This window comes from Mustela lutreola, chromosome 1 (genome assembly GCF_030435805.1).
Source record: "Mustela lutreola isolate mMusLut2 chromosome 1, mMusLut2.pri, whole genome shotgun sequence".
Lineage (NCBI taxonomy): Eukaryota > Metazoa > Chordata > Mammalia > Carnivora > Mustelidae > Mustela > Mustela lutreola.
This window is the reverse complement of record NC_081290.1, coordinates 164,245,265-164,301,510: the sequence shown is the minus strand read 5'-3', so window position 1 is coordinate 164,301,510 and position 56,246 is coordinate 164,245,265. Positions and strand designations below refer to the sequence as shown.

General features: G+C 46.3%; 1 protein-coding gene across 1 annotated transcript; it reads left to right on the top strand.

Moving 5' to 3' along the window:
* Positions 1-9,290: 9,290 nt before the first annotated feature.
* SLC39A14 (solute carrier family 39 member 14) lies at positions 9,291-56,016 on the top strand. Its single transcript, XM_059178457.1, has 9 exons — positions 9,291-9,461; positions 39,533-39,810; positions 42,043-42,229; positions 45,163-45,332; positions 47,535-47,657; positions 48,259-48,447; positions 48,567-48,774; positions 50,582-50,766; positions 52,831-56,016. Exons 2-9 carry the CDS (start codon positions 39,547-39,549, stop codon positions 52,975-52,977), a joined length of 1,473 nt encoding a protein of 490 aa, XP_059034440.1. The 5' UTR covers positions 9,291-9,461; positions 39,533-39,546; the 3' UTR covers positions 52,978-56,016.
* The last annotated feature ends 230 nt before the right edge of the window (positions 56,017-56,246 follow it).

Below are 56,246 nucleotides of genomic sequence, written 5' to 3'. Positions count from 1 at the left end.
ATACCTTCCCAAAGCACGCCGGCTGCTTGCTTCACCGCTACATCTCCTTGTATTTATTTAGAAACTCCATTCTGAGATGGTGTAGTGTTTCTTGATTCATTCTATTTTATTTTATTTAGATTTTATTTATTTATTAGAGAGCACAAGAACAGGGAGGGACAGGGGGAAAAGCAGACTACCCACAGAGCAAAGAGCAGATGTGGAACTTGATTCTGGAACTCTGGGATCATAATCTGAGCTGAAGACAGATGCTCAACCAACTGAGCCACACAGGTGTCCCTGAACTCATTCTAGATAGAAACTAAATTTTTTTAAGTAGGTTCAAATAAATAAAATAAAGTAGGCTCTATGTCCCATGTGGGGCTTAAACTCATGACCCCAAGATGCAGAGTCTCACGCTCTGCCAACTGAACCATCTAGGCACCCCTAGACAGAACCTAATTTCAGTGTTACGGGGCCCTTTACTTGGGCAACATTTTGTTGAATGGTATATAAAAGGAAGCAGATTTATAAATAGACTGTCTTTCTATATTAAAAACAAAATTTGTGCCTGAAATTTCTCAGTGCTTTGAGATTACTGGAGAAGACCCTACTTTCACTTTGTGGCTCCATGCCTAGCTTTATATGAGTTTCTTAGTACGTTTTTATTTTCTTTCTTTAAAAAAATGGGGAAAATCAAGAAAATGAGAATACAAGCCATAGACTAGGAAAAAATATTTGCCAAAAACATATTTGATAAAAGACTTACCCTAAATAAAACAACTCCTAATAATAAGAAAACAAACAACTTGATTGAAAATTGGGCAGAAGAGGGCGCTTGGGTGGCTCAGTGGGTTAAAGCCGCTTTTGGCTCAGGTCATAATCCCAAGGTCCTGCATCAGGCTCTCTGCTCAGTGGGGAGCCTGCTTCTCCGTCTCTCTCTGCCTGCCTCTCTGCCTACTTGTGATCTCTGTCTGTCAAATAAATAAATAAAATCTATATTAAAAAAAAAAAAAAGAAAATTGGGCAAAAGACCTGAGGAGACATCTCACCAAAGATATACAGGTGGCAAATAAGCATATTGAAAAGGTATTCAACATCGCATGTCATTACAGAATTACAAATTAAAACAAGATACCACTACACACCTATTAGATTGGCCAAAATCCAGAGCACTGACAAGATTAAATGCTGTCAAGGATGTGGGGCAAAAGAAACTTCTGTTCTTTGCTGGTAGGAATGCAAAAATGGTACAGCCACTTTGGAAGACAGTTTGGCAGGTTTTTTTTTTTTTACAAACATTCCACAAGACATAAGGTGACAGGATAAAAAAGCAAGACCCATCTATATGTTGAGTACAAGAGACTAACTTCAGACCTAAAGACATTTACAGACTGAAAATGAAAAGATGGAGAAGCATTTACCATGCAAATGGAAGTGAAAAGAAAGCTGGGATAGCAATACTTCTATCAGACAAAATAGACTTTAAAAGAAAGACTAACAAAAGATAAAAGAGGGGGTGCCTGGCTAGCTCAATTGGTAGAGGATGAGAATCTTGGTCTCAGGGTCAAGTGTTCAAGCCCCATGTTGGAAGTAGAGATTACTTAAAATAACAAAATGGTTAAAGTGGCAAAGGCTATATCAACTTTACTCCAATTGAAAAAAATTTTTTTTAATTTTTTAATATTAATTTATTTGACAGAGATCACAAGTAGGCAAAGAGGCAGGCGGAGAGAGAGGGGGAAGCAGGCTCCCTGCTTAGCAGAGAGCCCGATGTGGGGCTGGATCCCATGACTCTGAGATCATGACCCAAACCAAAGGCAGAGGCTTTAACCCACTGAGCCATCCAGGCATGCCTGAAAAAAATTTTTTTAAGGTCACCTGGGTGGCTCAGTTGGTTGAGCATCTGACTGTTGGTGTCAGCTTGGGTCTTATCTCGGGATTGTGAATTGAAGCCCCGTATTGGTTCCATTGGAGCCTACTAAAAACTTTTTTTTTTTTTTTAAAGAGATTTTATGTATTTATTTGGCAGACAGAGATCACAAGTAGGCAGAGAGGCAGGCAGAGAGAGAGAGGAGGAAGCAGGCTCTCTGCTCAGCAGGGAGCCTGATGTGGGGCTCGATCCCAGGACCCTGGGATCATGACCTGAGTCGAAGGCAGAGGCTTTAACAAACTGAGCCACCCAGGTGCCCCTAAAAACTTTTTTTAAAACAACAAAAAAAGGACACTATATAATCATAAAGGGAACACTCCTCCGTTGTGAAGATACAATGATTGTAATTATTTATGCACCCAACATGGAGGCACCAAAATACATAAAGCAGCTAATAATAAACATAAAAGAAGTAATTGATAATAATATAATGATAGCAGGGGACTTTAACACCCCACTTACATCTATGGATAGATCATCCAAACAGAAAATCAGTAAGGAAACAGTGGCTTTGAATGACGCATTGGACCAGATGGACCCAACAGCTATATTCAAAACATTCCAGTGGGATAACACATTCTTTTCAAGTGCACAGAGAACATTCTCCAGAATAGATCACATGTTAGGCCACAAAACAAGTCTCAACAAATTCAAAAAGATTATAAAGTCCTACCATGCATCTTTTCTGAACATGCAATATTACTAGAAAAGAAAAAATCTGGAAAGAATGCAAATACATGGGGGTGCCTGAGTGGTTCAGCCAGTTAAGTCTTCTACTCTTGGTTTCCACTCAGGTCCTGATCTCAAGGTCATGAGATCAAGCCCCACAGTGGTTCCCACTCAGTGGGGAGTCTGCTGGCAGGGGGGATTGTCTCTCTCTCTCTCCCCCTCTGCCCCTTCTTCACTCTCGTACACACACTCACTATCTTGGAAATAAATTTAAAGTCTTTTTTTTTTTTTTTTTTAAGATTTTATTTATTTATTTGGCAGAGAGAGATATCACAAGCAGAGAGGCAGGCAGAGACAGAGAGGGAAGCAGGTTCCCCGCCGAGCAGAGAGCCCGATGCGGGGCTTTACCCCAGGACCTTGAGATCATGACCTGAGCCCAAGGCAGAGGCTTTAACCCACTGAGCCACCCAGGTGCCCCAAATCTTTTTTTTTTTTTTTTTTTTTTTAAGATTTTATTTATTTATCTGAGAGAGGGAGGAGAGAGCGAAGAAGCTTGAGTAGTGGAGGAGTAGAGGGAGAGGGAGAAGCAGACTCCTCACTGAGCAGGGACCCCAATGCAGGGCTCCATCCCAGGACCCTGAGATCATGACCTGACCTGAAGGCAGATGCTTAATTGACTGAACTAACAGGCGCCCCTAAATCCATAAAATCTGAAAGAAAAAAAAAAACCAAAAACCCAAAAACAAACAAACAAAAAAATGTGGAAGTTAAATAACACACTACTACACAATGAATGAGTCAACCAAGAAATCAAAGAGGAAATTTAAAAGATGCTTGGAGAGACAATGAAAATGATAACACAATAGTCTAAAATTTTAGGATACAGTGAAAGCTTTTCTAAGATGGAAGATTATAACAATACAGGCCTTTCCTAAGAAACAAGAAAAATTCAAACAACATAACTTTATACCTAAATGACTAGGAAAAAAAAAAAAACCTGTAAAAGGAAGGAAATAAGAAAAATTAGGGCAGAAATAAATAGAAACTAAAAAGGAAAAAAAAATCAGTGAAACCAGAATCTTTCTTTGAAAATACCAACAAAATTTATAAACCTTTAGCCAGACTCATCAAAATCTAAACCTACCATGTTGTCTGGCAATCACATTCCTTGGTATTTGCTCAAATGTGTTGAGGACTTCCGTCCACACAAAACCCTGCATGCAGATGTTTATAGCAGCTTTTTTTTTTTTTTTAAAGATTTTTTATTTATTTTATTTGACAGAGAGATCACAAGTAGGTAGAGAGGTAGGCAGAGACAGAGGGGGAAGCAGGCTCCCTGCTGAGCAGAGAGCCCGATGCGGGGCTCGATCCCAGGACCCTGAGATCATGGCCTGAGCCGAAGGCAGTGGCTTAATCCACTGAGCCACCCAGGCGCCCCTTTATAGCAGCTTTATTCATAATTGCTAAACCATGGAAGCAACCAACATGTCCTTCAGTAGGTGAATGCATAAATAAAATGTGGTGCATCCAGATAACGGAATATTAAAAAAAAAAAACAAAAAAACTATCAAGCCACTTTTTTTTGCATGGAGAAAACTAAAAAAAAAAAAAATTTTTTTAAGATTTTGTTTATTTGACACAGAGAGAGAGGGAACACAAGCAGGGGGAGTAGGAGAGGGAGTAGTAGGCTTCCTGCTGAGCAGGGATTCCCCCCCACCAAGGCGGGGCTCAATCTCAGGACCCTGGGATCATGACCTGAGCTGAAGGCAGATGCTTAAGAACTGAGCCACTGAGGTGCCCCTTAAATGTTTATTACCAAGTGAAAAGCCGATCTGAAAAGGCTGTATGATTCCAACTATATGACATTCTGGAAAAGGCAAAACTTAAGGAAACAGTGAAAAAATCAGGTTGGGGAGAAGGAGGGATGAATAGGCAGAGCACAGAGGATTTTTAGGGTAAGGAAACTATTCTGTATGATACTGTAATGGTAGATACATGTCCTGTGTTCATCTAAACTGTAGAATGAAAAACACTAAGCATCAATCCTGATGTAAACTATGGACTTCGGGTGATTATGATGTGTCATTGTGGGTTTGACAGTTGTGACACGGGAGCCATTTCTGGTGGGAGATGATGGTAATGGGGGAAGCTGTGTGTCATGGGAAATCTCTACTTTCCACTCAGTTTTACTCACCAGAATGAGCAAAACTGCTCTGAAATATATGTTTTTAAGTGAGTAAACTAGGGAGATGTCTGGCAATGTGTCAGACTGAATTGACCATACTGACAAATGTTGGTCAAAATAGGAAAAAACAAGGGAGGGAAGGAAGAAGGGAAGAAAATACAGAGGTACAAGAAAGAAAGGGAAGCCGGAGAGGTAATAGTTGATGATGACAAACACAGCTCCCAATATTAGGGACAAAAGTGCAGGGGCAAGAGCACTGAGGATTTGCATTCTAGTTAAGGATGGAAGATGCCTGTGAGGTGCTGGATTACAAAATAGAGTCGTGCCCCCCCGCCCCCCCGTTCCCGCCCTGCCCCGACAAAGAGAGCTGGATCCTGAAAGAGACCCTGCCAACCATCTTGGGGTGGCAACAAGGAACTTTGGGGTAAACAGGCATTCATGAGAAAGCCCAAAGCCTGGGCCACATGCACATAAACATTGTCTGAATTTATATTACTGGCATGCAGAAGAACCACAAGCTGAAACATCACCATGAAGATTGGCTCAGACTAGTGAAAGGAACTAGTGCAGTCAATGGGAGGGCAGCACGGAGAGGTACAGTGGGAACTATGCAAGAAATGAGACCGGAGAGAATGAGAAGCTCCAGTATTTGTCTAATAGGAGCTCCTGCAGTTTAAAGGGGGAAAGAATGAGTGGGAAAATATGAAAGATATAAAGAGACAAATATCAACCCTCTTCTTGAAGAACCTGAGGCTAAAGAAAAGCACATTCACTTCTAAATGTAATGTAAAACTATAGAACCCCCAAAGACAGAATCTTAGCAACGATTAGAGGTTAAAGATAGCTGACAAAGAAAGGTTGTCAAACTAACAGCTCACTTGTCATCAGTCACAACAACTGCTTAATGCAAAGGAATAGTAACTTAAAAATGCACCATCAACTTGGAATTCTGTTGCCAGGTAAACATTCATTCAAAGGCAAGGACAAAAATAATGGTATTTTCTAATAAAGATCAGAGCAGAAATTAGTGAAAGAAATGAAATGAGGGGTGCCTGGGTGGCTCAGTGGGTTAAAGCCTCTGCCTTTGGCTCGGGTCATGATCCCAGGGTCCTGGGATAGAGCCCCAAGTCCGGCTCTCTGCTCAGCGGGGAGCCTGCTTCCCTTCCTCTTTCTCTGACTCTCTGCCTACTTGTGATCTCTGTCAAATAAATAAATAAAATCTTAAAAAAAAAAAGAAATGAAAATAGATGAATAATATATAAATAATGATATGAATAATGAAATAATGAAAAAATAATATGAATAAAGAAAATAGAAAAATAAGACTTGGTTATTTAAAAAGGTTAACAAAATGGGCAAACCTTTAGCCAAGAGGGAAAAAAAGACTCAAATTACAAAAATCAGGAATGAAAGAAAGGATTACTGACCTGACAAAAATAAAAAGATTATAAAGGGAATACTATAAACAGAATTAGAGACAAACATCAATCCTCTATATGCTAAGAAACTAAGTTATCTTAGATGAAATGGGAAAATTCCTATATTTGCTACTCAATCAGGTGTTATTTTTTATCAGTTGTCTTTTTTGTCTGCCCAAACCATTAGATGAGGCGCCTGGGTGGCTCAGTCATTAAGCACCTACCTTCAGTTCAGTGATCCCTGGGATCCCGTCCCGCATTCTCCCTCTCTCTCTGCCTGCTGCTCCCCCTGCTTGTGCTCTCTTCGTGTGTGTGTATGTATCAAATAAATAAAATCTTTTTTTTTTTAAAGATTTTATTTATTTATTTGATAGAAATCACAAGTAGGCGGAGAGGCAAGCAGAGAGAGAGGAAGGGAAGCAGGCTCCCTGCTGAGCAGAGAGCCCGATGCAGGGCTCGATCCCAGGACCCCAGGATCATGACCTGAGCTGAAGGCAGATGCTTAACCAACTGAGCCACCTGGGTACCCCCAAATGAAATAATTTTTAAGGGGAAAATGCAAGTATCATAAACGGTATGAAAATGTTTTAATTCAGGACCCAATAATGGGTCCTGAAATAAATTTAGTTGGCTTGTTACCACTTTTTAAAAGATTGAAATAGAATATAAAATATCAGTACATTGTCTGTCTAATGAAATTTTTAAAAACTTGTTTGCTGTATTATTTATACTCGAGTTGTTATTTATAGTGGAGTGTAAAAAATATATTTTTTAAAGATTTTATTTATTTATTTGACAGCGGGAGAGGAAACACAAGCAGGGGGAGGGGCAGAGGGAAAGGGAGAAGCAGGCTCACTGCTGAGCAAGGAGCCCAATGCGGGGCTTATCCCAGGACCCTGGCATCATGACCACAGCCAAAGGCAGATGCTTAAGGAATGAGCCACCCAGGCACCCCTGTAAAATATTTTTTAATGTGGGTTACAATCAAGAAAGTTTGAAAGGGTAGATCAAATGTGCTACAGAAGAATCAAGAAGCTTTCTGAAGTGGCTTTGAAGAGTTAGGATTTTAACAAGTGAAAATAAGAAGAGGACTAATAAAGGCTAATAAGAAGAAGGGCATATTATGTAAAAAGAGATATAGAACTGGGTACCCAAACATGGCACTAGGCATAAAAAATTGAATACTACTAGGCAACGAGGAGAGACTTAGGGTTCATCTACAGAATTTTGTGTGGGGGTGGATAAGGAGAGTTAAAACCTTTTGATTTTAAGCTGTGTTAATAATTAATTGTATTCCCCTAATGGATTACTGATAGCTTATCAGCTTTGGTGGACTTTGGCAACTCTACCCTTTGTCTGGTTGCAAACAAGTGAAGTGCTGCCATAGGCCCTGTGGTGGGGTGTCTTGTCCTGCCTGCCCTCTTGTCTGTCTCTCTGAAAGGAGCCTGTTCCCCTGGGTGCAGTACTGACATCTTGCTGGAGAAGTCATGGCATTGTTTTTGGACCTCAGGTTTAAGAAGAGATTAACACCCCTGTGCAATCTGCATTTAAGGGCTTAATACTTTTCAGAGCTGTATGTGTTAGAAGCATGCTTATTTTGTTTAATCCCTGGGTGAGTTTCTCATTCCTTTCCCAGTACTTTAAGGAAAGGAAGGAGTGGTATAGATTGGACCATTTCTGACAGCCCATTGGAGATGGGATTGAGTCCCAGTGGATGACATAATGTCTGAAAAAATACTCCGAGTTTAACCAAGAAAGACAAATATAAAGGGTTATTACAAAGATGAAGGGGCTCTGAGGGAAATTCTGCAAGATACCATTACTTTGAAATCACTTAGAAAATGAGAGGAATATCATCCCACCCCTTATCCAACTGGAGCACTGTAATTACAGTATGAGGATAATTGAACTTTAGAAAAACCCAGGGCCGAGCTAGTCTCTTCAAGAGTGGCATAAACACTCTGGCCTGCTGGCTTTGTTTCAATTCTTTCCCTTCCCGTCACTACCCAGTACTTTGGAACGAGCTGTTATTGAGCCCCGGATTCTTCCAGCTGCGTGCTCCAGAGATTGCTTTCCTTTTATCGTTAGCACTGACTGCCAGCAGGAGGCTTCCTCTCTCCCAAACTCTGCAGAGTGGGATATGGTCCCCCTTCCCTGAGCAAATTCACAGACACCCTAAGTGCCAGTGAGGCATCAGTCATTGAGGTAAAACTGGGACATGGGTACTAACTGGCTGCAGTTCTGCTTCAAGACCTTTCCTTTGGGTCCCCTAGACCCAGGTGGCAGCTGGTTCAGCTGTAGAGGAAATAATCATGATGTCCAGCAGAACAGAACAATGGGAGTTTAATGGGTGGCTTATTTTCTCAAGAAATTAGCATTTCCGAGGCCTGATATCCATCTCAATAGGACTATCCCACACCGGAAGAGACTCCTAGGACAAGCCGCACTCCAAAATTAACATTTCTCCCAGTTTGGGATTAAGAAATACAGCACCCTTAGAGAGCCTGATTATTTGGGGGGTGCGATGCGACATGCATGGTTTATTTGCAACTCGAGTCGGAAATTTTTGTTTTTATTTTTGTTCTTTTGGCTGGTTAAAATATGCAGAAGAAACATTGTGTATGGGTGCGTCCCCTTCTAGGGTACATTTCAGAACTGAGCTGGGGGTGAGAAGGTTTTTACATCAATCAAAAGTTAAGATATATACATACATATCGGGTGAGTAGCAGTCTCACTGCTAAGCGATGGAGGCCAGGTTGTAAGAGCTTCCCACGTTGAGAGGGAAAGGTCTTAATGGAAGTTTCCAAGGGAAGGAGGAGTCTACGGGGCCTCAGTGAATGAAGAATGGAATTCGCGTAAGGGCTAGAAGACGAAGCTGCTGCGGCTAGGATCCCGGCGAGCTAGCTCTCAGCCTGGGGCGGCAAGGCGCCAGCGCCGGGCCGGGCCTAGCGGGCCGCCAGCCGGCTGACAGCTCGCGCACGTCGCCCCACGGCCCGCGGGGGTCCCACGTGGCAGGCCCTGGGGAGAGCAGGGTGGGGCGAGGGCGAGGTTTTGGGCGGGGGCGGGGCCAAGGCCCGGGGGTGGGCCCGGCCGCTGACGCGCAGGCTTATAGCGGGGCATGCGCAGCGGTGGCGGGGACGGACGCAGACAGCGGGGCTGGGGCACGCGGGCTCCCTCCGCGGACGCACCGACTCGGGTACCGCCGGCGCTGCGGCTCGCGCGAGGGCCTGGCTTGTGAGGTTGCGCGGAGCACAGGTGGCGTCCTCCCGAGCTTCAGGTGAGGGCGGAGGGCGTGCGTGCGTGCGTGCGTGCGGGACCGCGCAGTGCTGAGGAGTGGGGCATCGCGCGGAGAAGCGGCGCGCCTCCAAGTCTCGGGGTCACCGGGTGGGGGCGGGGGCCCGGCGGCGCCGAGGACTGGGAGCTGGGCTCCGGATTCCGAAGCCTCGGGCTAGACCAGGGAGGCGCCCCGGGGCACCCGCACATGCGCCCGGACGCTGGATGGAGGGGACACCTGGCCGCGGTGCCACGATGGGGGTTAAGTTGGTGGCAGCTGCTCTCCTTTCGGCAGGAGATCGAGGGATGTGGGAGCCAAAGAAGGGTGTCCGGAACGTGGACAGCCGCACTAAAAGCCCAAAGGGCTTTCTGGAGCCCATAGATAGGAGAAAAAGCAGAGAGCAATGGGCAAATCTGGTGGGCAGCTCCGATGGGACACTTGTCTCTGGACTTTGCTTTCCGGGAACTGTGTCCCCCAGCCCATCCCACCCGGCCGAATCGCCAACCAGCAGAAGAAAAATGACCCAAATCTCCCGGATGACTAGTACCGAGAGCTGGAGGGACTGTGCGAAACCCTGACCTGGCTTACCCCGTGGGCATGTTTTTTTTTTTAGTTATTTTTGGTCCTGCCGACCAAGTTGGGCGATCTGGCCCAGACTGCCCTCTCTTGGTAGGTTAGGGCAATGGGACAAAATAGCCATCCAGTACTTTCACCTTGTGATTCTGAGATTCAATTAAAGCCAAGAAAATTTTCTCGACTCGGAGTTGTGGCTTCAGTTTTAAGAATCTAGTGTCTCCTAGGGTCTGGGGGTCCAATAGGACGGTGTGGGCATGATTTGATGAGGGCAGAATGCTCACCTGGGGCATAAGGAATGGTGGGGGCTTTTCCTGGAGCCACCCTGGATTTGGTTTTGACTTCGGAATCACTATTCCCAAGGAACCACAGGCACGTGGTATGCTACTGAGAAGTGGTGGTGATAAGGTGTACTGTGTACTGGTCTGGTTATCTTGGTCCCTGTCCCAGCTCTGCTCTTAACTTGCCCTGTGACCTTGGGAAGGGGTCAGTGCTGGGTCAGAATAGATCTCTCACCTACAGCATCTGTGATTAATCCTTAACTCTTGAAACAAGAGCCATAAAAGGTGAGAGGAAGTTGATGATGAAGCAAGAGAGAGGGTGTCCAAAATTGTGACTTTTAGAAGCTGTAATTAAAAACTACATACTCCATTTCTTGTTGGAGGCCCAGAGGTGGGCTTTTCCCAAATTGTGTGGTAGCCAGGAGATAGACTAGTGGTACTCTTTCTGCCTTTGGTTTGCAGGTGTGACTAAAGGGCATCAAACAGAATTAATGGCCTTGTCGTTTAGGCAAGAAGAGTAAGAACTGTAGGCTCTATGGCTCTCTGAGTAGTCCTCGTCTCTCTCAGTACGTCAATACACAGGGCCCAGTCTGTGCTCAGCTCTGCAGTGGCCACTGCCAGGTGCAAGGAGGGGATGAGGCCTGGCCCCTGCAGACTCCTGATGAGGAGAGAACATCCAGACGTGAATAAAGTAGCCACACAAGAGGGGCCACGCTGTTGTGTTCAGTTAAGTTAGGAAAAGACAGCACTCTACTGGAGATGGTGTGAGGTGGTGGGAGATTCTGGGCTTTTGAACCAAATCAATCTGCCCAAATCCTGGCCCCATTACTCTCCAGCAGGGTGGTTTCGTAACCTCTGTGGGCCTGTTCTCCCTACCGTGAAGCACGTTGTGATTGTTCCTGGAACACAGTAGAGGTTTCAGCAGCAGCGGCAGCAGCATCTCTGTGGGATGGGGTATTATTTAGGGGTTCTAGAAACTAGGTAGGTTGGGTTGTAGGAGTGGTTTCAGTGCAGACTTGGGCCTGATTCATCTCCTCCTTGGGAACATGGATGCAATTTCCCTGCCTCTGGTAAGCTGCTTTTCTGTGCCCTTCCAGGGATTGTTCCACAGAATCACTGGACATAGGGAAAAAGGGTTCCTCGCTACCTTTAGTTTTGGGAGCTGTTGTGATTTCTTTAGGTAGCAGAAGTACTCCTTTACTGGGCTGATAATGGGCTGGAAGGACTAACATTGTGTATGGGGGCTTGCAGGTATATGTCAGTCACTGGACTGGTTCTATTTTCAAACCCTTCCCACAGTCTTCCTTTTTCCTTACCTGCTCATATCCCACTCAGTTCCGGGAGGAACCTGAAATCATGTCCAGTGTTCACAGGATCTTGGGATCTAAGTAGTAGTGCTGTGAATAGAGTTAATATGTCTGAGAATTGGGACCCCTTTTCTCCACTGCGTTAAAATAATTCAGCCCGTTAGTGTGAAAGAAGTAATGCTTAGGCATCTTGCAGAACTAAAGACAGCAGGATGTTGAACTGCAAGGATTTTGAGAATCTTTTAAAGTCTAGGCTCTTTGTTTTACAACTAATGTAACTAGATTGTTTTACAACTAAAGAAACTAGATCTAGAGAGGTTAATGGGTCACATTAACCAAGTCACTTTGCTTGCTAGTGACCATGAGGCTTAATGGCGAAGACCATCAAGGGTTCTGTTTTTATTTGTAAATGTGATAATGAAATTGGTAATTCTCCTTGAAAATGTGAAGAGGAAGGAGCCAGTTACCCCTATGCCTACTTAGGGGGAAGAAATTCCCTTTACTTGCGTGGATAAAAGTTTCTTCTGCAGGAGTCCTTATTTATTTATTTAAAAAGGTTTTATTTATTTATTTGACAGAGACACAGTACGAGGGGGAACCCAAGCAGGGGGATGTGGGAGAGGGAGGGAGAGGCAGGCTTCCTTGCCCAGCAGGGAGCCCAATGTTGGACTTCATCCCAGGACCCTGGGATCATGACCTGAGCTGAAGGCAGACACCTAATGATTGAGTCACCCAGGCGCCCCAGTGCAGGAGTCGTCTTCTTCTCTTTCCAGAATACTTTGAGACATGTGAGGGTAGGGACTGGATGTGGAAGGGTCATACCGCTGGGGCCCCAGCCAGGACTGGCTAAATGTCTACAGTGGGACTTGTCTGACCTGGAGGCTGGTGGTTTGGCAGAATGCCAGCAGATAAGTTGTTCAGAGTCTGCTGCCAGCCAGGGGCCTCATGCCCTCCCGGGAGCCAGCAGGACAGCCTTCCTACAAGATCTCTGAGACCCCGCTGCCTTGTCCCCACCCTTGCTGTGGTCATTGAGCCTTTCAGAGGCAGAATACACTCTGGGAGGCCCACAAAGGGGGAGGGAGAGTGGCCATAGAATCAGCCTGGAGAGAGCTTGGCATGCCCAGCAGTGGGAAACTATTCCCTGCCTTGGAAACTTCAAGGTCTGACTGCATTCTCAGGCCTAACCACCTTCCACCAGCATCTGGCCCAGGAGAATGTTGGAGTTTGATGGAATGAGAAGGTGACAGTCCCGAATTTGTTAACCATTGGATCCCTAGGAGCTCTTAGGCAAGGCACTTGGTGTTAGTAGTTAATAAAAAGTCAGTTTAAAGTGGAGGGTTTTAAAACAATCCACGTTTTAAACAATTCATTTTACTTTAAAAACATATGCATGTATTTTTTTACTCACCAAAATTGATTTGGGACTGAGGCCTTTTTCTTGAGTTCTGGGTACTCTAATTAAGTTTGGAAATTCTTTTTTTTTTTTTTTTTTGGATTTTATTTATTTATTTATTTGACAGAGATCACAAGCAGGCAGAGAGAGAGAGGGAAGCAGGCGCCCCACCAAGCAGAGAACCCGATGTGGGGTTCGATCCCAGGACCCTGAGATCATGACCTGAGTTGTAGGCAGAGGCTTTAACCCACTGAGCCATCCAGGTTCCCAAGCTTGCAGATTCTATATAAAAATTATACATGCCACCTGCAGTTTTCTCACATTTCGTTTTACTCCTTTTTTTTTTTTTAAAGAAGATTTTATTTATTTATTTGACAGAGAAATCACAAGTAAGCAGAGAGGCAGGCAGAGAGGGGGAAGCAGGCTCCCTGCTGAGCAGAGAGCCCCATGCGGGGCTCAATCCTAGGACCCTGAGATCATGACCCAAGCTGAAGGCAGTCGCTTAACCCACTGAGCCACCCAGGTGCCCCTCGTTTTATTACTTTTAAAGATTGTATTTATTTATTTGAGAGACTGAGCAAGTGGTTGCATGAGCAGGGGGAAGGGGCAGAGGGTGAGAGGGAGAAGCAGGCTCCCTGTTGAGCAGGGAGCTCCACATGGGGTCTGATTCCAGGGCCCTGAAGACACACGCTTAACCGACTGAGCCACCTAGGTGCCCCGACATTTCCTTTTATTTTATTAAATTTTTTTTTCACTAGGCCTTATTCACATAGTTGAAAAATCAAAAGGTTAAAAACAATGTATACATTCACACACACACTTGGTATTCAGTGCAACACCGTACCCTGCCCCCCCACCCCTCTTTTTCACAGATGGTTCTGGTTAGCACGTTAGACGTGTTGTTTAGCCCCTGGATGTTTTCACCTAGCAACTGTGTTGGATCTTTCCATATGACACTTGGGTCATTTTTTTATTGTAGCCACACAATATTCAGGATATGGAAGTATGGTGATACTTTAACCAATGTACATAAGTCATCTCTCTCTGTCCCTGAACTATGTTGTTTCCATTATTTTGTCTATTCTGTTATTACCTACAACGCTGCAATGAATAACTTTGTACAAATGACTTTTCCTACATGTGTAATTACGACTTGAAGAAATTCTCAGAAGGGGGATTCTGGGTAAAAGGCCATATACATCTGTTCATTAGTTTTTCTTAAAGAATATAAAAGACATTTGCCTATCAGTCTGCATGTAGAAACCTACTTTTTTTTTTTTTTTTTTTTTTTTTTTTTTGAGATTTTATGTTTTTGAGGGAGAAGGAGAAGCAGGTTCCCCGCCAAGTAGGGAGCCCAGTACAGGGCTGGATCTCAGGACCTTGATATCATAACCTGAGCCGAAATCAGATGCTTAAAGTGCCCCTTTTCCCCTCATTTGTAACATGTCTTTCTAGATGAGCAGTTCTCAGACTTTCTGATCCTAGAATTCTTTAATATTGTCTTTTGTTTATGTGCCAAGTCTTTTGATATTTGCTGTGTTAAAAATTAAAACAGATTTGGGGCACCTGGGTGGCTCAGTCAGTTAAGCATCTAGTTCTTGGTTTCGGCTAGGGTCTTGATCTCAGCATTGTAAGATTGAGCTCGGTGTTGTGCTTTGAGCTTGGTGTGCAGCCTGTTTGGGATTCTCTCTCTCCCTCTCCCCCTACCTCCCTCCCAGATTAAAACATTTAAAAATAATAAATGCAAGATCATTACATGTTAACATAAAAAGCACATTTTTATGTAAGTACCTGTTTTCCAAGAGTTAAAAAATGGAGAACAGGATGGCATTTTTTTTTTTTTTAAAGATTTTATTTATTTATTTGACAGAGAGAGATCACGAGTAGGCAGAGAGGCAGGCAGAGAGAGAGGAGGAAGCAGGCTCCTGCTGAGCAGAGAGCCTGATGCGGGACTTGATCCCAGGACCCCAAGATCATGACCTGAGCCGAAGGAAGCGGCTTAACCCACTGAGCCACCCAGGCGCCCCAGGATGGCATTGTTTTTACATCTTTGCAGATCTACAGAATTTCAAAATAATGATTTATTAGATGATGAGATAGCAGAGATTGTAATAGGTATAATGTAAGTTTGCTGGTAAAGACTCAGTTGAAGTCTTGAAAACAAAGTGAGTTAATCTCTAAACACATATTTATACCCGAAACTTCTGCCATAGAAATCTTTTAAAACTAAGACTTCTATATTCACCACACTTCATGTAGCCTCTGAAAAATGAGAGTGAAAAGGCTTTCAACATCTTAATATTATAATGAAAGTAGTTTTTAACTGGTAGACCTCCCAAAATGGTCTCAATGACCCCAGGTGTCCTCTAAGACCAGAATTTCAGAATTACTGTTCTAGAGCACTGAATTTTCATAGAAACCAAACCTTTTTCTTTCTGCACCTACGTTTCAGTTACTGTCTAATTAAATTATAGTCACAAAAACAAACAGAACTAGTGTAAAAAGGTTTGGGCATAGGCACAGCAGACTTGCCAAATGTGACCTCTGCTGGTGAGAGCAGAAAGGTGATTTGCTGGAGGATGTACTGGGGCAGGGCAAACCAGTGGAGCTCAGCTGAGAGCGTCTGCCCTGTGAAGACAGGTAAACCTTGTCTCTGGTCTGAAGATGCTTGCAAAGGCCTTGCGGAGATGCACTGACAACATGTGGAAGGTTATGTGCTGTCTTGTGGGTTTAAGCTACAGTTGAGTGAAGCAGGTGAGATACTTAAGCAGACTGGAAGAAGGTGAAGTGCTTAGGGCAGGAGTGGTCAGGGAAGGCTTCCTGGAGGTGGAATTAAGTCAAATTTTGAAAGCTATGAAGAAAGGAAAGCTGGAAGAGGGGTCCTGGCAAGGAGGCACAAAGATGGATGATCTGGGGCAGGGGTGATCAGCATAGGCCGCAGGTTGGTAGTGATAGAGAGAAGGGCTAGTGACAGACATGCCTGGAAATTTAGGTTGGACCCAGGGCTTTTGAAGGGCTCTGGGGTCTGAGGTACTGATACTCACTCTGAGAAACCTTAGCTGTTCCATGTCAAAGACTTAACAGCTCTCTTTCAGCAGCCCTCTGTCTTGGGGTCCAGCCTGCTCCTACCTAGAATAACAACTCTGTGACCCCAGATCTAGATCTTTTGCACCAGTCCACTTAAACTGCCACCTCCTGCCTCCTCTTAGCCCTCAGAGGCAGGGAACACCTTTCTATCCCATCTTAACAAGGACCTCTCTACCTTAAAAGCCTCTTCCAGAAACTTTGATTAGTCATACTCCACAGCATCCCCAAGCAACTGTTTGGTATTTTTGAAAAAATTTTATTATTTTATTTTAAAGATTTTGTTTATTCTTTTTTTTTAAGATTATTTATTTGTTTATTTATTTGACAGAGAGACATCACAAGTAGGCAGAGAGGCAGGCAGAGAGAGAGAGAGGAGGAAGCAGGCTCCCTGCTGAGCAGAGAGCCCGATGCGGGACTCGATCCCAGGATGAGATCATGACCTGAGCCGAAGGCAGCGGCTTAACCCACTGAGCCACCCAGACGCCCGATTTTGTTTATTCTTTTGAGACACATACAGCACAAGCAGGGGGAGAGGCAGAGGGAGAGGGAGAAGCCAACTCCCCAGCTGAGCAGGGAACCTGACATGGGGCTCGATCCTAGGACCTGGCAATCACAACCTGAACTGAGGGCACCTAGCTATTCAACCAACCAAGCCACCCAGGTGCCCCTGAAAATTGTGTTTTTTTCTGATTGTCAAAAGTAACGCATTGTAAAGAAAACTTATTGTAAAGAAAAGAATAAAGAAGTATTGGAGAAAAAGTTTGTAATCCTGTGGCCCTGAGGCAGCCTCTGTTCACAAAATACCTGTTCCCTTGTAATTGTTTTTCATGATATGATGGGGTATCTATCTCCCACTGTACGTTGGCATCAAAATTTCTCCTGAAGCATTTAGTCTGCCTTTTGGCTCGAAAAATATCTTAGGCAGCCATTTCCTTTTAAACTTTTTATTTTGAACTAATTTTAGACTTAAGGAAAAGTTGCAAAAAAATACAGCAGAGCTCCTTCATATCCCTCACCCTGTAGTACAATTATCAAGAAGAGGAAATCAACATTGGCAAATATTATTTAACCAAACTGCAGGGCTTCTTGAAATGTGGCCAGTATTTTCGCTAATGCCTTTTTTCTCTTCCAGGATCCCATGTTGCGTTTAGTTGTTACTTCTTCTTAGTCTCCTCTAGTATCTGACAGTTCCTGTGTCTTTCTTTCTTAGAATGGGGTCATGCATTTTGGGCGAGAATATCACAAAAATGATATTGCGTCCTTTCAGAGCATCCTGTCAAGGCACTCAGGATGTGAGTATGTCTGAATACTGGTGATGTGTTCTTTCACTTGGTCCAGCTGGTGTCTGCTAGACTTCTAACACTGGAAAAATTACTATTTCTCCCATGGTGAATCCTTTTATGCCTCAAATCTCTTTGGCCAGGAAGAGCCTGTCTCTTTCCAGTGCTCACCTGATTAGTTCTGGTCACATAAAGTAATTTCTCTGTCTTAAGGTTAATGAATTTGGTCAGCTAACACCAGCAAAATCCCTTCTGCCAGATAATGTAACATAGTAACCGGAGTGATAACCTCATATTTACAGGGCCTACCCACAAGCAAGGGCAAGGGTCATGGGGGGTCATCTTAGAATTCTGCCAGCCATAGCAAGAGAACCCCAGGTAAAAACAATCAGGCATTAATTCCAGCACTGAAGCATTTGCTTCCCATGGCTGCTTTAGCAAATTTATCACAAATTGGGTAGCTTGAAATAGCAGCAATGTGTCCTCTCACAGTTCTGGAGGCTAACTTTCTAAATCAAGGTATCAGCAGTACTATACTCCCTCCAAAGGCTCTAGGGGAGAATCCTTCCTTGCCTCTAACAGCTTCTCTTGGCTCCAGGTGTTCTTTGGCTCATTTCAATGTCTACCTCCATCGTCACATATCCTTCTCTGTGCCCCTCTGTCCAAATCTCCCTCTCCTATATCTTGTAGAGATACCAGTCATTAGGGCCCACCCTAAATACAGGATGATTTCATCTCAAGATCCTTAACTAATTATATCTGCAAAGATCCTATTTCCAAATAAAGTCACATTCTGAAGTTTTGGGTAGACATGGATTTGGGGGGATGTTTTTCAACTCACTACACTCAGGATGGGGAGAAATGTCCTGTATAGACTGTCATTCACAGAGTTGCAAAAGAAAAGGGAGGTTTCTTTTTAGACCTAAGACCAAATTCGGGCTTTGCTGTTGAGGCCAGGGCCCAGGCTCAGCCTGCCTGCTCCCCTCCTTTGACCCAGATCTGAGAAGAAGCAGAAATTTGAAAGCTGGCCTCTGAGGTCCTTCATGCTTGGTATCCAGACCAGCAACTTTGCGGTAACAACGTGCGTGTTCATGGAGCTCTCACTGAGCACTAGTTTCCATGTAGGATGGGCAGGGCAGAGGTGGTGGGAACCATTTGGTAGGCAAAGGGGTGATCTGACTTCAGAGAGTTTAGATAAATCACAGAATGTTAATTGCTAGTCCTGTCTAGTACAGCAGTCCTGAAATGTCAGACCAGTGCCCCAGACTACAGTCCAGATGATCTCTCAGACCTAGATGTACAGATACTTGGATCTCATCGAAGAAGCCCTGATCCAGGAGAACTGAGGTGAGGCCCTGCTCACTTTAAGATTTTAAAATAAAACTTAAGATTTTATTTACTTAGGAACCAGGCACAAATGTAGTGCAGCCCAGGGCAGATGAGGACTGCAGTCCACCTCCAGATTCGTGCAGGGGAGGAAAAAGCCTTCTCACTTGGTCGTCATTAAGCCTTTCCTCTTTCCCAACTGGAGTCTAAAATTAACTTTCTTCTTAAAGTAATACATGTTCATTGTAAAAAATGCAGATGAATAAAACGATAACAGATGTAAGCATTAAATCCATCATCAGAAGATAACAATTATGCATTTTTAGTCTTTCTCTGAATGAATACAGCTTAAGATGGTCTGCTGTATCTACAGTTTTATGGGCTCTTTTTATTTTTTTCCATTTCCCATATCATGAACATCTTTCCATGTTAATCTTCCCCCAAATAACTAATATTAATTGAATAGTTACTGTGTGTTGGCACTTATAATTCAGTATCTCATTATCTACTCTTAAGTAGGGACCATTAGTAGGCTTTGTTTTTCTTTATAAGGACTGCAAGTCTCCTTGACCCAAGTTTTGAAGCTAGTAAAAGCAGACTAGGATTTGCACTGAGGTCTCTCTCACTGAGAGCCAAAGTGCCTAATCTCTGTGCTCAAACATGTTTTGTTACATGGATTGCCGTACTCTAGCAGTTTAAGTGTGTTGTACATTTATTTATTTTAAGGATTTTTTATGTTTATTTGAGAGCGCATATGAGTATGTGTGAGCATGAGTGGAGGGAGGGCCAAAGAGGAGGGAGAGAGAATCTTGAGCAGACTCTGCGCTGAGCATGGAGCCCAAAGCGGGGCTCAGTCCCATGACCCTGAAACCAAGAATCAGATGTTCAGCAGACTGAGTCACCGAGGTACCCACTGAGCCACCCAGGCGCCCCCCAAGCATGCTACTTAAAGGAAATGTGTGATAAATTTACTTTGCGTTATTTAAAAAATTTGTCAGTTATACCTATTAACAAAATTAGGAGGCAAATGATTAATTAGGAAGGTATTTGTAACACATGACAGGAGGTTAATATTTTTACCATACAGTAAGCTCCTACATACACCAATAAGAACAAAGATGAATGAATCTCAGCAAAAATGGGCGAAGGAGAGTAATAGTTTATGAAGGAAGAAATATAAATGTCAGTGAACCTGATAATATGATTAGCCACACTGAGAATCTGAGAAATGCAAATTAAAAGAATTGAAAGAATGATTTTTAACCTATTTGGTAAAGATGAAATACTATTTTAATAGTCAAGGGTGGTGAGAATCCTGAAACAGGCCTTTCTTATTTTTTAAGAGCCTGCGTGTGTGAGTGGGGGAGGGGCAGAGAGGGAGACTGCCAGGCAGGCTCCACACCCGGCTATGCTTAGAACTGACAGGGGCCTCATTCCATCTCACAACCCTGAGATCACTACCTGGACTGAAATCAAGAGTTGGATACACAGTCAACTGAGTCACTCAGGTTCCCTGAAGCAGGCTTTCCTTTTTTTTTTTTTTTTTTTTTTTTAAGATTTTATTTATTTGACAGAGAGATCACAAGTAGGCAGAGAGTCAGGCAGAGAGGGGTAGGAGGAAGCAGGCTCCCTGCTGAGCAGAGAGCCTGATGCGGGGCCTGATCCCAGGACCCCAAGATCATGACCTGAACCAAAGGCAGAGGCTTAATGCACTGAGCTGCCCAGGCGCCACTGAAGCAGGCATTCTTTTTTTAAGATTTTATTTATTTGAGAGAGAGCAGGAGCTGGGTCTGGGGCGAGTTGCAGAGGGAGAGGGAGAAACTGGCTCCCCACTGAGCAGGGAGCTGGATGCAGGGCTTGATTTCAGGATGCTGGGATCCTGAAGGCAGATGCTTGACCAACTGAGCCACCCAGGTGCCCCAGTTTCGGTTTTTTTAAAAAAAGATTATTATTTATTTTTGAGAGAGGGCTGCACAGGGAGAGGGAAAGAATCTCAAGCAGACTCCCCAAAGAGCTCAGAGCCCGACCACATGGGGCTTGATCTCACAACCCTGAGATCATGACCTGAGCCTCAGCCAAGACAGACAGTCAGATTTTTAACCCACGGAGCCACCCAGGTGCCCGTGGAGTAAGTTCTTAGTAATTGTTTGTTGACTGCCACTATGGGGACAGGACTGACCCCCAGGCACCTTGCTACTCTATCTCACTGGTCCTTTCCTTCTGCAGAGATCCCCCTGTCCCCTGAGGACTCTCTCGGGTGTCCTGCTGCCAGGTGGAGATTGAGGGAGGAGGCAGCCCACTCTCCTGAAAGGCCTTTCCCATCACCACCTCCCTGGCCCCAGGACTGCTGAGCTGCCCTCCCAAAGGGAGAGTGAGGAGGGCAGACCCCACAGCTGGTTTTTTTTCCCTAAAAGGTTGGTTTGTGGGAGAAAGGAGTGGGGTACGTATGTGTCCTGCAAGTCAAGAAAGCCCTGTAAATCACGGGGAGCAAGCTGAACTGTTGGACTACTGTCGTCCTTTCCTGGAAACTGGAGGGCTCCCAGCCAGTCCTACAGACTCTCGTTTTCTTAGAGCACAGAGTACGTGAGGCTTGGGGCAAGGGGGAGCCATGTCGGCCTGGGAAAGCTGGCCCTCTTTTTCCTCTAGGAGATGAGCCAGAGCTGTAAGGCCCTGACATCCCTTCCTGCCTCTTTCTTTCTCTCCCATGCCCACGGATGGCATGTCCTGTACTCAGCCATCCCAGGCCCAGGTGACACTGGCATGTGTATATTTCAGTGCTGACCTTTAAAAAAAATTTTTTTTTTTTTTTTTAAGATTTTATTTATTTGACAGAGATCACAAGTAGGCAGAGAGGCAGGCAGAGAGGGGGGGGGCGGGAACCAGGCTCCCCGCTGAGCAGAAAGCCTGATGCGGGGCCCGATCCCAGGACCCTGGGATCATGACCTGAGCCAAAGGCAGAGGCTTTAACTCACTGAGCCACCCAGGCGTCCCAGTGCCGACCATTTTTTTCTCTGATGTTGGAGATGTTCCATTTGAGAGGCCAGGCAAATTCTCAGGATACCAGGTCCCCAGTTCGTTTCCAGGAGCTGCAAGCCACGACAGTTCTCATCACCTTTCCCAGAAAGGTGCAAAAAGTACAAAGTCACCCATGCCTCCAGACTCGGGCCACTAGCCAAAGTGGCCTCTGGTGCAACCTGACCAGCCCTAGGAGCAGAGATTGTGTCCCAGTTCCTGCTCTTCCCTCCTCAGCCACCGCCCCCTGCATCCGGCAGACACTGCGTGGGGATGCCTCCCACGGCAAGAGGCCTTGACCGTGGGCGAACAGAGGTGTGTGCACAGTTCTGCTGGCCAGATTATGCCTGTGACCTTGACTATTCTCTCACAACTCCCTCTTGGCAGCCACTCACAAAGCCCCTCCCCCTGCATTTCAGGATGTGTGCAGTTGGCACATTGAGAGGTTATATGCCACTAGGCTGAGACTCAGAGTTTCCATGAGCAGCTGAGAAATTCTAGAAACAGCCTGTACTTGTGGGGTTTGCTTTCCTTTTCTCCCCCTGCCATGGGGAAAGTTCACATGTTATTTTTGGCGGGATTATCAGATGGTTGCCCATCCTCGGCACATTTGTCATCTTCGGGATTGCTGGGAAGGGAGGCTGCCTGCCTGCATCTGCTTCCCTCCTACTACTTTGCTCTTGGACCCCCTGCTGTGGTTTAGGTTTCACTTTAGTTTCTCTGACTGGTGTTCTGTATTCCAGCTCCAGACAACCTTCTGGCTCCAGGGGAGAGGAGCTCCAGGAGAGGAGATCTAGCCCCTAAGTTTGCCAACAGTTCAGCTGTGGATAGGGACCAAAGAACAACACAATTCTGAACTGCCTGACACTGTGACAATGGGCGGTGGGAAATTAATACTTCCATTCATTTTTTTAGAGAATTTTTTTTTTTTTTTAATTGAGAGCACTTATGTGCAGAGGGGAGCAGCAGATGGAGAGGGAGAAGCATACTTCCTGCTGAGCAGGGAGCCTAACCATGTGGGGCTTGATCTTAGGACCCTGAGATCATGACCTGAGCCAAAGGCAGTTACTTAACCCACTAAGCCCCGCAGGCACCCTATGAGAACTATTTTATTTTAAATTTTATTTATTTATTTGAGAGAGAAAGGGGTAGGGGCAGAGGGAGAAGCAGACTTCGCATTGAGCAGGAAGCCCCATGTGGGGCTCCATCCCAGGACTCTAGGATCACAACCTGAGCCAAAGGCAGACGCTTATAGTGACATACACTAAGAAGAAAATAAAACAGTGTGTTGGGATTCTGAATGCCTGGAAGTGAGCTTACCACCCTCCCCATGAACCACGTGGGCATCCATACCTTTGTAGAGGTGACATTTGAACTGAGACCTATGAAGATCTAGGGGGAAGGCACTCTAAACCAAGGGAATAGCAGGTGCAAAGGCCCTGAGGTCAGAATGCACATGATATGTTAAAGGGACAGAAAGAAGGCTAGAGTGGTTGGATCCTAGTGAGTGAGAGGGCTCAAAAATGTCAGTGCAGTTGGCAAGGGCCAGATGACACGTGAGTTTTAGGCCAGGGAAGGGAGTCTAGTTTTTATTCCACTTGTACTGGAAAACCATCAGAGGGTTTAAAACAAAGATCGTGCTGTGATCAGATTTGTACTTCCAAAGGGTGAGTTCTTTCATTGAGCTGTACACTTAAGATTTGGCACTTTACATGTGTGTATGTTATACTTTAAAAAGAGAGAAAGGGGGGCGCCTGGGTGGCTCAGTGGGTTAAGCCGCTGCCTTCGGCTCTGGTCATGATCTCAGGGTCCTGGGATCGAGTCCTGCATCGGGCTTCTGCTCAGCAGGGAGCCTGCTTCCCTCTCTCTCTCTCTGCCTGACTCTCCGTCTACTTGTGATTTCTCTCTGTCAAATAAATAAATAAAATCTTAAAAAAAAAAAAAAAAGAGAGAGAGAGAGAGAAAGGGCTGACAGTATGGGGGTAGGTGCCCAGTGGAATCTGGAAGGCTGGTTAAGAGGTTTCATTTCATTTCAGCATCTCCTCCACTCAAGTTTCCTGTGCCCCGTCAGCTTTATGAGGAAACCCGAACGGGTTCTTGTCCACAGGGAATACAGTGCAGTATCTTCAGATTCAGACCATCCTTCCCAACCTTCCTGGAGAAGAGGTCTGGAAGAATGAGTGGCATTCACAAGGCAGTTGTTAGTAACATCTTAGAATGTACACACTCAGTGTTTGTGTCACTATGGTTAATTCAGTCTTGTATACTGTTCCATTGTGAGAATTGGTTCGTTTATTCATCCACTCCTGCTGATGGGTTTTTGGGGTTGCCTCCATGGTTTTTATTATTGTGAGTAGTGCTCCCCCAGAATTATTCTTTTTCTCTCTCTGTTTGGAGTGGAAAGTCACCCAAACTACAGCACATCTGAGTAGCAAGCTAAAATCAGAAACCCTTTCCAGGTGGTAATCCAGTTGCCCCTCATGGTTGGGGTTAGGGTTGGCCGGAGAGGGGGTAAGCCTTTAAGTCTGGTCAGAATGTTGATCCCTTTTTAATAGGCAAGCAGTTTATAGGAGCTAGGGAAGTGGAAATACACGCATAAGTAGTTTTGTTGTTAGGGAAGTCACTTCTGCAGCTGAAGTTCGGACTGCTGCGGACCCACAGCCTTGAGGGTGTTTTAACCTGGGAAATGGAAGCTTTGCCTGTGTGATTTTTTTTCGTTGGTCCTGGTCTGGATCTGAGTGTGAGAGGACCCAGAAACCTGGTTGTCTTTGCTCTGGAATCCATCTGTGTGCTCTTGACAGCCTCTCTAGAGCTCTGGCAAAGAAAGGACAGTTTGGAGGGCAAAGGGTCGGGTCCTCATGCTCTCCCTTCACCCCTTTATAGAGAGGCCTTTGGGAAGACACTCATTTGCTCCTGCCCTTGATCCTGCAGCTGAAAGTGGGGCATCTTCAGCGAGGTCTGTCCCAGCCATTCTGTGATATCTAGAAAAGGCGGGGGTATATCTGAGTCCATATGCATTGGTATATATGTGTTCATGCAGCAAGTACTTACTAGGCTCTACCGGCCTAGGACTGTTATGAAGCAACCTGGGAAGACAGTTGAAAGTACTAGAACCAGCCTGGCCTTCTAAGACAGTGTATAGTTGAGACAGGAGTGGTGGGAGCCCGAGGAAGGTGCTTCCTTGTGTGGTGGGACTGGTGCTAGGCAGGATTTGGGGTGGGTCAGAGATGGGGCTTTGCCTGCCCCCCCTTCTCCCTCTTTTCCCCTCTTCCCCCCTTCACATCCAGGCCCTTCATACCTTGCAGAGAGAGTGCTTGAAACACATCCAGACTTTCTGACAGGCATTTCTAACATGTTAATCAGACTTCTAGCCTGTGGCTTGCAAAGACAGGAGGTGCAGGGGTGAAGTGGGGTGTGGGAGGAGCATTCTGGGTAGAATCCAGGGCCCAGGCCAGAGAGTAAAGGCAGGGGATGGTGGAAGCGATGGGGTCTAGTTGCACGAACTCTTAACTACAAGCAGAAGGACTGACTTGCTGTTGGGTGGAAGAGAGTGCTGGAAAGGTAGCATTTTATCAGGAGGTAGGATGGTATGGTGCAGGGGAGTGGAGAGAAGGGAAGGGGGTAGGTATGTAAGCAGATACAGCATGAAACTGTGGGTGACACTGCATTCTCTTTGGGATTTGTAGGAAGAGGGTTGCTCTGGTCACATGGGGAGGCCCACAGTGAGGAAGCAGGATGTGGGGAAAGCCTTTTGCCTCAGTAATCAGATGGTGACTGCCAGTAACCTTGGGTCAGTGATGAGCCACGTGGGCAGTTTGGACAGTGGGAGGGAAAATGGGAGGAATGATGATTCAGTAGTGTAATTACTTAGTGTCCCTCCCTTTCCTGTTACTTTCCCCAATTTGGAAATACGGGCTTTTTCTTTCTTTTCCCCTAGAATCTTCTTTCTCATGAGAGTTGGACTCATGTATGGCTCTGCTGAAAATCAATGGCTGCTGAGAAATCTAAGACCCCAGATGGAGCTTGTGCCTTTCCACTGAGGTGGAAAGTCGCTCACATGCAGGAGCAGTGGCTGGGCAAGAGGGGTTGCCCTCTTTGGTGAAGAAATCTGGAAATCTAACAAAAGCTCTGGATCTTCCTCTGAGAACAGTGGTCCTTAGACTTTAGGATGCATTGTGATCACCTAACAGGTGTCCTAAAATGGATTGCTGGGCTCCACCCCAGATCTTTTGAGTCCTCAGATTCAGGTGCCACTGAGAATTTGCACTTCCAAGTACCCAGGTGATACTGCTGTTGCTGGTTCAGGGATCACACTTTGGGAACAACTTTTCTAGAAGAACTACCACACGGTCCGGCATCTCTGCTATAGAGATGGGCATGGTCAGATTCTTTGGGGGAGGAGTTGGGGACTTGAACGGGCTTAAGGATCAGGGTTGTTTAGGGGGAGCTAGGGTGCAGAAGCCATTGAAGGGGAAGGGCGTGTGAAGCAGCAGGCCTCAGTTCCAAGATCATCTTACTCCGCGGAGCCCTGGAGCTGCCCAGGGCCTGGCTTCTAGTAGAGAGAAGTTCACTGCACCAGGGAAACCAAGCACACCTCTGCCAGCTGTGGCTCAGGGTCTTACAAAGGCTGACTGTTTGGGAAGGGCCCACTTCATCTCCCAGAGGGAGCCTAAGGCTCAGAGGGTAATTCGTACCCATTTTGGGAAGAAGGCAGCATAAGAGACTTCTAGTCAGGGTGGCAAATTCTGCCTACAGTGTTGCTGCCAGGGAGCAGGAGCTAGTGTTTATAAATGGCCCTCCTGTGACAGCAGGACAGCGGAGCTGACTTGTTTCAGCCTGATTTAGGAAATGATGGCAGGAGGTAGGTTGGTTTTTTTGAACTCTGGTGCTTTGGGTGATGAGGACAATGATGTGGCTTGTTCCTTCCTGGTGGCTGCTAGAGAGGGCCCTATTCAGTTTTTTAATGGAAAACTATGTGACCAGCAGCTTCAGGGGCAGGGGAAGCGCCCCAGGCTGGCTTTTGAAGCAAGGAAAAAGAAGCCTTGCTCTTTAGAACAAGCTGAGTGCTGTGCTCTCCCACCCAGACACGAGACAGCCTCCTGGTCTCCCAGACTCAGGGATTGACAACCTTCAATCCATTCTCCAGACTGTATGCTAAAACCACCAGTCAGATCACATCGTTAGTGAAAATTAGGTCTTGTCACCTTAACAAGGCCTACTGGACCACTACCTTGGCCCCACTGGACCTGGAAGTTCTTACATGCTCCATCTTTGCAGCTACATTCTAGAACATTCCACCCCACCCATACCCCCTTGACCTTTACCTGGCCCACTTTTACAGCCCTTCATGTCTCTGCTAAAATAATGTTCTCTTTTTAGAGGTCTTCTCTGACGCTAGATTTGATTGCCCCATTGTGTTCTCCATGGCTTCCTGTACTTCCCCATGTCATGATCTATGGTGTGTGGTGTGCTTGGACTTAGTCACCAGGCATCCATGCCAAGGCCACTCTGTGGTTTACTCCTGTTCTCCCCATGTGTTTGTTCACGGTGCCTCCTTTCACCATCAAGCACATTGCTTTGGATAATTATGGTCCAACCCTATTAAAAGAAAATAAAAAACTTGCCAGGCATCCTTGCAGTAAAAGTCCCACTGTGACTTGGATTTGCCAATTAGCGGGACGCGATCTGGTCTTAAGTGGTTGGATATCCTCTTCCTCAAGGTGGACCCCAGAACATCCATTTTGCTGGTGTAGATCATGGCAGGGGCGACATGGCTCTTGACTGGGCAGCTTCTTGATGCCATACTATCTCATGCAGCAGGGGCCGCTGCTCCTGGGCGGTCCATGTCTGCACTCTGATTTTTGGGAGTAGCTCCTCAGTCTGCAGCGTGCTGTGGGTTTCTTCAGCTCTTCCCATGATTCTCCAAGCCGTTAAATTGCCTAACTGAACCCTGAACAACATGATGACCCTTGTCACCGTTGTTCTTAGAAGTTGTTGAGTTGTTTGCTCTCCCCACTCAGTGAGAACAGCTGCTAGGCATTCTCATTACCTAGCTTTATTTCCGGGGTGAAGCCAGTATGCAATGAATATTTGTTGAATAAATGAACTCTTGGGCTCAGTTTTTCAAAGTCTGGTAGGTGTAGCTAGCTTTTAGCTAATAAAAATGAAATTGAAGGAACAGGGATGGATTAGGCAAAAGAAGAAAGTAGTAAGTGGTGTTGGCCTCTGAGCTCAGATAATGTCTGAAGGCCCCAGGTCAGGAGGACAGAATGTCTCTGGAGGGGGCCTCTGAGCTCCCTGTTCCTCATCAAGCTGTAGGGGTGATGCAGGCAAACATCATTTAGAGGAAACATCATTAGAATGAAACATCATTAGACATTGGACTTCACATCTTCCAGCAGAAATTTGCTGCTTCTGTTTCCTTGTATGCTCAGTACTGGTCCAGGCACTGTGTTCTGGGGAGAGGTAAAGGGAGGCCCCTCCTGGCCTTTAAGGAGGAAAAATCTGTTGGGAAGGATCCCTGGAAGACCAGATAATGAGGAGTGCAAAGTAGTTGAAGAGTACCTAAATAGTGGTCCAAGAAGGCTTCCTGGAAAAAGGATCATTGAGCTGCTTTCTTTCTTTACTTTATTATTATTTTTTTTTTACGATTTTATTTATTTATTTTAGAGCAGTGGCCAGAGAGACAAGCGGACTCTGCACTGAACGGGGAGCCCAACATGGGGCTTGATCCCAGGACCCTGAGATCATGACCTGAGCTGAAGTCAGATGCTTAAGCAGCTTGAGCTCGCCAGGCACCCCCATTCAGCTGCCTTCTGAGAACTCGCAGGAGTCAGTTCTAGGGGAAGGGATTGGCCTGAGAGCTTCAGGGAGGGAACAGAAGGAACACAGCACTGGGCTATGACCCTTAAGGTCTCATTTATCAGGGTGCCCTTGTGAGGTTGGACATTTTGTTGCTTCATTGTACTAGGGGCACATGGTAAGTTAGTGATAGGCCCCAAATTTGAACCTAGGTCTGCCCAACTTGTCATGTTGTCTGTTGATTTAGCCAGTAGATCATATGCTTTTCTTATTCATTGGACCTTGAATAACAAGTCCGGGAGTTTTACTTCAAGCAGGTGACGGAAGTCGTGGATGGGAGCACCATGTTTCCTAAGCCACATGTCAGGCCCCATGGTCTGACAAAACAGGAGTGGACATAAGGGACAACAGGTCAGAATTTTGCAACCGAGTGTCTGGGAAGTGGTGATGGATGAATGATGAGAACAGCAGTGACTCTTGCCCTGGCCTCTGGTGGGGAAGCCCCGACTGGCTGCTGCTCACCAGGCCGCCTGACTCACTCAGTTAGTTTTGGAAGACTCCTCTGCTTTGTCCAATCCAGCCTCCGCCTGAATGCTGGAGCCTGGCAAATGTACTCCCTTTCTGCCCTGGTCCAGCCCCTGAGCCTGGCTGTCATTTCCCTCACTCAGGGCTCAGCAGGTGGCTAAGTCAAGCCACCAGCCTCCCCCTTACCAACCCCAGCTGTCTGTGCTGGGCCCTGACACTAGGCTCTGCCTTTCTCAGTCTCCCTCCCATAGGCACTGACACACACAGTGGGGGCTCGGTAAATATTACTCAATGAGCAGCAGGCTGCTGGTTCTAATTTTGTTCCCTGCTTCTGAGTCCCCACTGATTTTTTTTTTTTTTTTTTTTTTTTAATAATCTTTCCATCCTGCCCCTCCCAGCAACGGGGATTTTCTGGGGAAAGTAAATGGGCCACCACCTCTAGGTAACACCACCCTTCTCCCTCCTGCCAGGACCGCCCCCCTAAGACCTCCTGCAGTGTTTGCAGAAATCTCCCACCCTGGGTGGCCTTTGGGTGAGCCAAAGCTTGAGGCTAACGTTCTGGGAATGGGAACTGGGAAAAGAGAAGATGTCCTTTTAGGGTGTGTAAGAGAGCAAAAGCCCAGAGGGGGGCAGAAGAATGGGCCCATTGAGACCTGGGCCTCTTGGGTGAGGGGGAGGGCTGGCTTGCAAGCTTGAGTGTTTGCACTGTTACTTCGGAGGGGGTTTCAGCTTGCCCCAGAGGAGAGTGGTTTCTTGGACTTGGTTCATTTGGTGGGTGGAGATGGCTGCAGACTTGGTAGTTGTTCTCAAAATTCTTTGCAACTCCAGAAAGCCAGTGGGCGGTATTTACCTGAGGACCAGGCTGTGAGGCTACTGGTTTTCTCACTGGATCTGTTGGTACTTAAACAGATGACTGTATCATTATTAGTTTGAGCACGAATACTGGAAGTATACTAATTTATAGAACACTGGGCAGTTTTTGTAGTCAGACGTCCTAATCATTGCTTTTACGGGTTGTAGGTTTTATGCCGTACTTAGAAAGTTCTCCCTAACTCCTTGATTATAAAAATAACCATCCATGTTGTCGTGTATTGCCCTACCCCCACCTCCCATTGGGACACATCAATGAGTTGAAATTAAAAAAAAAAAAAAAAAATAGAAACAAATACTCAAAATCCCATCACTGAAATAGTCCTTACTACTTTAGGTGAATACTACTCTGTAATCTTCCAGCTTATTCACAGATAAATGCATATGGAGAAAAAGAATAATCTTACACTGAAGTACTTAAAATTTCCCTGAATATAAGCGAAGAAAAGAAACTAGTAAAATTAAAGGAATTATTAAGCTTTAAAGAAATGTATTTTTCACCAAGAGATTATTTTGTAAAAGAGGCTTAAAAAAAATCTTTGTGAGTCATATCTATAATTACTTACCCATTTTATATAGTATTTCCTGACTCTGCTATGAGAGATTGGACATTAGCATTTCTGCCTTTTTGTCTCCTCATCTTTTGCTTGCACTAATTATTAGTAGTAAATAGTCCATTTTATAACCCTTAGATTCCATCCTGTAACTGTAATCTCCAAGGTTTTTTTTATTATTTCTTTTTCGAAGGGTTTTAATGATTACCATCAGTTATTTTCCCATGGTTTCTGCATTCCTGAGACCTTTATTTTTATTTCTCTATTAATTAGCTGCATTTCGTTCTCCTGTTTTTTCACTCTAAGAAGGAGAATGTAGCCTCTGACTTCTTTCATGCTTGAGAATTTCCGCCTGTTGTCCTTTCTAGATTTGTGCGACATCTTGGCCAGGAACAATATCTCCAGTTTTTTTTTCTCTCTCAATAATGTAAACACTGTTGCAATTGCTTCTAATACTGAATGTTACTCTGGGGAAGAGGAGGGCAGCCTGAATTTTCTGCCACTTAAGAGAAGTTTTAATATGTTTCACAATTTTTGTAATAAAATATTTTGGCGGGTGGGGGGGATTTCCTTTGCAATGCCTGAAAACGTCTTTCAAGTTCAGCATTCAATCTTCAGGTTCTGTTGCTCCTTTCAATTCAGGGAAATCGTGTGTTCTTTATTTTTGAACATACCTCGTAGTCCAGTCTCTAGTTCTGTAGGAACACCAGTTATCCTATGTTTGGTATCTTTGTCTCATTACATGTTTTTTAGTGATCTCTACACCCAGCCTGGGGCTTAAAACTCACGACCCTGAGACCAAGTGTCTCGCAGGCTGCGCCCACTGAGCCAGCCAGGTTAGGTATTTGTTTGGTTGTTTTTTTTTTTATTTTTTAAGGATTTTTATTTATTTATTTGACAGAGATCGCAAGTAGGCAGAGAGGCAGGCAGAGAGAGAGGAGGAAGCAGGCCCCCCACCGAGCAGAGAGCTCGGTGCAGGGCTCCATGTGGGGCTGGATCCCAGGACCCTGAGACCTCGACCTGAGCCGAGCTACCCAAGCGCCCCTGGTTGTTTTTTTTTTTTTTTTTTTTTAAGATTTTATTTTGAGAGACACCACAAGCCGGGGGAGGAGTAAAGGGGGAGAGAGAAGCAGGTTCCCCACGGGGCAGGGAACCCAATGGGGCCTCAATCCCAGGACTCTGAGATCATGACCTGAGCAGATGCTTAGCCGACTGAGCCACCCAGGTGCCCCTCATTACATGTTTTAATCTGTCTTCCACCTACGTTCACTGTGGTTCTCTCAAACCCTCCTTTGTTAGTATTTCTGTTTTAAATTACTGGCAGAAATTTGTTCTTTGCTCATTATAATTTATTTATTGGTTCTTTAGTGATGTTTTGTTCTTTTTTTTTTTTTTTTTTTGTGGAAGCCTTCATTCCCTTTTATCTCATTTTGTTTTGTAATTTTCATCTTTGAGCTCTGGTTTTATTGCATGAATATTCTGCAGTTAGGTGAAGTGGTCGGGAAGATTGCTTCTCTGGAGTTAGGTTTTACTTTGGATTGACATCTTTGTTTTTTTGTATGGTTTGCCTGCTATTCTCATCGTGTTCATGCTAGTGCTGTTGGGCTTGTGGGCTCTAAAGTAAGACCTGTTTTCTGTAGCCTGTACCATATGAGTGCGGGGCTGAGGTGGGGGAGAGGCAGCTGTCCCGGATTCTGGGTTTGGGTTTGGGTGGCAGCCCTGTGGCGTGGCGCAGCGCACAGATCTAGGAGGTGTGCTTCACTTCTGCTGGGGAAGAATGCCCGCTGCAAGTGGATCATTTCCCCAGTTCAGTGTGTGGCCTTGGAGCCCCGATTTCCTTCACAGGAGGGTCGCTCATTGTTCTGGTTCCAGTGTCACCTGTTTTCCCAGCAGCTTTTCCCACCACTCCTTAACTGAAGAGGAAAAAGAATTGGCAGCTGTTGACCTCTGCAGATTTGGGGGAGGTGGGTGAGAACTCTGGCTGTTAGGGCTGGGCCAGGCCTAGGAGGTGAGCCATGGGTGGTGCCCCCTGTTCCTCTTAACTTGGCTCTGGTTTTAAAGTTACTGTATTACAGTATGCCTCTTTCCTTGTTTGCTTGCCGCTAGTGACTTTTTTTTTTTTTTTTTTTTTGGCTAATGTTTTACTCAAATGTTAATGATTAAGGGAAAGGAAATTGTGAATACCATTTCAGTTCTCCATTTAAACTTAGCCATATTTTCATAACGTACCTTTTCTTTCTTAATATTCAGAAGATTGCGGGTTTCTTTTCCTCTTTCGGGAACTAAGGAGACAGACGTAATGAGATCAGGGTATTGCATGGAGTTGCTGTGAGTTGGCCTGCTCACACCAGATCCAGTGGTCCTTCTGCTGCCAAAGCCAGCACTTCCTTTGGGCCACCGGGTTCTTGATTTCTCAAAGACCTACCCACCCTCCCTCCCCTTGGCTTTGTCTTTGTAAGTTTCAGGGTTTTGTAATGGAGGCCAGGAGTGTTGCCCCCTTGACTCCCCTGGAGCCATCTACGTTTGTTTACCTTTGTAGTTAACCCTTAGTGGGGAGTGTTCTCTGGGTCCTATTGGGCCTACCAGGTCTGGCCCCCAGTGTTAGAATGGGACAGGGATGGAGACTGGAGCAGGACCCGTCTGTTGGAAGGTATTCTACAGAAGTGAACTCTTGACCAGAAAAGAATCCCCAGAGGGGTGGGGAGTTGACTTGTGGTTAGTTGGGGGCATTGGTGCTCACAGCCCTGGAGCCCTGGCTGTCCTGAGGTCAAGGTGTCTTAGAGAGCCCATGCTATCTGTCCCCAAGAGGAACATAAGGGAACTACACAGCTCTTTGGATATCCTTTGGATTTTAGGTGGGGAAGCAGGCAGTTGAAAGGAAAGCTTAGGGGCACCTGGGTGGCTCAGTGGGTTAAAGCCTCTGCCTTCAGCTCAGGTCATGATCCCAGGGTCCTGGGATCGAGACCCACATAGGACTCTCCTCAGCAGGGAGCCTGCTTCCCCCCTCTCTCTGCCTGCCTCTCTGCCTACTCGTGATCTCTGTCAAATAAATAAAATCTTAAAAAAAAAAAAAAAAGAAAGAAAAGAAAGGAAAGCTTAAGGTAATTCGCTGGAGCCCACCAGTAGAGGGGCCAGGGGCTCTAGGGAGCCATCCTGTGGATCTCTGTGGCCTCCTCTTCCACCCCTCTAGCCCCTAAGGTCATTCTTGCTTGCTTGCTTTGGTAGGAACAATCAACCTTTTCTCAATTTTAAGTAAAGTGCTTTGTAAAAACCCAGTTGAGACTGCCCTTGCCTTGATGGCTACCCTTCAACCTTCAGCGAAGGCCTCAGCTTGAATTTTAGCTTTATATAAATTCGTTGTTTTCCCATATAACCCATCCTTTGAAGGGGCACAGAGCAGGCCCAGGGAGGTGTGCTTACAGACATCTTTCACCCACTTCCTGTGGCTTACCAGTGGCCGTCTCTGGAGTACTTGGTCTTCCCTGTTTCATTCCACAGCTCAGAAGACCTGAGAGTGAGTGGGGTGGGTTACCTGGCTAGCTAGTGGTCAGGGAAGGGAGTGGATGTTTGGAGACCTGGTAGCTCCCAGGCTCGTTGATCGGTTCCCGAGCTCCAGCTTCTGGATTAGTAAGCATCATGAAGAGTTGCTGCTTCGTTACCCTGGGGAGAAGTCCATTTTCGCTCCTCTCTGACAGAGGGTGGGCCTAGAAAACAGGCAGCATGGTAGATACAACAGTGGGACTATGTCCCCAGCCCAGAAGTGCCGTTTGTAGGATAAGATACTTCTGAACCAAGTGAAGGCATGGCAGGCAGGTGAAATTCTGATTTAGGAGCCCCCCAAGATGGTAAGGAGACCTAAAGTCTCAGGGTCTGAAAGCAAGCATCTCTCACTGACTTTCTCTTGGGTTTTTTACTTCCCCTAGGAGGACTGGGTCTGGCGCCTTGGAGGCAGACCTAAAGGCACTAAAATAATTTACTTCTTTGAACCCAGGCCAAGTGAACAAAGGAGTGGAGAGACTCCAACTTCTCTTGAGTGGGAGAGACTAGTCCTCTGAGCCAAGAGCACATTTGGACCTTTGTCTCTTTCCAGCTTGTTTTCATGTCCTGCCCTGTGTGCTTCTCTTACTACTTCTGGAAGGTGTCCTTGAGGGCAGCTGGCTTGACTCCCTGGAAGGTCTGGAGGGGCCCACCCAGGCCCCACCCATTTCCACAGATTTCTAATAGATGGGGCTTCGTCCTGTAGCCGAGCCCACACTGGGAGGACCCCTGCTCCTCCGACCCCTGCTCGACTTCTCCATCCAGCTGCATCAAGAGCTGTATGTGTTCTCTTCCTCTCTCCTTTCTTTCATTCAAAGACTCTTTTGTAAACTTTTTTTTGCCCCTAAGAATTAACTGATAGCTAAAGAAAAAAGAAATCTCCATCGGAGCAGAAAGCTCCCCTTTTGTGTCTGCCAGAAGGCCAGGGTCCCTTGGATTTGAAGTGTCTTTTAGCAGCTCTAAGATCCCTGGACCGGGACTTCTTCCTGCCCTGCAGTTGTTTTTAGGTGCTCTAGTGAGTGGGTCATGTCATGAGTGGTGGGTCAGGGAGCAGGTTCCGCTCAGCTGAGTCTATTCACGCACTCCAGGAGGCTGGACCAGCCACGCGAGGGGCTGAGGGGCCACTGGGGCAACAAAGAGCAGATGTTTTGTAAATGCTGACTTTGACCTGAATGCCTATCCAGGTAAAGCCGCTGAAGTTCTGTGGGGTGACCCATACGTGGAGTGATTCTGTGTTTCTTCTGAATGTTTTGAGGTTGCTGTAGATAAATCTGAGAAATATGGCAGCCTGCCATAATGCAGCCTGCCCTCTAAGGTGTACCCAGGGCGGTCCCCTGCACAGGTCTTCCATGACTGGATTTGGGGTGCTTCTTGGGGCTGATAGAAATTGGGAGTAACTGGGGCACTTAGCTGGACCAGGTGGTAGCACGTGTGACTCTTGATCTTGGGTTGTACAGTTGAACCCCACGTTGGATGTAGAGATTACTTATTTTTTTAAATAAGATTTTTATTTATTTGACAGAGATCACAAGTAGGCAGAGAGGCAGGCGGGGGGGTGGGGTGGGGGGTGGGCGGGGAGCAGGCTCCCTGCTGAGCAGAGAGCCTGATGCAGGGCTCCATCCCAGGACCTTGGGATCATGACCTGAGCCAAAGGCAGAGGCTTAACCCACTGAGCAACCTAGCTGCCCCAAGATTACTTTTTTTTTTTTTTAAATCTTTAAATCAAATTGGGAAGACCTGCCTAGAGACCTATAGGGTTTTACAGCCCTCTGTGTAGAGCCTGTGTCTCCACACAGCGGGGAAGTGGTTCAGAGTGTGCGGACTTTCATTCAGACCTGGCTTCGGTTCATGAAAAATTTAATTTCTAGCTTCACTACTCAGCTTGTTGGCTGTGGATCATGTTTCCTAATCTCTGAAAATTTCCTCCTCTCTTCAATGAGGATAAGCATCCCGGCTTCTCCAGGAATCCATGACTGCCAGGTGCTTCGCAGGCTTGGCACTGGGGATTGCCGGCGGCCGTCCTCCTCTCTCTGCCCCCCTTTGCTAAATCCGCACAGCCCTCTTCTCTGCTCTGACAGGACAACACATGCCTCAGACAGATGACGGGGTGGTTAGGTAGAGAGGACTGTTCTTTTTGTACAGTGGATTTTAGCCATTTGGGCCTAAGATCCCACCTGCCCACTGTATTAACTTCTGGTTCTCAGTCTAGATTTGAGAGTTCGTCGTCTCAGAGTAACACTTTACAGACCACTGTTTGTGCTGATGGCTAACCTACCCTTTGTGTGACTCAGAGTGCATTCTGCTGAAGACTGAGAATTTCTGTCCCCAGATCCTGTGCATTCTGTGTGTGGAGGCTAAAGCCTGAAATGTCCACTGGTGTGTTTGTGGTGGGGGACTTGTGTGATGTGTGTGCTGTTGGCCTGGAGCAAAGTTAGCCACAGGGGTATTCCTCACAGTGCTAGTAGAAGCTCCGTATCTGGGCTGGGAGCAAGTCAAAGTGGAGGAACCCTGCTGATTATAATCAGATTATAACATCTGGTTGAGTGCTTTCTATATAGGTCAGGCACTGAGAGACTTGACATAGTTCATGTCATTTGAATCTGTACAGTAATCCAGTGGGGTGAATACCCATTTTGTAGATGAGAAAACTGAGGTAGAGAGCCCAGGTAACTTCCCCACGGTTACTCCTATCTGGCCATCAGTGGCACAGAAATTCAAGTCTGGTCTTTCTGACCCTAAAGGCCAGCGTGAGCTGCATCACTATTCTTTTTTTTAAGTAACCTTTCCTCCCATCGTGGGGGGGTTGAGCTCACAACCCCAAGATCCAGAGTTGTAGACTCCACTGACTGAATCAGCTGGGCGCCCCTGCATCACTACTCTGAGTGACTCTAGAAGGTTGACTCTGGTTAAATATCTTGCCCAAGATTGTACCACTTGAAAGTGGCAGAACCAGGATGCAAACCAGCCTGCATTTAAGCACTCTGCTTTAACTCCTCTGTCATAAGCAAAGGCCCAGAGGTGGAGTGACCCACTGTGGGGCAAGCCGGAGCCCTGGGAGCCTGGGAGGCGTGGAAACGCCTGCAGTGATTGAGTGATTGGGTTTCTAGGTCTAGATTCAATAAGCTCGTCCCTCCTCTCCCTGCCTGGTGTTTGCTTATTTCCCTAATTAAATTATAACTATACTGAGGGAAATAATTAACAAAAGCCCTGCTTTCTCTGAGACCTATTTTTCCCTGTTCCTTCTCACCTCATAACTTTGTTACAGAATCTTTCTGCTTTTTTGCTGAACATTAAACTCCATTTTTACAGCTGCATACTAGTTGATGAAAATGCTATAATTCGCCTGACCATAACTTTCTGCCTATAGACTTTTTTATTTTGGAGTTGCTTCTGTTAGTACAGATTGTAGATGTAACAATTGAAAAGATTGAGACACTTATTATCATAACTTTTCAAGAGTCTAGTTATTTAATGTCATTACATAAATATGTAATTTTATCTGCATTATTTAAAGATAATGTAATATCTTCTATAGCACCATCTTACTCTGGTGTTAAACCTCACTAAATTTGGTTTTGTATTTTTTAAGAATCTGTTTTGCTGTTTTAATAAGCAGCAGTATGGCACCATTCATCTTTTAAGTTTATATTCTTTTTTTACTGATGTGTAGTTGGCAAACAATATAGTAGTTTCAGGTGTTTAACATAGTGATTCGACCTTATGTATATATACGTTATACCCTTGCCACCGTAAGTGTACTCACCACCTGTTGCCATATCAGCTTATTAACAGTGGTGGTCACCGTGTTTGCCGTGCTGCACTTTGCATCCCCGTGTCTTTCGTTTATAGCTGGAGGTCTGTACCTCTCAATCCCTTTGACCCATTTCGCCCATCCACCTGACCCCCCTTAAGTGTATTCATTTTTGTTCTCTAACTAAGGTATGTAGAAATAGGGGCGCCTGAGTGGCTCAGTGGGTTAAAGTCTCTGCCTTCAGCTCAGGTTGTGATCCCAGGCAGGGTCCTGGGATTGAGCCCCGCATTGGGCTCTCTGCTCAGCGGGGAGCCTGCTTCCTCCTCTCTCTCTCTGCCTGCCTCTCTGCCTACTTGTGATCTCTCTCTGTCAAATAAATACATATATTTTTTAAATCTTTGAAAAAAAAAAGTATATAGAAATAAACCTTTTTTGTCATGTTTGATGGTGGACTTTTTCCCACTCTATTTTTCCCCCCTCTTTTAGTTGTAGTTCTTTTTTTTCTTTTCTTCTTTTTTTTTTTTTTTTAAGATTTTATTTATTTATTTGACACAGAGATCACAAGTAGGCAGAGAGGCAGGGAGAAGGAGGGGAAGCAGGCTCCCTGCTGAGCAGAGAGCCCAATGCAGGGCTCCAATGCGGGGCTCCATCTCAGGATCCCGAGATCATGACATGAGCCAAATGTAGAGGCTTAGCCCACTGAGTCACCCAGGAGCCCCCTAATTGTAGTTTGTTTGTTTGTTTGTTTTGCCTTTTTTTGTGTGTGTGTTTTGTTTGTTTTTTTTTTAAGATTTTATTTATTTCAAAAAGAGAGAGCATTTTAGCAAGCACAAGCATGAGCGGTGGGAGGGTCAGAGGGAGAAGCAGACGCCTGGCTGAGCAGGGTGCTGGGCTTCACCAGGATCCTGGGATCCTGACCTGAGCCAAAGGCAGACACTTAACCCACTGAGCCACCCAGGCGCCCCTGTTGTTTTTTGTTTGTTTGTTGTTAAGGCAACTTTTTTTATTTTGGAGCATTTCCAACATATTAAAGTGTAATAGTATAGGGGCACTTGGCTGGTTCAGTCAGTGTTGGGTATAGAGCTTACTTAAAAAAAAAAAAAATAGAATAGTATAATAAATTCCCATTCACTCATCAAGTCGTTTCATGAGTTACTAACTCATGCCTGGTCTTGTCTCCTCTATGCTCCCCATGCAAATACCCCCTTCTTTCTTATTTTGAAGTGAATTCCAGATGAGATATTGTTTAATGTGTGATTATTTCGGTGTCTCTAAAAGATAGAGACTTTTTGGGGCACCTGGGTGGCGGCTCAGTGGGTTAAGCCGCTGCCTTCGGCTCAGGTCGTGATCTCAGGGTCCTGGGATCGAGTCCCGCATCGGGCTCTCTGCTCAGCAGGGAGCCTGCTTCCCTCTCTCTCTCTGCCTGCCTCTCCATCTACTTGTGATTTCTCTCTGTCAAATAAATAAATAAAATCTTTTAAAAAAAAATAAGTTTTAAAAGATAGAGACTTTTTAACTACATCACAGTTGTTTTACTTTGTAATTTTTAAATTTACTCAAATCTGTTGAATTTGTCCTTTCATTATTTTTTTATTCAATGTTTGAAGAGAAAGGTTTTTCTCAAACACTTGGCAGAAGCATTAGAGAAGGGAGAAGAGTCAGAGGGGAGAGGAGGCTGTCCAGAGTGAGGCTGCTGGGTCCTGTGTACCTGGCAGGGAAGTGGGAGGAGAGAGTGGGTTTCTGGAGCCTCTCGTTCACCTGCCTTTCCTTCTTGCAGGCTTGTTTGTCACCATGAAGCTGCTCCACCCAGCCTTCCTCAGCTGCTCCCTGCTGACCTGGGTCAGCTTATGGAGTTCTTTTCCTAAAGCTCAAGCTGTGTCCACGGGAACGCAAGGCATCAGTGCGGCCTTCTTCCTGCAAGACCTCCTGCATCGCTACGGAGAGGGTGACACCCTCACCCTGCAGCAGCTCAAGGCCCTGCTCAACCACCTGGATGTGGGTGTGGGCCGGGACAATGTCACTCAGCCGGTGCATGGACAGAGGAACCTCTCGACGGTAAGGCTCTCAGCTCTGCTGAGCACTGTCTGCCTCGATGGGGTCACAGTCTAGTTGGGCATTGGGAGCCCAAGACACTTGGAGCAGGCAAGCCGTGATGGCAGAGCAGAGGGGCCAGTTCCTTTTGGCCTGTTGTCTGGGTCCTCAGCAGCACCTCCTGTCCTCCCATGTGGCTGTTCTGAAGCTCTGGCTGGAGGGAGTGGTCAGCAAGAGTTCTCAGCCCTCCGTGTTCCTCACAGCTGCACCGGGATCACCTGTGGGCAAGCCAGGGTGCCCAGGACAGCCGTCATGTCTCATAGGGTTTACAGGTTACAAGGCCCTTTGCCTGAAGTCTCAGGGGAGCCTCACACTCCCTCTGGGTGCAGGTGGAAAGTCTTCATTATTTAGAAGGGAATGTCAAGGGTCCCGCACTGAGTTCCTGGACAGTGCAGGACTGAGACCCAAGTCCTTTGCCTTCTGGTTCTTTGTTCTTCCATGTCATCTTGGCTAATCATAGTCCGAGGCTATTTGTGGCAGCCAAATGTAAGTCAGCCAGCAATGTCTTTATATATCTGCTTTGTTCCCTGTACTGAGTGCTGGGAGAAATAGAGAAAAATGAGTCATGTTAAAGAGTCTGCTCTCAAGATAGAGAGCTTACCCAATGGAGGACTGAGTTATCTGATCATAAAACAAAGTGTTAGGGATGCCTGGTGGCCCAGTCAGTTGAGCTTCCAACGCTTGATTTCTGCTTAGGTCATGATCTTGAGGTCATGGGATTGAGCCCTGCTTTGGGCTCCATGCTCTCAGGGTGTCTACTTGAGATTCTCCCCCTCTCTGCCCCTTCCCCCTGCTCACTCACTCTCTCGTTCTCTCTTCCCAAAAGGAATAAATAAACCTATGTTAAAATGAAGTGTTGGGGCACCTGGGTGGCTTAGTTAGGCGTCTGCCTTCATCTCGGGTCATGGTCCAGGTATCAAGCCCTGCATCGGGCTCTCTGCTCAGCGGGAAACCTGCTTCTCCCTCTCCCACTTCCCCTGACCATGTTCCCCTGACTGTGTTCCCTTTCTCGCTGTGTCTATCTCTGTCAAATAAATAAATAAAATCTTTTTTTAAAAAAATGAAGTGTTAAATGCTGTGAGTTGGACAGTCTTCATAGGGTTCAGAGACCAGAGGGGGAAGGGGGTGTATGCTAGAGTGATCAAGGAAGGTTTGTGGGTTAGGTTGTCTAGGGCCTTCATCTTGAAGGAGAACATCCTGGGGAGGTCACGTGGCCAAGGGACCAGGCAGCCTGGATGCAGAACCGCAGGCGTGCGGTTAATGTGGGAGTTGGGGAGAAGGCTGCCCTCACGGGCTCATGCTCACTGACCCCGGAGGGCCTCCTGGCACAGCGGCAGTTATCTTGGGGTCACCAGAGTCCAGCTCTCTACTTTGTAGGCCCAGAAGCTCTCACTTGTCAGCACACCCGAAGGGCTGTTAGAGACTGACCCGTGTTAAACCAAGCCAGATAAAGCCTGATGTGTAAGTGTATAAAGTATAATTAGAAGTAAAACTGCAGTGTTTCATAGGAACGGTATGTGAGAACCACCTACCTAACGCTTCCTGAGGGGACTGAGCGTTCGCGTCCGTGACCTCTACCAGCCCTTACGTGCTCCGCGGTAGACCAAACCTTTAGATTTTCCTTCTTCCTCCCCTGATCTCTGTCAACACATTCTTCAGGGTGGGGTCAGCACTACGTATAGGGTCCTGGGGACTGATGTTCCTCTTTAGGTGCTAGAGCTCAATAACTCTGGTCAAGTATCTGGAACATGCATTTTAATAGAATAACTCTTCAGGCTGTTGTGATGTGTGGGTAGGTTTGGTATCTGGATGAAGCTGTAGCTTCAGGTGTGCAAATACGATCACGTTTTCCAGAAACCACACCGCGCAGTCACAAAGACTGGGATCCAGTTGTTCCCAGACCTTGTGGGCAGCCAGGTACTCGTAGGGGTGGGTCAGGTGTGTGACTTGCACCAGGTGACTGATCTCTGAGATTGTGTCTCAGTTTTTCAGGTTTAGGGACCCCCTTGCTCTCATCCCTAGAGATGAGCCTCTAGATCATCTTCAGGTAATCTTCAACTCTTCAGGTGATGTCAGATGTCCAGATCCCCGGGATCTGGACAGGTTCTCCTCGTGGAAGGCTGAGTCGGTTGCTGCCAGGGCTGAGATGTGATTCTGAGTTCTGAGAAGCTTCCTGCCTCTCCCCCTTCTTCTCAGTGCTTTAGTTCCGGAGACCTTTTTGCTGCCCACAACTTGAACAACCAGTCCCGGATTGGAAGGATTGAGTTCCAGGAGTTCTGCCCTACCATCCTCCAGCAGCTGGATTCCCGGGCCTGTGCCTCTGAGAACCAGGAGAACGAGGAGGATGAGCAGACGGAAGAGGGGAAGCCAACCTCCATCGAAGGTGAGTGGTGACAGGGAAGCTGGGGCTGGCACTGCTCACAGGAGATCTAACCGGTGAGCAGCTCATCAACACCAGGGGAGTAGATTAGAGGGACAATGATAACTGGTGTTTTCTGACTCCCGTGACTGCTCCAGCATATTGTTTGACCCGGTGGCATGGCTGGTGAGCTCAGTGCTGGGCTTTTGAACCTGCCTATGGATTTTTTTTTCTTTTTCTTTTTTGCTACTTTTTCATTTTTGTTCTTATTAAACTGCAAGGGACTAATGCCTCGGCATTCAGTTTGGCGCCTCTCCCCCGTCCCCGCCCTGCCTGGTACCTGTGCTCCAGCCACGGCGGACTCCCCACGGCTGGGTGTCTGTGCCTCCCGAGGGCCTGCAGTGCCCTTGGTACCTAGCACGTGCCGCCTGCGTTATGCTAATTGTTCCCCGCTGTCATCATTTCACTCCTGGTTTTTAAACTCTCCTGTCGTTTTCACCTGCCTCTCCATCGGAAAGGTAGCTTCTTTTGAGAGTGACTTCGCTATGTTGTCTGTAGGCTGCCCCACAGCACCCAGCCAGAGATGGACTCCAGTCCAAACTGACAGGTTGGTGCTCTCTGTCTGCCCTGAGCACAGCTGAACTCCGACCGGGCCGCCTCAGGCAGCAAGAACACCCCCACCCTCAGTAATGGAGGCCTCGTCTGTTCTTGTTCCTCCACAGTGTGGGGCTTTGGCTTCCTCAGTGTTTCACTGATTAACCTGGCCTCTCTCCTGGGAGTCCTCGTCCTGCCATGCACGGAGAAAGCATTTTTCAGCCGTGTGCTCACATACTTCATCGCCCTGTCCATTGGAACGCTGCTCTCTAACGCGCTCTTCCAGCTCATCCCAGAGGTGCAGTAAAAAAGAACTCGTGCGTCCTCTTTCCCCTGCCTGCCCGGCCGCTGTGCTGCCTCTGCCTCACGGCCGGCCCCACCCCCACCCTGTGTCCCGAGGCACCTGACTGCTGCCACCTGGAAAATTCACTTCTCCCTCATATCAGGGGACACAAATATGACTTCTAACTCTGGATCTCTAGGGCCTTCTCTTGCTCCTGGGGCACCCAGGTTGGCCTGTGGCCTCTTCAGGTGATGTCAGATGCAAGGCTCTCCCCCTTTACCCTCCCTGGCAGAGACCTCCCAGCCTCCCTTCCCTCTCTGAAGCCCAGTTCACAGGGCCCAGAAGGAAGGCTGTGGTTGGTGGTCGCTGTCCAAGCCCTGGTACTCCATACCTGCTCTGTTCTAAGCAGAGGCCCCACCGGTACCCAGGTGTGTCCACCACGAGATCACCCACCTGGAAGGAGGTAGAAGGAAAAGAGGCTACCAGCTGATTGATAGAATTTGGCTCAAAAGCAAGGGATCCTTCTTTTTCCAAGTAGGCCATAATTCATACCATAGAGAGCCAAACAGAACAAAAACTTTTTAACAGAAACAAATGAAATGAAAATTCCAAGACAAAGGAAAGAGCACTCAGTTCTCCATACCTTGCATCTTGACTTTTTCCTGGGATAGGACTGACTTCCTGGTGCCCTTACTTGACTGTTTTGAAATATTTGTTAATTTTGCTTTTTAATTGTGACCACTGAGAAGCTAAAAAAAAGAAAAAGAAAAAGGACCCAAGTTGATGGTCTGCCCACTTTGTCAGCTCAGGCAGGGCTGTGGCCATGCAGTACGGGTGACTGTGTGGACCTCCTTTGGGAACAGAGGCAGCTGTTTCATAAGAAGAGACTTCATAAGAAGTCTCATAAGAAGAGACTGTGTCAGTGACTGCCCAGCCTTTCCCAATCAAAAGATTTACCCAGAAGAGATATCGATGGGATGCCCAGGCCTTGCCTGTTCCTTCTAAATGCCAGAAGAAATCTGGTTTAAGAGGAACCATCTCAGTGTTATCTCAAAATCCCATCTGAGTCTAACAGGCACCTCTCACACAGGAGGCCTCATCTTGGGCTTTTTTTTTTTTCTTTAGCTCCAGAAATTGAATTTATTAATTCTTTAAAGATTTGAAATAAAATGCTGTATTGCCTGTTGAATGGAAATAAAATAATTGTACATGCTCCGCCCCTGTGCCTTATAGGGGCGTGCCTCGTCCCGGCTCTGTGTCATTCTACCTGGAGTGTGGGACACTGGGAAATGACAGAGGAAATATTTTTTGTGACAAGGTGATCTTGGACTCTGTCCTCTATGCTGGAATGCTCTCAGAGCATTCAGTGTGCTCAGAGCACATTGAAACAAACTTGGGAGAAAACAACAAAACCTTGAGAAGTTAAGAAACTGAATTTTATAGGCCTCAGTTTCTTCTGTTCTCCATCCCACTGCCCTGCACATCTGACTTTGTTGTATCTTACACACCAGACTGAGTCCAGGAGGTACTGATGTGCCTAAACAGTGTGGCCCGGATGTGAAAAGCAAACACGGCAGCACAGTGAGCTCCCTTTGTCTCTTAATCTTGTTAAAGGGAGGTCCTATTAAAGGGAAAGTCCTCGAGTCCAAAGTCTGCCACGGGCTGCCTGGGGATAGGCCTGAGCACACCTCCACTGTGTGACGAGGCAGTGCCCTGCCCTGTAGCCACGCCAGCTGGCAGGTGCGCCTATAGGTGTCGGTTTGGCCACCAAAGGCAACAGCTGGGGCAGGAGCCATGGGGTTCCAAGGCCACCTTGAATTCCTCCTCATTTCTTCTGAACGGATTAAAGGAAATTTCATCAGACTTGAATCACTAACAAATTTTCTGTTTCTCTCTCCCTCCCTACTTGTCTCTCTGATTTTTCTTCTTTTTTTGTTTCCTTGTTAATTTCCACCCAAACCTCCTTCACTGCCTCCCCATCCTTTCCACCCCCATGTTTCCCCTAATTGGTGGTTGCTGTGAAATGGGGCATTTGCCCTACTCCCTGTCCTGGGTGGGGCTGGCTCTCCCCCAACGGCAGTGTGGGGATATGGTCTCCTCTGTGTGACCGTCATCTCCCTCTGCTCCCTCATGGGGGCCAGCGTGGTGCCCTTCATGAAGAAGACTTTTTACAAGAGGCTGCTGCTCTACTTCATAGCTCTGGCGATTGGAACCCTCTACTCCAACGCCCTCTTCCAGCTCATCCCCGAGGTATGGCAAGCCAGGGCTTTCTCACACAGGAGCATGCCAGTCTCTGGGGGGGGCCTGTGGGGACAACAGGAGGACCCTCCACTTCGATGCAAGGCAGAGGAGGGGAGGTCCTTTTCCTATTGGAAAATGAAGCTGAGATTGAGTCACGAGTTAGGAGAGGCTGCATAGCGTAGGTTTGGGAGCTGGATTAGAATCCCAACTCCACCATCAACCAGTTCAATGACCTTGGGCAGATCACTGAACCTCTCTTTTGCATGAGGAACAACAGGGGAAATGATAGGACTGACCTCATGATGCTGTTGTGTGGGCTACATGTTAGTACTTGTAAAGCACTGGGGGCCTCGTACGTGCTCTCTGACTGCTGGGTGAAAAGACCTAGTGTAGTGGTAGCACTTGATGGCTCCTGATTGGGAGCTTGTGGCCCACACAGAAAAATCAGCAGAATCCATTGGTCTCAATAAAAAGATCTGTTCTCTACAATTGGCTGTCGTGGGGCAAAGGTAATCTAAATAAAAGAGCCTATTTTCACATACATGGACAGCACCTTTGCCCCATTGCCTGGGTTAATGAGAAAATCTCCACAGAACAGGAGTAGCTTAGTGTTTGTCAGATCTGGCAAGCAGCCTTGGAGAAGCTTCATCGGATTTATTGTAATTTCTGTGGTAGTCCCCCTAATGACAGGAAGCAGGTGGCGTCTCCTTGTAGGTGGTCCGACAGGCTTGGGCATACCCAGAGTTGAAGCATGAGATGATGCCACATGCTTCTTCTCAGAGCACCTTAGGTTTTCTGAGTTGTGGTTTTGTGTCTTCTTAGTTGATTCTTAAATCCACTGATGTCTAGAGAACATGTTTTACCCATTTAACAGATACAGAACAAGACCACCTAGAGGCTATCCTAGAGGCTGGGTTTCATGAAAGCCATGCCTTTGTACTCTGCCATCCTTCATGGCTTCTTGCGGAGAACTGTTAGTTGATGGTTTTCAGTCCACTTTTCTTAAGATGATTTGTCTCTCCTGGAAAACTGGCCAATATGTGTCATTTCTACCTTAGAACTGGACCTTTGTGTCTGAGGAAACTATACAAACAAGTAGAGATAACAGTTTGCCCCTTTATTTTTTTTATTTTTTTTTAAGATTTTTATTTATTTATTTGAGAGAGAGAGTGAGAGAGAGAGCGAGCATGAGAGGGGAGAAGGTCAGAGGGACAAGCAGACCATGGAGCTGGGAGCCTGATGCAGGACTCGATCCCGGGATTCCGGGATCATGACCTGAGCCGAAGGCAGTCGCTTAACCAACTGAGCCACCCAGGCGCCCACAGTTTGCCCCTTTAAAACAGAAAGGGAAAACAACTTACCTTTTAAGCAGGCCAGAGTTCCTGGTACTAGGATCACTTTCATCTCTGACCTTTTCACAAGAAGGCTGGTTTTTTCAAGAAGCTTGTTTCCTGTCACTTGCCAGTTTCCCAAGGCCTCACCATAAGTTAGGAGCATCACAGAGTGTGGAATTCTCCTGATTCCTGCTCCAGTCCCCCTCCCAGTAGATGACTTTTCTCCCCATGATCAGTGAGGTTTCCAGAAATAGCCCAAAACAAACCCCCACCCCCAAATTGACATGTGCAGTAACATAGTCTGCTTTCTTGGCTTTGTGGTCACTGGGAGGTCTGTGGTCAGGAAGATGCTGCAATTCTTACTATTTAACTGGGGAATGGATTTCCCATTTTAGAAGGTATAATTAGACCATCTCTTTGTGTTTATAGGCAAATCAGCCAGGGACATTAGATAACAAAATAAACACAAACATCTTCCTAAGTATGGAATTTGAGGACAGATTTTGCCCTTGCAGGAAAGCACCAGGAAAAATAAAGGCAGTCTTTAGTAAAGTGGAAAACCATATCTAAGGTTGTTCTTCCGGAGAGTAAAATTCTAAAGAGGCTCTATCTTTTGCATCAGAAAGTAAGGTAGAGAGAACCTAACTGGCCTGGTATGAAGGGGTTCAGTTTTGCTGGAAAGGAAGGAAGTGGTAGGTGGCAGAGCTATCCCAGTGAGTACGTCTCTCTCCTTTCCTAGAATCAAGGAAGTGGTTAAGAAACAATCAGGGACCTGTGTAGTTTTTTTGTTGTTGTTGTTTTATGGGTGTTTTTTTTTGTTGGTTTTTTTTTTTTTTTTTTTAATAATTAAACTCATTTTGTTTTCCTGGGTCCACAGGCATTTGGCTTCAACCCTCTGGAAGATTATTATGTCTCCAAGTCTGCAGTGGTGTTTGGGGGCTTTTATCTTTTCTTTTTCACAGAGAAGATCTTGAAGATGCTTCTTAAGCAGAAAAATGAGGTGAGGCTTAATTGTTGGGAAAGGCAGTGCTTCTAGGGAAAGCCTCCATCCTAGACACGTTAGTGTGTTTTGGTAGTGGGGTTATGTGAGTACTGATGCTGTGGACAGATTTCAGTAGATCTCCCATCTCCCCTCGAGAAGGTATACCTTTTGTACCTTTAAGAGGTGACAGAAGGCCTTGATACATACAGTCATTGGGTCAGAAGTGCCGCCACAAAGAAACTGAATGCTTACTGCAGTACAGCTCCAGAAAGGTATCTTTGGTGCCTGGCATGCAGTTATCCTCCCAAGTAGTCGGTGAATGGAATCAGATTAGCCGTTGCGAAGGAGGAGCTCCAAGCCTTCGGAGCAGGACCACCGCGCTGGAACAAGTGTTGGCCCTGAGGTCATTGCTTTGACTTTTGTCCTACACCAAGTCCTTGGTTCAGCTTTCTATAACGACTTTCCCTAGGTTTCTATGTGTATTGCCTGCTTGTGTTTTCTGTGATGCTGGGAATGAGGAGGTCTTCCCAGTGCTGGGAGCACCTGTCCCGAGTGAGTGCTCAGGAAGCTTTGTGGTTTGGGTGAGTGTCATGCTGATCCCTTCTGGTGGTCTCTCCAGCATCATCACGGACATAGCCATTATGCCTCGGAGACACTTCCTTCCAAGAAGGACCAGGAGGAGGGGGTGACTGAGAAGCTGCAGAATGGGGATCTGGATCACATGATTCCTCAGCACTGTAGCAGTGAGCTGGATGGGAAGGCCCCTGGGATGGATGAGAAGGTCATCGTGGGCTCACTCTCTGTCCAGGTCAGTGGGCCGTTTGCTGTTGGGTGGGAGCCTTTACCTAGTAATGGCCTTGATGCCCGAGGCTTACCTTGAAGGTCCATCCTTTGACCCAGAGGCCATGGGGATGGGCTCTCTTGTAGGACCTGCAGGCTTCCCAGAGTGCCTGTTACTGGCTGAAAGGCGTCCGCTACTCTGATATTGGCACTCTGGCCTGGATGATCACCCTGAGCGACGGCCTCCACAATTTCATTGATGGCCTGGCTATTGGTGCCTCCTTCACCGTGTCTGTTTTCCAAGGCATCAGTACCTCTGTGGCCATCCTCTGTGAGGAGTTCCCACATGAGCTAGGTAAGTGTGCTGGCACTGTGCCATTCCCAGTCCACCCGAGCTGCCTTGGTTGTTGGCACAGGACCCTACCTGTGTCTGAACCCCTCCCCATCCCAGACTTCAGGATGCTTATTGTAATTAACACATTCTGTGTGCTCTGTGAAATCTGACCACTGATTCTTAATAGTCAAATTAATAATTGAAATTGATCATTGATAATGATGGAGATTTTTAAGATTTTATTTATTTTAAAAAGAGAGAGTACAAGTGGGGAGGGCAGGGCAGAGGGGGAGGAAGAAAGAGAATCTTAAGCAGACTCCCTGCTGAGTTCAGAGACCAATCCGAGGCTCCATCCCAGGACCCCAAGATCATGATCTGAACCAAAATCAAAGAGTTGGACACCTAACAAACTGAGCCACCCAGGCACGATGAAAATGATGGAGATTTTTGTTAAGGGTGTTTGTTTCCCTGTAGCCCCATATCCAGAGTCTCTGTTTCCTTACCTCTAAAATGGGGTTAATAATACTGCTTTATAGATTTTTCATGAGGATTAAAGGAGCAAAAACAGGGGCACCTGGGTGGCTCAGTGGGTTAAAGCCTCTGCCTTCGGCTCAGGTCATGATCCCAGGGTCCTGGGATCGAGCCCCACATCAGATTCTCTGCTCGGCAGGGAGCCTGCTTCCTCCTCTCTCTCGGCCTACTTGTGATCTCTGTCTGTCGAATAAATAAATAAAATTTTTTTAAAAAAGAGCAAAAATGTTGAAAAGGACTTGCTTTGTGCCATACACCATTCTAACTGTTCACTATAGGATTATCAGTCTCTCTGTCTTTTCTTTTTTTTTTTTTTTAAGAATTTATTTATTTATTTGACAGACAGAGATCACAAGTAGGCAGAGAGAGAGGAGGAAGCAGGCTCTCTGCTCGGCAGGGAGCCTGATGTGTGGGGCTCGATCCCAGGACCCTGGGATCATGACCTGAGCCGAAGGCAGAGGCCTTAACCCACTGAGCCACACAGATGCCCCTCTGTCTTTTTTTTTTTTTTTTTTTTTTTTTAAAGATTTTGTTTATTTATTTGACAGAGAGAAATCACAAGTAGATGGAGAGGCAGGCAGAGAGAGAGGGAGGGGGAAGCAGGCTCCCCGCTGAGCAGAGAGCCCGATGCAGGACTCGATCCCAGGACCCTGAGATCATAACCTGAGCTGAAGGCAGCGGCTTAACCCACTGAGCCACCCAGGCGCCCCAACCTCTGTCTTTTTTTGAAGGTTATGTCTCAATCCAATTAATCTTTCAAAGGTTGAGATGTCTGTTAAAGGTCAGGTGGGTGGAAGAAGTAGATGAGCCAGGAATTAGAAAGTCCCTAGTTTTATCAGAGCAAGAGTGTGAAAGGCCCAGATTTCGGAGACTCAGAGACGCAAGGTCAAGTACTGGCTTTGCCAGTTCACGGGCTTATGACTTTGGGCAAATTATTTAACTTTTCTCAGTCTCACTTCTGTTTCCTGAAAATACCATTCAGTGTAATTGTGAGGAAAGAAGCTCCTATTTCATCATCCATCAAAAGAGCAGTGAGGCTATTGCTGGTGGCTTATCTCTGTTGAAAATCTTGTGCGTCATTTTCAGCCTCTAGGCTAGAAATACCCGGTTAGTTTTGTTAATGGAGATAGCTCCCAGACGTGAAGAGGAAGTGTGCCTTAGACTTGTCTTGTGACCTCAGATCTGAGGCCGTCCTGCTTGTTCACCCAGACATTATGCATAGTGGAAGCAATGTATTGTGTTCTCCGTCCATGAACGCGCCTAACTCTTACACCCCTTCCCTCTTGTCCCGCCTTAGGAGACTTTGTCATCCTGCTCAATGCCGGGATGAGTATCCAGCAGGCTCTCTTCTTCAACTTCCTTTCTGCCTGCTGCTGTTATGTGGGTCTGGCCTTTGGCATCCTGGCTGGCAGCCACTTCTCTGCCAACTGGATCTTTGCACTGGCTGGAGGGATGTTCTTGTATATTGCTCTGGCTGATATGGTAAGTCTTCCATAGTTCATGCCGTGCAGGCAAAATGGGACTGGGTCATTCTCTGGACGGGTGGCAGCTGAGAGGACATGAATTAGGTTTTTGTTTTGTTTTGTTTTTTATTTTCTTAAGATGTTATTTATGTATTTGATGGAGACAGACAGAACGAGAGAAGGAACACAAGCAAGAGGGAGTGGGAGAGGGAGAAATAGTCTTCCCGCTGAGCAGGGAGCCTGGTGCGGGGTTTCGATCCCAAGATCCTGGGATCATGACCTGAGCCGAAGGCAGACACTTAACGACTGAGCCACCCAGGCACCCAAGTTAGTTTGTTTTTAATAACAGCTTTATTGAGGAATCATTCACATACCACATGCTTCATCTATTTAAGGTGAAGGTACAGTTTTTGTTTTTGTTTTTTAAGATTTCCCCACCCCCCACCTCCACTTGAGACAGAGCAAGAGAGAGAGCATGAGTAGGGGAGACAGACAGAGGAGAGGGAGAAGCATTCTCCCCGCTGACTTAGGATCTGTACCTGGGGCTCAGTCTCGATCCCAGGACCCAGAGATCACGACCTAAAAAAAAGGCCGACACTCAACCATCTGAGGTGTGTGTGTATCTCTCCCCACCCCGGCCCCCTCCTTCAGTGCTTGTTAAGAGGACATTGGATTTTGGGGTGCCTGGGTGGCTCAGTGGGTTAAGCCTCTGCAGGGAGCCTGCTTCTCCACCCCCGCTGCCTGCCTCTCTGCCTACATGTAATCTCTGTGAAATAAACAGATAAAATCTTTAAAAAAAAAAACAAAAAACAAAAAACTAATAATCATGTAATAACACTCCTTCATTTAAAAAAAAAAAAAAAAAGGACATTGGATTTTAAAGGACAAAAAACCTACCAGCATGTGTTATTAAAGAAAAGGATTAACCTCTATTCCAGTCCTCCCTTAAATAGTTAAGTATTACAGAGTAGATGCGTATAGATAGGAATGGAAGGAGGGGATGGAAATGAACATTGAGTATACAACTTTATGTTTGGATTTCCTTTTTTACTTACTACATCCTAGATCTTTTTCATTTTGCATGCCTTTAGCAGCATCCTTTTCAGTGGCAGTATTATTTGGCGACAGGCCATACCTTATCCAGAGCTAGAACTGCTGGCTCAGAAAGGATGCATTGTGGTTTGAGGCTTGTAACAAGCATCGCCGTTCTCAGCAGCGTCTGACATCATGGATGCTATTGTACCTGCTAACATTTGGCATAACCCTTCTAAGGAGCTTCGAGTTGGCTCATGAAATACCTGATTGGTTCCATCTTTTATAGAACGAGGGCGATTTCTTGTTTGTTGACCTGACCAGTTCTCTGGCACGTTGGCACTAATGATTTCCCATGTCCTTTGAAAATCACACTTGTGATGCGTGGTGCGGGTGCTGACCACTGCGACCTCATCCTTATTCCCTGGAAATATTCTAGTTTCTCTCCTCTTAGGGGGAGCCCTCCCATGGTGAGGATACTCTCCTGCTTGCGTTGCTCGAATTCAGAGCTCTGCTCTTGGTCACCCGCCTTGCCGGCCTGCAGCTGAGGGCCTGGAGTCCCAGCGATGTCATGGCTCCGGGCTCTGGCTCCTGACACAGTTGCTCCGTTTCCCAAAAAGGGGCAGCGGCATTTTGGTAACATCTTGTGACGTGTTTTTCAAGTGCACAGCAAACAGCCAGCATCCGCACCTACGCAGGGCTCCGCACGCGGATAAATATTTGGTTTTACCTCAGTAGTTGAAAAGTAGCCGAAGCCGCCTGGGACCACGGCTGCTGATTTGACTGTGTCTTTGTGACTGAGTCCTCTCTGAGGTACATATAGCTTAACTACGTATTCTTACTCTAGAACAGTTACTACGTAATGATCCATATCATTACCCTGTAATCCTATATTATGGGGTAATTACTGTGTTCATGGTCTAATACAAATAAGCTTAGGGATCGGTATTACAGTGATGAGCCAGGGTGACCATGTCTCTCACTGAGTTGTCCTGGACTGCTCACCTTGAGAAACAGGCTGCAGCTCTCTTGATTTTTCTTCCTTCCTCAGTTCCCTGAGATGAACGAGGTGTGCCAGGAGGATGAAAGGAACGGCAGCGTCTTGGTCCCCTTTGTCATCCAGAACCTGGGCCTCTTGACTGGCTTCACCATCATGCTGCTCCTCACTATGTATTCAGGGCAGATCCAGATTGGGTAGAGCCCCGCCAGGAGCCATCGGGATTGGAAGTTGGCCCTCGGCCGCCCGGTCCCTGGCCCGAGGACTCGGCACCCACGACGCACCTCCAAAGAGGCAGTTGTATTAAAAACTGTAACATGGACTGTACTCCTGCATTCAGATGTCAGCTGTTTCTACACATGCTCTGTCCTAGGAACAAGCAGCCCTGGCAACCAGGCTCTAGGTAGTGCCTCTCCCTCCCCTCCCCCTTCCTCCTCAGAGTGACCCTGGGACCGGCATGCAGCTTCCTTAGCAGGCAAGCCTCACTTCTCTCTCCGGCTACCCTGGCCTCTTTCCCTTCAAATCAGCACCGAGAGGTTTTTGCGTCCTTGCCTGCGGCACAAAAACACTGCCAGTGCTCATGACTTGGTTAGCGGTATGAGGAGGTGAGTCTGTGGTGTCAGGGCCCATGAATCTAAATGTGTGTCCTGGGCCTCAGGATGACCCATTTTGAAATAAATTCATCTATTTTTCCAGAGAAAAGGTACAAGAAACAAGAATCCCTCCTATTTTTTCAAAGTCTGTCCAGTTGCCTGTTTTCTCAGAACTGAAAGTTGGAATAGAGGTGTAAGGCAAGAGAGGAGGCGGAGGCTCATCCTGGCAAGGGGAGGTGGTGGATAGAAGGGACACAGAAGCTGTGCCCTGTCATGCCCAGTTCCCAGTTACCCCTGGGAAACGGGATGGCGATGACGGGGCTGCTGCTTGCGTGTGCGGCTGTGCGGGGGAGCCAGTGCTCCCCGCTGGTGGCCTCCTGTGCAGGGTCAGTTGCCCAGACGCCCTCCCCTGTCTTTCACATTAACCCTGACAGAGTGGAAGGCGGAAAATGGAGGCCTGCGGGAAGTCAGTTGGTTTTGCTGTGATTTCCACCTCCCCTTCCTCCCCTCTCCCGTCTTCTGAGAGACTTTTTTATCTGCCTCCCTAGAAGCACATTTACAATCTTGTATCAGAGGGGAGGCTGCACAAATTTCCCTCCCCTGATCAACACTTCTGCTGCAAAGTGGCAAGTTTCCATGCACAATTGGGGGCAGGCAGCTCATGTTCTTCTTAGACAAAGGTCAGAAATGGTCCGATCAGAAATGGACTTGGCACAGGCACAGTTTAGAAATTGTTAATTGCATAAATGAAAGTACGAGTCGCGGAAGTCTGAGACGGAAGGTGGGGCACTGCAGATGCTCACTGAACAGGGGCTTCCTGAGGAGACCCTGTGAGTGGGTTTTAGGTTCCCCTCCCTCGCCCCTAGCGAGAAAGGGTGACTCCTGTACCAGGTTGAACATTTCATTGCACTGACCCTCTGCAGAAGACGGATTGATAGCCTTGTCTGTGAGACTGTAGGCCAGCCCCAGGCACTGTGGAGCCCTCTCCTCAGAACTCTGGCTTCAAGGGGAGCTCATCTCCAGGTTCACTAGGTGAATTGATTTATTATTATCATATTGATAATGCGAGATTCTTTAGCCACTTTGGGGAGCCTGTCTCTCCAGAAGCCTTTCTTAGTGGTGCCCACAGTTACAGCCCAGGGGCTGTGTTCACTAACTGATTTGCGTGCATGACTGATGAGTGCTGGTCATGGCCAACACCTGTGAGTTTTTCTGTTCTTACACAGGAAGACTTTTCCACTGTACAGTAATTAAAAGCCACGTCTGTTTTGGTTTCTTTTTTTTTTTTCCCCCCCTTCTTGGGAAATGACCCTGCAAACCAGGAATAGTCTTGAAAAGAGTATGAGCGGGAAAACTGCTGACGGTGCTTTGTAAGTTTTTCTCCTTCTCTTGCCTGTTGACTGGGTAGATTTGAGAATGGGCTGAAGAAGAGGGAAAACTTCGAGTCCTCAAGATTCTAGAGTAAATATCAGGACTGACTCCTGATAGGATTATGGTCCAATTTTACCAAAGAACCAATTCCTTGAATGTTGGAATCTAACTTTTTATATTATGATTTTTATTATTGTTGTTACGGTTTTAAAATGGTCCTTTGTCTTTTCTGTTTTATTTTTCTCAGTGTCTGACATTGCTTTCAGGAGCTAGTAGCAAATAACACTCAAACTTTAAGACTTTACCAAGAGTTTTCTTTCCCTAATTCACATGGATTTATGAAATTTATAATTTTAGCATTCCCTGTAGACCTGCCATTCCTTACAAATACTGTTCTTCTTGGAGTAGAATACTAAGTTAGAGTTAGTGGGTCCTAGTTTTAGGAGAAGAGCTTGAAAATGTAATCGTTATCAAATTAAAGTATGAAGTACTAGAGTGCTTTTTCTTTTCATGCACATCTGTATTAAGAACTTACCTTCCATAGACAGCTGCCTCAAAGGGAAATTCTCTTTAAACCATACTGGGTGCAGAGGCCAGTCCTGGCTGGAACGTGGTTGGGGTGAAGGCACGCGAGTAGTAAACTGAGTATCTGTTGTTAGTGGTGGCAGATTGACCTCAGATGTTGAACATGTGGCGATTCCCTTTTGATTTTTAAGTATTGGATTTGCTGTTTTAAGCATTTGTACATATTAGATGTCTGAGGAGTAGCAGGTTTTGAGAACTTGTTCACCCCGGCATTAGAGTGTTCCACGCCTTTTCCCAGGTGACCAACTGCTAACGTTAGCAAGGAAAGCTTACATTATGGGAAGGGGCAGTGACCCAGGAGCAGGCAGGTTGCCTTCTGTCCTTGCCCCCAGACGTGGTTAGTATCTTTTGTGTCTGGTGTTAGTGTCAGGCCTCATTGGTCCTTTACCCTGGGTTTAAAGGAGAAGGCATCTCTGTTGGGGTATCCTAAGACCTGTATTTAGTAAATCCTCTTCCAAAGAGATGGTAATATTCTGGAAGTCTGCTTAAAAACAAGAAGCTGTCTGATTTTTGCAAAAGAGAGAGGTTAGGTTTTTGTTATTCATCTTTACTTTTACAGTTCTGCAGTTCCATCACAGTATTTTTTTTTAAATAACTCAGGTGTTATGAGGATAAATTAGAAAAGAAAATAACTTATGTGGACTGTAAATGTTTTATTTGTAAGATTCTATAAATAAAGCTATATTCTGTATTGCAGAATCCAAGTGTGATCTTTTATAGGAACATGGGTGTAATGGAGACTGGGGAACACAAGGTGGCGATAGTGTCACACTGATGCCTAAAGCTTTGTTTTCATGCCCCACTCACATTTGGAAAGGAGATTTATAGACAAAACATTGGATATCATAACTTGCTCACTTGAAAATGACTTAGGGGCACCTGGCTGGCTCAGTTGGTGGAGGATGTGACTCTTGATCATGA

Coding starts and splice junctions, on each gene's coding strand:
- SLC39A14 (XM_059178457.1), top strand. CDS start 39,547: ATGAAGCTGCTCCACCCAGCCTTCCTCAGCTGCTCCCTGCTGACCTGG. Junction 42,230..45,162: donor GAAGCCAACCTCCATCGAAG/GTGAGTGGTGAC, acceptor CCCCAACGGCAG/TGTGGGGATATGGTCTCCTC. Junction 50,767..52,830: donor ATATTGCTCTGGCTGATATG/GTAAGTCTTCCA, acceptor TTCCTTCCTCAG/TTCCCTGAGATGAACGAGGT.